The sequence below is a fragment of the Nicotiana tomentosiformis genome, chromosome 6 (genome assembly GCF_000390325.3).
Source record: "Nicotiana tomentosiformis chromosome 6, ASM39032v3, whole genome shotgun sequence".
Taxonomy (NCBI): Eukaryota; Viridiplantae; Streptophyta; class Magnoliopsida; order Solanales; family Solanaceae; genus Nicotiana; species Nicotiana tomentosiformis.
This window is the reverse complement of record NC_090817.1, coordinates 34475836-34547924: the sequence shown is the minus strand read 5'-3', so window position 1 is coordinate 34547924 and position 72089 is coordinate 34475836. Positions and strand designations below refer to the sequence as shown.

The window sequence follows — 72089 nt, the reverse complement described above, 5'->3', positions numbered from 1 at the left end:
AATTATCTCGCCTTTGGTGGTTTCATATGCCATATTGAATGCCGAGCTACCTGGATCAATCAACACACACTTAACTTTAGTTTTATTAATGAGTACGGATATTGCAAGTGCATCGTTATGAGGTTGTACAACCCCCTTTGCATCTTCATCATTGAAGGACAAAGTTCCTATGGGTATGTAATCCTGAGTTCGAGATCACTTTTCTCTCATAATCGATGTTTTAGTGCGTTTAAGCATTGGTCCCTGAAGGGTATCGGCACCGCCGATGATCATGTAAATGACGTGCTGTGGCTCTTCCTGCTCGTTTTGCTTTCCGAAATCCATGTTTTTAAAATGGTTCCTCGCCTTATCGCTTAAAAATTCTGAAGTGGCCTTTGTTAAATAACCGGGCTACTTCCTCTCTTAGTTGCCTGCAATCTTCTGTTCTGTGGCCATAGGTGCCATGATATTCGCATATTAGATTGGGATTCCTTTGGGCAGGATCGATCTGCATGGGTCGAGGCCATTTAGTGTCTTTGATGTGTCCGATAGTCGACACGATGGCAGATGCATCAACGCTGAAATTATATTCCGATAACCGAGATGCTTCTATAGGATCGGCATATTTATCAAAGCCGCTCTTTCTCATAAGTCCCCGAGAATATTTTCCCTCGATCAATCCTTTGATTGTTCCGAGCGGTATTGCGTGTTGACCGTTATTCATTCGGTCTGCGACATATGGTTGATATCGGTCTCTGTTTGACCTTTGCTCTCTGTCGATCTCTCTTTGGTTTTTAGTAGTTGTCCTGTTCTGATGCATGGGTCCAGACGGAGCTCCCAACTAGTCATCTTCGACCCTAATTTTTGACTGATATCGGTTGTGTATATCTGCCCAAGTTATTGGTGGATACTCGATCAAATTTTGCTTTAGCCGACATGATGCTATCGAACTTTTCTCGTTCAGCCCTTGGGTGAAAGCTTGGACGACCCAATCGTCTGTAACCGGTGGCAATTCCATGCGTTCCATTTGAAATAGGGATACAAATTCCCTCAGAATTTCATTACCCTTTTCCTTTACTTTGAAGAGGTATGATTTTCTTGTTGCAACTTTTATGGCACCAGCATGTTCCTTTACGAACGAATCTGCTAACATGGCAAAAGAATCAATGGAATTTGGTGGTAGATTGTGATACCATATCATCGCTCCCTTCGAGAGGGTTTCCCCAAAATTTTTCAACAACACAGATTCGATCTCATCGTCCTCCAAATCGTTACCCTTGATGACACATGTGTAAGAGGTGACGTGTTCGTTAGGATCAGTCGTACCATTAAATTTAGGAATTTCGTGCATACATAATTTTTTGGGGATTGGTTTTGGGGCCGCACTCGAGGGAAAAGAATTTTGTATGAATTTTTTCGAATCCAGCCCTTTTATCATTGGTGGAGCTCCAGGGATTTGATAGACCCTGGCATTGTATGTTTCCACTCTCTTGTCGTTGGCTTCAGCTCGTTTTGTGAGTTCCTCGAGCAATTTAGTAATTTTGGGAGCAATCCCCGATTCTTGATCGTTTGATTTCACTATGGCGGGCTCCGTTTTGGGGGCGATTTCTCAAAGCGGATTGGGATCTGGCCTGCTTTGTATATGCGTTTGGCTCTGCAACTGAGCTATCGCTACTTGTTGGGCTTGTAACATCTCGAAGATCATACGTAAGCTGGCTCCGATTTCCCCTACATTATGGGTGTCTCTAGCTACAGATCGAGTACCGCCCTGAATGTTTTTTCCCTATTCGGAACGCTGGTTCGCCTCAAGAGCCACTTGCGAATTGACATCTAACGGTACTTCAGCTCGAGTTTCGGGTACTTTGATTTGAGCCTCAGTGCCATCGTCAAGTGGCCTTCCGGCCCAGGGTACCAAGTTGTTGGTTTCATCTTGAAGGCCAGCTTCGTGGTCGATAGGTAAAGCCATTGCTGATTGGAAGTTGTAAACTGGTGTGTACCGTAGATTTATATCAAACAATCACTGTTATCCTTTGCCCCACGGTGGGCACCAAACTGTTTACCCGAAAAATCAGATAACGTTAAATTTGTGTATGGTTCTAATGATATGTGATACAATTTGATACAAATCATATATAGAAATAGAAATATGTATGTTCTTGGCGATGAGAATGGGAATAGTGAGAAAAAGAATGAATAAGGTAAAATAAAATAAGCATGAGGAGATATCTTTCAATATGAGAAGTGATCTTTTGTTACAATGCATTATGCGTGTCCTTTCTGCTTACAAGGATTCCCCACTTTATAACAGAGGGATCCTATTCTATCTATAATAAAATAAAGCATATAATGGAGGACCCATGATGAATTGTCTCTTCCTCGATTCCCGCTAAGATTCTCTCTCTTAGTGCGGTTGTAACGACTCTTGTTTGTGAGCTCGACACTGGCTCGAACTCGTTATTGGGTCGAGCCCTCGGTTTGGCTTGAGTTCGACCTCCGGGGTGGGCATAGCGCATTCCTAACCTCGAAGCAATGCCTTGCGAATCCATTTGGTCACGGTCTCGATATAAGTATCGAGCCGACTCCTCGACCAGCCTTCGGACTCGAGGCTTATTTGTACTGCCTTCGGAACTCATCCCAAAATTTCACTCTGGTTGCTTATCATTCTAACTCAATCAAACTTAGAAAAGCCAAAATCTATTTTGACCGTATACAGTATATAATACAAGTGGATAGATAAATGCAGTCTCTCTCTATAGATGAGATGGAGCATTGAAGCTTCACTAATTAATATTACGGTGGACTACCGATGCCTCACTAGAGCAACTTAACTCACATGATACAATATTAATACCCCATCAAGTTGGAGGTGAGGCTCTGACTGTCAACTTGCTCAGAACAACTGAATGTCTAATCCATGCGAAAGCCTAAGTAAGGATGTGTCACGATCCAATTCCCACCATAGACCGTGATGATATCCAACACTGCTGTTAGGCAAGCCAATAATAAATTAACACGCTGGTCGATAGTTCATAACACATTTTAAAATAAGTGATGGATTAAGCAGAGTTTGTTTTATTTTCATAGTAAAATAATGACTTTATCTACAAGATTTGAACATGATCAACACATAAAATTGAATGTCATAACTAAAATACAATCATGAACAATGGTCTAAATTTTCATAATCCAGTGCCACGAGTGTATGAGCATCTACTAATTGTTAGTTTATCCTTATTTGAAGTCATTATTACATGTTATATCTCTTATTGTTGAGTTATTCTTATTTAAAATCATTGATACATGTTATCTCTTATTGTTGAGTAATTCTTATTTGCAATAATTGTTACTTGTTTTCTCTTTTATAGTTGAGTTATACTTATTTGAAATCATTGATACATATTATCTCTTATTGTTGAGTTATTCTTATTTGAAGCCATTATTACTTGTTATGTCTTTAATTATGAGCTCGTTCTCACGTATCATTGTGTTTTGTTATTCCTGTGTTGATTTACTTGTCATACTCCTGTGTTATTGTAGTTGTTGTTGTGCTCTGTGTTGTTAAGCTGTGGGCTATTCGGGGTTGTGGTGTTGGAATTATTTTAAGGAAATGTTGTGGCATATGGGTACATGTGGTGCGAGTTTTATTTTGTATTGTTATATTTTTTGGCACACGTGGTATTATTGAGAGGATAATCGGGGTATTCGCAAGTGAGTTATCCGTACTATTGTTATTATTGATATTGCACATGTGGCGTGACAAGGCATACTATATATGTGGGTTTGCGAATGTGGCGAGACAAGACAGGAATATTATTATGCGTGTGTGGCGTGCACGCGGCGAGACAAGGGGAGTTATGTCGGGGATGATTTGTGATGACTTGTGATGGACTTGGGGGGCATTGTTATTGATGATATTTGTATTGTGGTGTGACTACCTTTTGTGAGTAATTCATAATACGATTGTTTTGTGTTGTTTCCTACGTGCCATTTGTTGTCTCTGATCTTACTTGTTGACTCGATTTGTGATAGAACATTTGCACAAGAATACACCGTAATTAGTCACTCATATCAGTCTAAGAAGATGAACCTTGATGTTTATTGATCGTTTACATGTATTCTTGTATACCTGCCTTCTGTGCGTGAGTTGCACCATTAGCACATGAGTTGTCCATGCGGATATGAGATATTATTACTTCTAGCACGTGAATTCTCCGTGCAAATGTGAGATATTGTTACTCTCTTAGCACGTGAGTTGTCCGTGCAATTATGATGTATTAATGGGATTGGCATGTGAGTTATCCGTGCAACAGGTAAATTGTCCATGCGATTGTGATTGTAATGTGGGCACATGATGCCAAGTGATTATGGTTCGAGATTTGGGACACTTGATTTGTGATTATGAGATGTGTTACCTCGGAAATATTCCTGTATAAACCTTGTGTGAAAGCAATTGTTTTATTGGGTTGTTACTTATTTTTCCTTACTTGGTTTCACCGGACTTAATATGTATTCCGCTTACCTTACAACGTTATTATCTGCTAGCTCCTTGTTGTTAATTGTTGTTTCTAGCTATTATTGCAAGTATTGTAACATTATTTTTACCATGTTGAACCTTATATTGTTCCCTATTAATTTTATATTCATAATTGTATAGGTTGTTATGTCTAGTAGGTGCCTTGACTGTTCTTCGTCACTACTCCACCGATGTTAGTTTTGATACTTACTGAGTAACGTTGTGGTGTACTCATGCTAGAGTCGCTGCACAGTTTTGTGCAAATGCAGGTAGTTGGGAGCACGCTGGTCATTAGATAGCTGATCGAGTATTGCTGTGGAGACTTCAAGGTACCTGCCGTCGCGTTCACAGACCTCAGAGTCACCTTCTGAAATTTTACTTTAACAATTTATTTCTATTCCGGCACAGTTGTATTTAGAGATTTTCTAGTGAACTCAGTAGAGCTTATGACTTATACCACCGGTTTTGGGATGTTGTATATCTACTTGGGATTGTAAACTCTATAGAAATTTCTATGTTTAATAGTCAATTGGTTAAATTCTATTATTTATTCTGTAAGTGTTAAGCTTACCTAGTCTCTAAGACTATGTACCATTACAATTCCTAAGAAGAAATTTTGGGTTGTGACAAGTGTAGGGGTTAAGCTATTAGAGTTTATAGCCCTTTTGATTATTGAGTTACAACCTAAAATTGCTCTTTGAAGTTAGTAGAGTTTTGAGGCAAATCTTACAAGGAATCGTAATTTTTACTCCCTTGAGCAAAGATGTTTCATGTAAAAGTTACTTGTGTACTTTAATTTTTGTACTTTATTTTTAAATTTGTATTAGATAGTTAGGTCAAGCTTTTTAACTCGCAAAAATCGGCACGAGACAAGTCATTCTCCGTCCCTCTTATGGCTAGTGCATCCCAATTAAGAATTGAAAAAGGCAAAAGAAAACAAAAATTGTCAAAACTTCATAAAAATCCAGAAAGTAAACAAGATATAGATAAAAAAAAATTACTTGGAAAAATGAAACACAAGCAATGAACCAATGTCAGTGACGTGACTCACTTGAGAAAACACATTCCCGTGCGTTTACACGTTTGATGCATCAAGAATATAAGAGAGTTTTTTATCACATTTTTAGGTCATTTTCAAGCTATGAGATACATGATTATTATTTTAAATGATCTTTCTAAAAAAGATGTTTATAAATATAAATTAGACAAGCAAGTCTATTGGTAAGGAAAAATTAGTTAGATAATTTTTTTAAAAAATTAATACTAAGTTTGTTAAAAGGTGGACAGAGGAGGCTTAGTGGGCTAAGATTCATGCCTATGGAAGAAGTGCACAACCTGCTATCTACATGATAATACTAGCTGGATGTGTATATTACTTGTGGCAAGAAAGAAATCAAAGGACTTTTCAGAATAAGAAGAAGTCGGAGGAGATCCTTGATCAATATGGCTATTCAGGATGCACATTGCAGGAGAGCTGGAAGCATGCCTAACTACAGCAGATGTACAGTGACATACATATAATTTTTTATAGGCGGTATCACATTTTAAAAAGTAAACAAAAAACAAAAGGTTGTAACAATATTATATTAAAAAAATAATACAATATAAATAAAACACTACTCAATATTACTATTCTTCTCGATGAGTTTTTATTTTTTAAAATGTATTCAAAATAATCCCACTATAAATAATATTAAAAAAATTCTATAAAAGATACAAACAATCACTAAACAACTCATCGTTTATTTGGTCATGCAAATCAATTTTAATCAATTTTACTGGTCAGAAAGAAGATGAAAGGAAGAAAAAGAAAATAAGAAAATAGCGCAACAGCTAACCATGGAAGCAAGAGCTTCCAAATAATTAATTGTTGCAACAGCAACCTTGACCAATTGGTTCAAAGTATTGGGAAACAACAAGCACAATCAATGTGCACCCCAAGGTAGCGGAATGATATTCAAGTCAAACTTTCTCAATTTACTTGAACCAAGAGAAAACAATAAATTGGCACAAATGATAATACATTCAACAACTATATCACAAGCAAACGAATAATAATAATGCAAATATCAAGATACGAGACACCAAATTTACGTCGAAAACTCCTTCAACGTGAAGAGGTAAAAAAATCACGGGACCAAAGGCCCTCAAAGCTCCACTAAATAAATCAACAAGAGTTATAAAAGTTCTCTAAATTTTTCACAAAGCAAGTGTCAAACCAAGCGCAACAATAAAAATAAGACTGCATCAAAACAGTTGAAGAAAGGAGAGAAATCACCACAAAACCTAGCTACTGTTTACGCCTCCAAGATCAAAGTTACATGTCACCAAATATAATCTTCAACGTTGAACTTCAAGAACCAAATGTTGAGAACTCCAAGTTCAACGTTGAGCACGATCCAACGGTTAACGAGTCAGAAAACGCTAATTGAAGCGGACTGCTTGAGCAAATATTTTCTGGAGCAAAAGAACACGCTTTTCTCTCTCACAAGGCTTCAAAAACGGCCGCACTCTAATGTTTTCTCTCTTGTTGTATTTCTAACCTAAAATATGTCATATTTATATGTCTTGATAATAGAGAGTAAGAGTGGCAAACTAGCAGGGCGGGTTGTATATGGATCGGGTTAAAAATGAGTAATGAAAAAATTGATAAATTATCCGACCCGATCCATATTTAATACGAATAAAAAACGGGTTAACCAACGGATAATATGGGTAACCATATTATCCATGATTTCTTGAATATGAACACTTTTGAGAGAATTTCTAGTCTCCCAAACTTGATGAACCCCCAATTCGAGGCTTTACAAATGTAAAGGTTAAACCCATTAGTTATCCATTGGTTACCTATTGGTTTTACGTTTTCTAAATGGATAATATGGTTCTTATCCATATTTGACCCATTTTAAAAAAAATTATTATCCAACCCATTTTTTAGTGAATAATATGGGTGGTTAACTGTGTTCTTTTAATCATTTTGCCACCCCTAATAGTGAGCTATATGACAAAGTGGGCTAGGTCCAAAATGTATTTTTTTTATCCACATAGAAAGAAAAAAAGCCCAAAAACCGAACAATTCTCCCCCTCCTGACTATGTGGAGGAGACCGTCATCCCGGCGAACATGCAACACTCTTCAAACTTCCCTCTTGGCAGGGCTTTAGTCAACATATCTGAACCATTATCATCAGTGTGAATCTTCTCAAGTTAAAGCAACTTAGAATCTAACACATCTCTAATGCAATGATATCTGACATCAATATGTTTAGACCTACCATGAAATTTAGAGTTCTTGCCAAGATGAATAACACTTTGACTGTCACAATAAAGCACATACCTCTCTTGAGCAAAGCCAAGTTCCCCTAAAATTCTCTTCATCCAGAGCAACTCTTTACAAGCTTCAACGACATCAATAAGCTCAACTTTTGTAGTAGATAGAGAAATACATTTTTGCAACCTAGATTGCCAAAACATAGCTCCCCCTGCAAAGGTAACCAAGTAGCTTGAAGTTGACTTGCGAGTATTAACATCACCTTCCATATCTGAATCCGTGTAACCACAAAGAATAGGTTTCCCTGTCCCAAAACACAAACTTAGACTAGAAGTGCCACAAAGATATCTCATTATCCATTTCAACGCGTTCCAATGCTCTTTTCCTAGATTAGAAAGCAAACGGCTAACAGTACCAACAACGTGAGCAATATTTAGTCTTTTCTAAATTATTGCATACATCAAACTGTCAACAGCTAAAGCATAAGGAACTTTATTCATATCTTCCTTCTCATCATCACTGGAAGGACATTGCTTCGTGCTCAATGTGAAGTGCATAACTAAAGGTGTACTGACAACCTTAGCTTTATCCATGTTGGACCTGCGAAGTAATTTCTGAATGTACTTCTCTTGTGATAACCACAACTTCTTGATCTCTCTGTCACAGACAATCTGCATGCCAAGAATCTGTCTTGCTGGTCCTAAGTCTTTCATAGGAAAAGACTTGTTTAACTCTTTCTTCAACTTCTGAATCCTGCAAGCATTAGGACCAACAACAAGTATGTCATCAACATAAAGTAATAAGATAATAAAATCATCATCAGAGAATTTTGTACAAAAATACAATGGTCGGAAGTAATCTTCTCGAAGCCCTGTTGACTCATAAAAGAACCAAGCTTCCTGTACCACTGCCTCGAAGTTTGTTTCAAACCATACAAGTTCTTCTTCAACTTGCAAACGAAATTCTATTTTCCCTTGACTTCAAAACTTTCTGGCTGCTCCATATAGATTTCTTCATCTAAGTCAGCAGGTAGAAAAGCCGTTTTAACATCCATTTGCTCAACTTATAAATCTAGACTTGTAGCCAAGCCCAGAATAACTAGAATAGATGACATCTTCACAACTGGAGAAAAGATTTCATCAAAATCAACTCCTTTTTTCTGATTAAATCCCTTGACAACCAATCTAGCCTTGTACCGTGAAATTGGGTTACCATCTTCATATTTCACCTTGAAAACCCAAATGTTTTCAAAGCTTTTCTGTCTCTAGGAACCTTAACCATATCAAAATGTATGATTATCATGCAAGGATTTCATCTAATCCTTCATAGCATCAAACCACCTTTTTTTTTTATCACTATCCATGGCCTCTTCAAAACTTTTAGGTTCTCCCCCATCAATTAAGAATACATACTCAGTAGGAGGATAACAAGATGGAGGTACTTTTTGTCTAGTAGATCTTCTGAGAGAATTATCTAGAGCATCAATAGAAGTTGGTTGCTGCTTAGCCACATTATCTTGCACTGGAGCATCAACAACATCTTGTCGGTCATTCTAAACATGGTCACCATCCTCATTATCAACTTGATTATTATTAGTTTGAAGATTTTCTTCAGATGGAATATTCACAGGAACTGGATCAACATCAACTAAGATCTCACTGCTTTGAGAATCAACCTTCTTAGCTTTTTCAAAATCTTCAATTGTCTGGTTTTCAAAGAACACAACATCACAACTTCTAATAAGTTTCTTTTCAACTGGATCATAGAAACGATAGTCAAATATCTTGACCATAACCAATGAAGATACACTGCCTAGTTTTAATATCCAGCTTTGACCTCTCATCCTCAAAAACTTGCACAAAGGCCTTATACCCGAAAACTCTTAAGTAATCATAAGAAAATTCTTACCAAACCAAAATCTGTCAGGACATCACCATCCAAAGTAATAGTAGGAGACAAATTAATAACATAAGCAGCAGTACTAAGTGCTTCTGCTCAAAAGGCGTCTGGCAGCTTAGCATCTGAAAGCAAACATCTAACCCTCTCAATTAAAGTTCTATTCATCCTCTCTACTAAATCATTCAACTAAGGAGTCTTTGGAGGAATTTTCTATTGCCGAATACACTGCGATATGCAATAATTATAAAAAAGACTAATAAAATCACCACCATTATTTGAGCAGATGCATTTTAATTTCTTTCATGTCTGACTCTCAACCAAGGCCTGAAATTTATTGAACACATCAAGTACTTGATCCTTGGACTTCAAAGAAAATACAGAGTTTGCGATAATGATCATCAATAAAGGTGACAAAGTAAAGTGTACTACCATGAGACCTTACTTTAAAAGGACCACATAAATTAGAATGTACCAATTACAGTAAATCAAGCTTTCTCTAAGGCGGATGACTGTGAAAAGAAACTCTTTTCAGTTTTCCGGCTAAGCAATGAACACATCTTTGTAATTTTGCTTGCTTTACTCCATAAAGCAAATTCTTTTTAGCCGAAATATCAATCAACTTCTTACTCATATGACTCAACCTTCTATGCCATAACTCTGATGAATCATTCTCCACCAAATTAACCGAGTCAATAGAAATGGAACCATGCATTTTGTACAAGTTAGATACCTTAATACCTGGAGCCATAATCATTGAGCCTCTAGTAAGCTTCCACTAGCCACCACCAAGGATGTTATAATAACCATCATCATCGAGCTTTCCTGCCGAGATTAGATTCAGGCGGACATCTGGAAGATGCTTGACATTTGTTAAGAACTAACCTGAAGCCATTGTTAGTTTTCAAACAAACAGTACCAATGCTAAATACATGAACCTCACCATCATTGCCCATTTTTAAATCTCCAAAGTTACCTGGAGTATAAGAAGAAAAGATTCCTTCTTTGGCGTGAGATGAGAAGTGGCACCGGAATCCATAAGCCAGCTAGCCTCATCATGAACAAAATTAATGATATCTTCATCGTGGGCAAAAGAAGATCATCGTCAACAACAGTAGCAACACGATTTTCATTGTCATCATCTTTCGTTTGTTGTCTCATTTCTCTCTTAAACTTGAATCATAACTTCTTGATTTGCCCCTTCTTGTTACAATGATAGCATGTAACATTGTTGTACCTAGACCTCGACTTGCTTCCTTTTTTGCCTCAATCATTCTGACCTCTAAAGTTACTTATCCCCCTGTCTTCAGTAACTAAAATATCAGAGTGTGAAGCTAAAGAAGACGAAGATTGAGATCTTCTCCTCATCTCTTCATTTAAGACACCACTCTTAGCGTATTCCATAGTTACAACACCACTGGGAGTAGAATTGGTCAAAGAAACTCGAAGAGTTTCCCAAGAGTCAGGCAAAGTATTCAGCAACCAGAGTCCCTGTATTTCTTCATCAAATATTACAACCATTCTAGACAGCTGGTCTAAGACACCCTAAAAATAATTTATATGATTAGAAATAGGACTGTCCTCTTTGTATCGAATATTTATCAATTGTTTCAGCATGAACAACTTATTATTGCCAGTCTTCAAAGCATAAAGTGTCTCGAGCTTTTCCCACAAACCTCTACCATGTGTCTCATTCACAATATGATTTTGAACATTATCTTCAACCCATTGTCTAATATAACCACAAACCTGTAAATTCTCAAATTCCCATTCCTCATCAGACATAATTCGGGTTCACTAGAAGCAAATATATGTAAATGCATTTTCTTGACAAATAGAAGATCTTTCATCTTGCCTTTCCAAATATGGTAATTATTGCCATTTAAACACACCATCTTGCTCATATTAGACTCAATCATTCAAATAGATAATCAACACAATCAAATATAACCACAAGATCTGATATCACTTTGTTGGAAAATAGCAAGCACAAGCAATGTGCACGACGAGGTAACAACGGAATAATACCCAAGTCAAACTTTCTCAATCTATCTGAACCAAGAGAAGACAATAAAATGGCACAAATGGTAATAGGAGCAACAACTATACCACAAGCAAACGAAGAAAAACAAGGCAAAAGTAATCAAGATAGGATACACCAAATTTCCATGGAAAACTCCTTCAACGTGAAAAGGTAAATAACCACCGGATCAAAGGCCCTCAAAGCTCCACTAATAAATCAAAAAGATTTACAAAAGTTGTCTAAATTTTCCACAAAGCAAGTGTCAAACCAAGAGCAACAATAAAAATAAGATTGCACCAAAACAATTGAAAAAAGGAGAGAAATCACCCCAAGGCCGAGCTATTATTCACACCTCCAAAATCGAAGTTACAGGCCTCCAAATCCAATCTCTCCGTTGAACTCCAAGAACCAGATGTTGAGAACCCCCAATTTCAATTTGAGCAGAATCCAACAGTTAACGAGTCAACAAATGCTAATTGAAGTGGACTGCCTGAGCAAATATTTTCTGGAGCAAAAAAATACACTTTTCTCTCTCATAAGGCTTCAAAAATGGTTGCACTCTTATGTTTTCTCTCTTGTTGTGTTTCTAACCTAAAATAGGTCATATTTATATGTCTTGATATTAGTGGGCTATAGAAAAAAAGTGGGTTGTTACGACCCAATTCCCGCTATAGCTCGTGATGGCGCCCAACATCGTCCTTAGGCAAGCTAATGGTGAACTATCAACTTAATTATTAATTTTATTGATTTTGAAAAATTATGAGTTTTATTAAGTAAAGAAAATAAGTCGTAGATGATGATAGGCTAGAAACCCGTATTTTAGCCATATTTTGCACTCTAATTCACTGCACTTTACTTGTGTTGAGCTTTAATTAATATTGTTTTGCACTTATTTTGTGTTTTATGCCGTGTATGAGTGGTTTTCGAGTTATGTAGATATTGTGGAGCTAATCCGAGCTATTTGCTTTGAAGTCTGAGTAGAATCCCAAACAATTAAGTCGGGATCACGTTCGAGGATATATTATGTATGGAAAAAAATGCGCAAAATGTTCAAAGGCCAAAACTATGGCCTAATGATGACGTGAGGCAAGTTGTGCCTTTGGAAAGAAATACAATTGATTATATTTGAGGTGAATTCCTTAGAAAAGTTACTTTATTCTTACCACATAATCTAATAAAGTGGCTGCTTAGTCTTCGTTATTGGATACAAATGAAAGAGGTATCAAAAGAATTGAGTGTGCGACGCTGCATGCGTCGCATTGTGCGGCGCGACAACACAAACCAGCATCAGACATTTAATTTGCAAAGGCTCTGTACTTCCGCATTACTATGACAAAATGCATAGCCGTGCCGCATGGGGCGCGGCGCGGCGTGACAGTGCAAAATATGGCCAGAAATAATTTTTGGAATTGTTCTAGAATTTCTCATAAGCGCGTCACATGGCGCAGTGCAACATGTGGCACGGTAGCCCAAAAATATTAGAGTGACTTCTCAATTCTGCTAAAAAGGGATAATTTCGTCCGGGGATTATTAGGGGATGCCTTAAATACACGGGAAAATGCCATTTTCGGCACTTTTGACACAATTTCGACCTAAGGAGGCCAAGGAGGCTAAGGAGGAATTGGAAGAACACAAGCACAAAGATTTCATCATTCCTTCCTCACTCAAGATCCGGGTTTGGATTGAATTTATGTTTTTATGTACTTTAGTTACATTTGTGAAGAACTTCTTTATGTCTATGGAGTAGATCCTTTTGGGTTTTGATGAATTTGGTGTATTGATGATTGTTTGTGGATTATAACTCTATTTTTATGTATTTGAATCGTTGTTGGAAGATTTAATTATTCCATCTATATTCACATGTTCTTGTAATCGAAAGAGGCATAACTTGTGATATCTTTGCATTATATTGTTGGTTGAGTTCATAGATTCTTCTAAATAATCGAAAGAGGCTAGTTAAATCATTGATTAAATCTAGTTAGGAGAATAATCGAAAGTGGTTTTCCTAAAGACCGATCCACTACGCATCCTTGCATATCTTCACAGTGCCTAAATTGGTTCATCTCGTGAGGTTAAGACTTAATCGAGAGAAGAATTTTTGCTGAACGTTTGAACTAATAATATAGTGAATTCGAGAGACTCACTTGAACATTGAAAGTGAATTATCTAGAGTTAGATCACGAACAATTATCTTGTACTTATTTTGTCATAACCTTATCCTCTTCCACTGATAACCTAATTGCTTATTCCTTGTTTCGATAGTCACTAGTCAATAGCTGTAGATTTTAAATTCTTAGTTAAAATTTTATTATTAATCATATAAATCTCAATTGTTGATCCTTAACAATCAAGCTAGAGATTACGAGAATACTGTTTAAACCCAATCCCTGTGGAGACGATATTATACTATACTATCTTTGACTAGCGAGCACAATTTAAGTATGTGCTTTGCGCTCGTCAGTAGAAAACCATAAAAATATAAAGCTTTAATAATACATAAAAGAAAAGAGTAACGATATTATATAAAAAGCTATAAACATCTACTAGAAACTCCCAAAACCCGGTGTCACGAGTGCATGAGCATCTACTAAGGAGTACGATAATAATACAACATCTGTCTCGAATGTAAAATATGCAGGATAAAATAAATAAATATGATGGAGACTTTGTGTATTGCGGCACGTAGCATGGAATGCAGCTCAGTATAAGGTACCCTCAGCAGTTGCACCTACGCGCTAAGATGACCACTAAATGAACCTGTTAGATCATGCACAATTAGTGCAGAAGTGTAGCATGAGCACGTAAATCAACGCGTACCCAATAGGTATGTAGCCTAATCCCGGAGAAGTAGTGACGATGGGTCAATATCGGCACTTACTAGTGGTCCAATAAATTAAAATAATAAATTATAAATAGATATGAAACACAACAACAAAAATGAGGCAAGAATTGTCACTAACAAAATCCTCCAATTTCAATGACCTTATAAATCCCTCAATATGATACGCTATCCCAACCAGGTAAGGAATATCAAGTGCTATCTCTAAGAGATAAGGAATATCAAGCGTTATCTCAGATAGATAAATAATATTATGTAAATACCAAGTCTCAATCAAAAGAGAGATCTCAAGAATATTCAGACTCCTAGCAATACTACGCATGAGTTATGCCGAGGTCGTACGGCCGATCCAGAATAATGTGTACACTGCCGAAGGTCGACCGGCACGAGCCATAGATGCATCTCAATATATTGCCGAGGCGTTCGTCTCGATCTACATCAAGAGAAGAAACTTATCAAATTATGGGCCACGTATTTGCAACACAAGAACATGAACATAAAGTAAACATGACTTTTACCAACTATCAAATATCTCGCCAAATAACTCAAGGTGGTGAAGCTTGGTCTAATATAATCCCAAATCAATTTTCATTATAAATTCAATTAATTAAACTAACAAATTGAGTTCAAATAATATAAAATATTGCATGATAAAGTCCTAAGTCTACCCGGATATAAACATAATTTTAGCTACGTATGGACTCTCGTCACCTCGTGCGTACGTAGCACCCACAACTAGTAGTACATAATAATTTAATACCTACGAGGTAGTTTCCCCCTCATAAAGTTAGACAGGAGACTTACCTCGATCCGAATTCTGATAACCGGCTCTAATGTCTCTCTAACTCCTCAACCAATGCCAAATAATTCGAAACAAGTCAAATAACGTGCAAGCCAATCAAAATATACCCAAAACTCTTAATTATTCAATTTATAATAATTTCGAACTCAACTCGAAAAGTCAACCCCCGGGCCCACATGCCCGAAATTCGAAATTTTTTGAAGATAAACATTATTCATAAAACCACGAACTCAAATATATAATTTATTCCTAATTCCATGTCCAATTTCGTAGTAAAAATCCAAGATTTTTATTTCTAGGTTTTCTCCCAAAATCTCACAATTTCTACAAACCATGTTTAAATCCATATAAAATCCTTGTATATAACTTACAACATGTAGGAATAACTTACCGTATGATATACGGCAAAAATAATCTTCAAGAATTACGCCAAATCGCCCTACATGTGCTCCAAGAACTGAAAAGTGAAGAAATGAGCTCAAAATCCCGAAATTAGATGTTTAATACAGCTGCCATGCCTCCTTCATTGTGATCGCGGTCATTAACTGTAACACCCTGGAAAATTTTGAAGTATTTAAGTGTAAAGCCCCGTAAAATTTCGCAAATGAATTCAAGGTTTCGTGGTGCCAGAGTAGGCTAACGTGTTTGAGGATTGTATAAAAGCTCGGACTTTTTGGATTGAACAATGCACTGAGGGATAAAGAAAAAATTTTGGCAGAGAAATGCATTTCTGTGGTCCATTATTAGATCGCAGAATCACTCTGCGGACCGCATAATGGTTGCAGAGTGAAGCAGGGGCGGGGCAGTTTGGGCGAAAGTCTGCGGTGTATTATGCGACCGCAGACTAGTTCTGCGGTGAATTATGCTACCGCAGAATAGGTCTGCGGGCCGCATAACTGCCGCAAACCCAGACAGATTTTTCCCCAATTTTGGGCACCAATTGTGCGGCCGATATGCGGACCGCATATCAATTATGTGATCGCATATGCGATCGCATATATTGTTTCGGAGTTTCATTTTTGAGTTTTTATAACCCGACCCTACTTCGTTAAATACACGCAATGGACTATTTTTGAGCTAAAATGTGATGTTTTAGAGAGAAGTGAGAGTTTTTTAGAGAGATCGAGAGAGAGAACCCTAGACTAATTATTCATCAAGTCTTGCTTAAATCTTGGAAGATAAACAAGGAAATCTCACAAGTTCTTCGTCTAAGAGGTAAGGTTCCATATCCTAGTATTTAATTTCGAATTTGGGTAGAAGATGGTTGATTATGAGTATGATTCTTGGGTATGAGAGTATTATTTATACATGTATGTACCAATAAGTTTTGTGGGAAGATTGTTGAGCTTAAATAATTAAAGATTGAGTTGTAGAATGAAGAAAATCTTGTAGAAGAACCTTGTAGCCGAATTTGCACACCTAGTATTTGATAAAATTCTCAAGTGAGCTGAAACCATGAATACCTTCCTAATTTATGCTCAATTTTGCTATGTCTCAAAATAGATTGGTATTACTAGAATTTTCGGAACGTTGTAATAATTTAAGGAAAGCTCAAAGCGAGGTATGTTGGCTAAACTTTTTCTCTTAGAATTGAATTCCATGATGTTCCTGTAATTTCCAAATATGTTTGTCTCAAGTTCCTTATTTTATGTTCCGAGTTATTCCCAATAAATTCGATTGTCCCAAATAAGCAAAGTGATGAGAATTGTGTAATCAAAACTTGTTCTGGATGTTCCTATCACATTATGTTATCCTTTGGGAATGTGTTCAAGAATGATATGTGTAATAAAATGCTATATATTTGAGTTATTTTTCAAATGAAGGTTATGATGCCAAATTGTGTGAGAAAATCTCAATATGCTTAAGCCTCTTAATTGCTCATATGTGTACCTAAAGTCTTGATTGGAAATGTCTTATTGTTGAAAATTTATAAAGATGGTTGGAAGTAAAATAAGTGAATTATGGATATGGAGTATGGCCAACGTGCCAAGAATTTAAGTTATAATTGCGGCTAGTGGTGCCAATGAAATGAGAGGGTGTGATGAAGATTATGAAATGAACCTCGACTCAACTGTTTAAATATGAGTTCAAAAAATAGAATTGCCTAAAAGATTTTATACTCAATTCATGCCCATAGGTGGCTATTTTAATTAATGCTTTGTTTTATAAATATATCCAGTGTGGCTCGAGTTCTCACATACTCGGGCGTTGAAATTGTATATTGACATTTCTGGGAAAGAGTATTGCAAAATAAATGGTGTATTGATTGTGTATAATTTTGATGTGTATTTCTATTGTTGGTCGGTATGCACCGTTCTTTGGGAAGAAACCTTTTGTGTTTAAAGTTTTCACTACTGATGAATTTGAGGCATATGATTACTGAAATATTTTATATGTTGATATTTGATGGTGATCTTTGAAATTGAAAGAGGTAAAAGTGTGGAATATGAATTACGGCCATCGTGCCAAGAATAAAGAATCTTGTGAATGGCCAAATGAGCCAAGGGAATATTGTTGTTATGAGTGACTGGAAATACTAATGAGAATTTATACAATGTGAAAGATGTTGAGGTGAGTACAATTGTATTTATGTTACCCTTGTGTGCAAATCAAATCCAAAAAAATATTTTTGGGAGCATCATTAGCAAAACCGAGGAAGGGTGGGTCATAAGGCCCACTCCTGAAACTACACGTGCCGGTGTAGAGGTGAATTGTGATTATTCCCCTTATTTGGGATGAAATTCAAATATTGGTGAAATTGTAATATTATTCCCCTTAATTTGGATGAAACTAGTAATAATTGTGGATTGGAAAAGTCACCCCACACGGCATATGTGGGAAGGCGGCCTAGCTGATCGGGTGGAGATCGGACGCCATGTTGCGCACATGGTGGTACTACTCTTGGTAACAACTTTCTTTCGCATCACATGTCAAACCACATTATTCGCGGGGAGATGGCCTAACCGATCGAGCGTGATCGGACTCCGTGCTAACAAAGACGGTGGTATATCGGTGCTAATGATCTCCCAACCAAAATTGTATATAAAGCTCGTATTTTGAAAATTATTATGTTTTAACTGGACATTTGGATATTGTTGATTGTGACTTGCTGTTTCTATGTGTTGCCTTTTCTTATATGGGCATTCTATTTTGAAAGAGGACTTTTAGCTATACATACTAGTGCTATTCAACAGTATTAACGTACCTTTTGCCAGGGGCGCTGCGTCTTTAATAGATGCATGTGGTTCTATAGGAGGCAGCATTGATCAGTGATAGCAATACACTCTTTTCAGCTGATTTGATGAGCCCCACTTCATTTTGGGGTCATGTATCTTTTGTTTCTCATGTACTGTGTTTTGAGGTATAGTCGGGGCCTTGTTGCCGGCATTTTCATATTACTATTCTATTGTACTTAGAAGCTCCGTAGACAGGTTGTGGGTTGTAGTTGATTTTGGGAATTAAACAAGAAATGTTGGTATTTGGAAATCACGTTTTTCATTAATTCTACAAACTCGTAATATTTTGAAAATTATGAATGAAGCTGCTAATGGGAATGAAAAGGAAGTTGTTAATAAAATCTTTTCAGTGTTTTATTAATGGAGTGCATCTCCTATTTATTTATGGATGAATTTGGGTAGAAAGAAATCTGACAGGCTTGCTCGGTTGGGTTCTCTCGGTTGAGCGCCGGTCGCACTCTCCGAATTTTGGGGCGTGACATTAACCATGCGATCGCGGTTAAGAAAAGTTCCAGCATCGTTTCCTTCATCGCGATCGCGGCCAAATTCCCCCGATCACGATGTACAAATTGTATTTTCTTCTTCACAAATACCCTTCGATATAATAGCCATAACCTTTTGTACGAAACCAAATGACAAACAGTTTGATTTTCTGAAAACTAAATTCAAACGGCTACAACTTTTATTTTTGGATCATCTCCAATTTCCTTATATATTGCAAGATATAAGCTCCCGAAATCAGACCACTGACAACAGAAATTCCTTGTTCGCGATCGCGACCCTTCCTTATGCGATCGCGGTTCACAAGACCAAAAATGCACTTTACTCTTCGCGATAGCGGCCCAGACCTCTGCGATTGCGGTTCACACACCTTTCATCAGATATCAATAGTTCAAAAGGGCCTCAAAGTGGTCCTAAATCACCCCAGAACTCACCCGAGGTCCAAGGAACCCCGTTCCGTTATTCTAACAGGTTTATATACCCTATGTGTCATGCCCCGAACCTAGGAGCGAGACAAGCACCCGGTACCTCACCTAACCTGGCGTACCATATTGCGACGAAGGGACTCTGAACACATAATGTCATACTTTGGCCATGGGGCCACCTTGTAAGACAATTTGCGAAGCAAAATATAAAACTGAATGGAAACTAGCGCTAACTAAACATCAATATAAAGCTAGGCTGAAAAGGCCGTCATAGCTACTACAGCTGACAAACCACCAAATTATACATACCAGGCCTACAAACCCAACATACTGCACTAACCAACAGGATATGTCTACAAGCCTCTACTGATAGATGTACTATGATCGGAACAGGGCCCCGACCTACCCATAACATATATACAGATATACATAAGATGTACACAACACTCTAGACCTGGCAACTCCGAAAGGCGTGGAGCTTACCGATCAGGCTGAACTCGGGAAACACCTACTGAGGAGATCTACTCGTCTGTCTATCTGAACCTGCATGCATGAAATGCAGCGTCCCCGAAAAAGGGACGTCAGTACGAAATAATGTACCGAGTATGTAAGGCAATAACATAACTGAAAATCGAAACTGAACTGATAATATAATAACTGGAAGTAACTGGGAGTCAAAGATGATCTGGAGATATACTTACCTGCTGATACTGACTCAACTCCTTCAATATAGTAAGTAAAATAATTGTACGGCCTTATAAGGCTCGGTATATATAACTGCTCTGCCATAGTAGGCTCGCTCATAGGCGCTCGGCCATACTAGGCTATGTATCTCGACCATGCTGGGCTCGCTCATAGGCGCTCGGCCACAGTAGGCTCGGTATATAACTTTCCATCTGATCAGAGGTTGCCCAATAGGGGCCTGCCCATCGATTATAGCTCGATGGTAATGAAAATACTGTAATACTGTATATATAGGCTTGCTGCTCTCTTGACTGGAAGAAGACAATACTAAAATTGAATATAGAGTCTCGATAAGGAATAATATTGTAACTTATGAGACTAGAATAGTGTGAATAAATTCATGAATATGAACTTCTCTTTTTGTCTCATTACTAACACATGTAGCTACGAGATCATGCCAAAATGAAGGAAGGCTTAGCCTTAACATACCTTATCACAATCTTTCCAATCACCAAGTTGAACTCACCTCTTTGCACCTTAATCTACAAGAACGATAATAATACTATCGTTAAGTTACGAAAGGTACAACTATCGCACAACGAACGACAAACTTATTTTGTATTAAAACGGGCAGCATCTCCCCTATAATCCTTACTTCCTCCAAATTCAAGATAACACCAACAATACAAGAACAGAACAATAACAACATATATACATCATTTTCCAGCCCTATATACACTATCAAATACTACCAAACAGCCCAACACACCCCAATCTCTTCGTACACAAAACGACCACCGTAGTAGTGTCAAACGACCCGAAAATGTTATGACGAACGACCAGCCAACCACCCTACATTTATATGGTGTTTATAAACCTCCTTCCTCCTCCAAAACTCCATAAAATAGTAGTAAAACACGCAGCCCAACAGCAACACAAAACAGTCCACAAAACAGTCTGCTACAAGTGAATAACTCGAACTCACGGCTTCCGATCACCGTCCCGTGAGTTCTTACAAGTATAGAGCGACTTACCATGAATTTACAGAAGAAAAATTGGATGAAAGAGAGCAGTAAACTCACCTTATTTGTTGGATAACTCAGCTCTTATCTTGGTTCTTCAAACTCTAGGTTTTACCTCCAATTAGAACTTGAAAGGAAGAGAAAATCAATTAGGGTTTGTGAAAAATTTTTGGGAGGATTCTTTGCAGAGCTTATGTCTGGTTATTATGCTATATTTTAAGTCTAATATATGAAGAAAATAGGCCCTTAAAAGGCCTCTTTGGACGACCCGAAATGGCCCATTTTTGGGCTTTCATTTAAGCAAGTAGGTGACACACCTACTTGTCACCTAGCAGCTTGCGCAGTATCGCACAAATGCCCATATCTTTCTACTCCAATGTCTTATTGACAAACGGTTTAATGCGTTGGAAAATAGACTCATAGATCTTTAATTTGATGGGTGGAACACCCCATAACTCTAAGTATATTGGGAGAAAATCGCAGTTACATTTGACCCAAAATTTCAGTAAAACTTATGAGTGTAACTTGTGATGACTTTCATCGACTTTTGTTCCACAACTCGCTTGACATTAAAACATAACACACGGATGTCATACGACTAATATAAATCATAACATAATCTCCTTATCATGTTAATCACCCTAGTCTCACCCCAAAGGTACATGTTATAACATTCTCAACTTGTCGACTTTCGACGAAACATTGTTTTATTTAATTGCTTTAGCTTCTGAACTGTCCAACCCTCTTTGTACTTGTTGTTCATGATCTTCAATATTTGTAACCTCAGAGGTAACATGATTAACTTACTTTATATACTTTTAAATATTATCTCATTTTTGGTCCTACATTAGTTTGCTTACGACGCATTTTTACGTACAAAAATATAGGGTGTAACACTATGTAAACTAGTTCAATGGCTCGGAACACGAATTACAACATCAAAACTAAGAATTAAAGATCAAACTCAATTTCTTAAACTCTCTTAACTTTCAAACTTTCACGCTTCGTCGAACGCGTCCGAATCCCACTTAGACATTCCAGAATGACGCCAAATGTTTACGTACAAGTCACAAACCACAATACGAACCTATTCCAAGGCTCGGAATCCCAAACAAACATCAATAATACCAAAGTCCTCTTCAAATCAAATTTAAGAAATTCTAAAACCTTCAAAATGCCAAATTTCCACAATAACCGCCAAAACGCTCCCGGACCATCCGATCCTCAAACCGAACATACGCCCAAGTCCAAAATCATCATACGAACCTATTGAAATATTTAAATCTCGATTCTGAGGTCGGTTACTCAAAATTCAAACTTTGGTCAACTCTTTCAACTTAAAGCTTCCGAATTGAGAATTTTACTTCTAAATCAACTCCGAACTTCCCTAATTCAAATCTGACTATACGTACAAGTTATAATACATGAAGTGAAACTACTCAGGGCCTCAAACCGCAAAATGATATGCTAGGGTTCAAAACGATCAGTTGAGTCGTTATATGGGCTAGGTCCAAAAGATATTTTATTTATGCACATAGAAAGGGAAAAAGCCCAAAAACTCAACGCAAAGTTCCGTTGACTTTTAAGATGGGGTATTGTTTTTTGAAGGGGGGAGGAGGAGGAGAGGCTCACTATATATATGGGTACAAAATTATTAACACACTGAATGAAGCTGCCAGGATTCAAACCAACACCCTCAATTACACAACTGAGGGGTCTGACCAGGTGAACTCTACAGCTTTTCGCATCAAGTGGTGTAACTTTATTAATTATTTTTTATGTTGTTTCTTTTTTTTTTTTAATTATATATAGATATTTAGTAAAAGTTTTGGACGAACAGATGTTTATACGGTAAATCCTCCCCTGCAGATGCAAAAGCTGAATTTCTAAAGGGAGGTACTAAGAGGAGTGACCTAAAATTTTTAATTATCCAAAAATAATAATAAATGAGTTAAAAGAATTGTTACAAAGAAATTAAGATAAAATAATATTGTAACCACTGAAGAAAGTCAGTGAGATAAAACAAAATGGGAGAAAAGGTCTCTGAAATTGTTCTTTTTTTGCATTGTGGAGATCATAAACAATTGTCGGGGAAAAAAAGAAAAGAACATTAACAATCAACATATGTTCAAATTGGTAAAAAAAAAACATTTTCAAATTGGTAGATTAGAATAAGTTAGAAGCCAATTAACTATTTAATCAGTATAACTTTAGGTTGACTCTATTATTTGATCGTAGAAATATAAGATAACATTAAAGAGAGAAACTACCAACCCTGTAACATTAAAAAATTAGAAATAATGTTCTTTAGAAGACGCAAAAGGCAAAAGATAAAAATAAAGAGAAATAAAATGACCGAAACCAACAACTGAGCAAAAAATAAAGAAAGAGGATAAAGAAAAAACTCACGAAGAAGCGAGAAAGACAAAGGAGAAGGAAAGAGATACGGAGAAATGTCAGATGGAGTGCTGAAGGCAAAAGGGTTACACAGCCTGTTTGGCTAAGCTTCTCGATAAGAAAAAAATACTTTTTTTTTAAAAGTATTTTTTTCTCCTAACTTGAGGTGTTTGACCAAATTTTTTTGGAGAAAAAAAGTATTTTTGAGGAAGAAGCAAAAGTAGTTTACGGAAAAAAATAGGTTCTTCCCAAAAACAGAAACAGTTTTGACTTTTCTTCTTACCAAAAATACACTTAACAAAATATAGTATATACCAAAATAACCGTTAAACCTAATACTTAAGATATTAATGTATAAATATTTCTTATTATTTTTAGGATAAATTTCTAATATATAGTAACTTTAGGGGTGAATACTTTTATATTTGTTGAATGATTTTTAATATATTTAACTTATATTAAAAGAGTTAAGTACTTTTAAATTTTATTTTCATATTTTACTTAAATAAAATAAAAATATTTAATTATTGCCTGTAATAGCAAATTTTTAAGATTATTTATTTATTTATAATATTAACTATTAAGCAAATCTATTTATGTCCTTATTCGTAATTTGATACTTAAAAGCACTTTCTGAAAAACTTGGCCAAACACAAATTATAACTCAAAAGTATTTTTCAGAGTGATTAGCCAAACACAAACTTTTTATCTGCAAAAGTACTTTTTTCAAAAGTACTTTTAAAAAAAATACTTATCAAAATAAGCTGATTTTTTCAAGTCAGCTAAACATGCTATTAATCACGTGGTGTTCGGAAGTGATAGATGAAATAGAAAATAGAAAAAGACAGATTAAATTTTTTAAATAATATAAATAATTAAAATGTTAATGATGTGCTATAGAAAATCTGACGTGTGCATTGATATGCCATCCATGTCACGTGATTGAAGAATATTTTTCGTCTTAATATTCTATTTAATATTAAAAACAAAATCAAACAGAATATTAACTACTATAATGGAGCATAATACAGTTTTTTTTATAAAATGCTAATTCTTATGTAACGACTCGACCGGTCGTTTTAAACGTAATAGCCTCGATCCCCTATTTACTGTTTTCCTCACATCTATTTCTACTATTGTGACTTGTTGGGAGGCTTCGTTTTGATTTTTGGAGTATTTCGGAACACTTAGTCCCTAAAACGGGAGCTTAAGTCTTAGGACTTTGACCGTAGTCGGAACTGTGTGAAGACGACTCCGGAATGGAGTTTCGTCGGTTCCGTTAGCTCCATTGGGTGATTTTGGACTTAGGAGCGTGTTCGAATGTGTTTTGGAGATTTGTAGCTCATTTAGGCTTGAAATGGCGAAAGTCGAATTTTTGGAAAGTTTGACCGGTAGTAGACTTTTGATATCGGGATCGGATTCCTATTCTGGAAGTTGGAGTAGGTCCATAATATTAAATATGATTTGTGTGTAAAATTTGGGGTCAATCGGACGTGGTTTGATAGGTTTCGACATCGGTTGTCGAATTTGAAAAATTTTAAGTTCTTTAAATTTGAATCGGAGGATGATTCGTTATTTTAGCGTTATTTGAGGTCGTTTGAGGGCTCGACTAAGTTTGTATGGTATTTTAGGATTGGTTGGTGTGTTTGGTCGAGGTCCCGGGGGCCACGGGTGAGTTTCGGGTGCTTAACGGATGGAAAATTTGACTTGTGCATATTCTAAAGTTACTCGTTCTAGTGTTTTCACACCTACGGTGCGAAGTTCGCAGGTGCGGTCCCGTAGAAGCGAGAAAAAGGTCGCAGGTGCGCTTTTAATCTTGAGGTCCAGTGGTCGCAGATGCAACGAGTAAGCCGCAAAAGCGGATCCGCATCTGCGGAAAGAGAGGTCGCAGAAGAAGATTTGGGGAGGAAGCCAAGTTTCGCAGAAGCGGATGATTGAGCGCTGAAGCGCATCCGCAGATGCGGATATATGTGCACCGGTGCGGAGCCGGGGAATTTAATGAAATTCCGCAGGTGCAGAGCTTTAGCTGCAGAAGTGGTACCGCAGAAGCGGTTAATGGACCGCAGGTGCGGTTTAACTGGCAGAAAAAGGGTCAAATCGAGGGTTTGATTCATTTCTTCATTTTTGGTTGTATTTCATTAATCTATAGTTGTTTTCTCCATTTAATTTCGGAATGGATTGAAAAGTTGGAAAAATGGAGGAAGAGTTCCCTAACCGAATTTCTGAGTTTTGATTGGATTTAGACATTGGATTTGGTTAATTTTGGTACAAGTGAACTCGTGACTGAATGAGTGTTCATATTTAATAACTTTTACCCGATTCCGAGACGTGGGTCCGGGGAGGCTTTTTAGGACGGATTTCGGAAGTTTTATTAAAATCTTGATTTCATTAATTTGATTAGTCTATTATAGTTGTATTAATAATATGTAATTATTTTTGGTTAGATTTGGGCCATTCGGAGTCGGATATTCGTGAAAAATGCATTGTTACTGATTGGTTGAGCTTGGTTCGAGGTAAGTGGCTTGCCTAACCTTGTGTGGGGGAACTTCCCTTAGGATTTGGTACTGCTTTAGATATATGAGCGTCGTGTACGTGAGGTGACGAGTGCGTACACGGGCTATTATTGCAAAACTCCGTTTTCATTAAGTAAAATACATGTCTTCCTTTAACTGAGCTACACTAGCATATTAATTTATCATGTTTAGTCTAGAACAACATGTCTACGTGTCTTAATTACTTATGTGAACTCTGTGCATCATGCTTAGTAAATTTCCTGCTTCTTCCTTGACTAGTACTTAGTCTAAATCGTAAGATTTCGTGATGTAGTTGTATTTCTATTATTTGCGCTGCATATTTACTTTGGGACTACGAAACGGTATTCCGGTAGATCCCCCTGTTCTGAATATTTACTTTGGGATTACGGAACGGTATTCCGGTAGATCCCTCTGTCATGCATATTTACATTGGGACTACGGAACGGTATTCCGGTAGATCCCCCTGCTCTGCATATTTACTTTGGGACTACAGAACTGTATTTCGGTAGATTCCCCTGCTCTGCATATTTACTTTGGGACTACAGGACGGTATTCCGGTAGATCCCCTGCTATGCATATTTATTTTTGGACTACGGAACGGTATTCCGGTAGATCCCCTATTGTTATTTCTGTGTACTGAGCTGTTGACTTGCTATTATTTCATTCTTGTTAAATTTCAGTACTTAGTTTTACTGTAATATTTTATTCTGTCTTAGTTTATTATATATATACCAGCAGGGCCCTAACCTGATATTATCCCTACTCGACTGAGGTTAGGCTTGACACTTACTAGGTGCCGTTGTGGTGTACTCATGCTACTCTTCTGCACATGTTTTTCATGTGCAGATCCAGGTGCTCTTTATCAGCCGCACTATCAGTGAGCCGGGACAGCTTTAGAGACTTCAAGGTATATCTGCCGCGTCCGCAGACCTCGGAATCCCCTTCTACTCTTCCCCATGTCCATTATCTTATGTATTTTCCCTTTGTTAGACTCTGATGTATATAGATACTAGATTTTCCTTCTGTAGTTTGTGACTTACGATATTCCGGGTTTTGGGAGAGTTATGTACCTTTCGAGAGTGACCGTGGTATATGCCGAGCGGCATCTTAATATCTTATTCAGAATCTACCTGTAAATTGCTAGTTTTAATGTTTTCGTTTTATTTCCGCAAAAGTGTTACGCTTACCTAGTCGTAGAGACTAGGTGCCGTCACGACGGTTCAAGGAGGGAGAACTTAGGTCGTGACAAGTTGGTATCAGAGCTATAGGTTCATAGGTGTCGTGAGTCACAAACTGAAAGAGAGGCAAGTTGAGCCCAAGGTTTATTGGTCCTTTTGAGGTGTTGCGGCGAGTTGGGGAAGTTGTTTATGAGCTTCCCTTACCTCCCAGCCTAGCAGGAGTTCATCCGGTATTTCATGTTTCGATGCTCCGGAAGTATCACGGCGATCCGTCCCATGTATTGGATTTCAGCTCAGTCCATTTGGACAAGGATCTATCTTATGTTGAGGAGCCAGTAGCTATTTTAGACAGACATGTTATAAAGCTAAGGTCAAAGAATATTGCTTCCGTAAAGGTTCAGTGGAGGGGATAGTCGGTTGAGGAGATGACTTGGGAGACCAAGCAGGATATGCATAGCAGTTATCCTCATCTTTTCACCACTTCAAGTATGTCTCTATACTAGTTCGAGGACGAACGATTGTTTTAAGAGGGGGAGGATGTAATAACCCGACCGGTCATTTTGAAAGTAATAGCTCCGATCCCATATTTACTATTTTTCCCACATCTATTTCTCCTATTCTGACTTATCGGGAGGCTTCGTTTTGGTTTTTGGAGTGTTTCGGGACACTTAGTCCCTAAAACGGGAGCATAAGTCTTAGGACTTTGACCGTAGTCAGAAGTGAAGACGACTCCGGAATGGAGTTTCGTCGGTTCTGTTAGCTCCGTTGGATGATTTTGGACTTAGGAGCGTGTTCGGAATGTGTTTTGAAGGTCTGTAGCTCATTTAAGCTTGAAATGGCGAAAGTCAAATTTTTGGGAAGTTTGACCGGTAGTGGACTTTTTGATATCGGGATCAGATTCCAATTTCGGAAGTTGGAGTAGGTCCGTAATGTTAAATATGACTTGTGTGCAAAATTTGGGGTCAATCGAACGTGGTTTGATAGGTTTTGGTATCGGTTGTCGAATTTGATAAATTCAAAGTTCTTTAAGTTTGAATCGGAGGATGATTCATGATTTTAGCGTTGTTTGAGGTCGTTTGAGGGCTCGACTAAGTTCGTATGGTGTTTCAGGATTGGTTGGTATGTTTGGCCAAGGTCCTAGGGGCCTCTGGTGAGTTTCGGGTGCTTAACAGATGGAAAATTTGACTTGTGCATATTCTGAAGTTGCTGGTTCTGGTGTTTTCGCACCTGCGGACGGTTCCGCAAAAGCGAGAAAAAGGTTGCAGGTGCGCTTTTAATCTTGAGGGCCAGTGGTCGCAAGTGCGACGAGTAAGCCGCAGAAGCGGAGCCGCATATGTGGAAGAGAGGTCGCATAAGCAGATTTGGGGAGGAAGCCAAGTTTCGCAGAAGCGGACGATTGAGCACTGAAGCGCATCCGCAGATGCGGATATATGTCAGCAGGTGCGGAGCCGAGGAATTTAATGAAATTCCGCAGGTGCGGAGCTTTAGCCGTAGAAGCGGTACCGCAAAAGCGGTTAATGGACCGCATGTGCGGCTTGACTAGCAGATAAGGGGCCAAATCGAGGGTTTGATTTATTTCTTCATTTTTGAACTTGGGAGCTCGGGAATTGGTGATTTTTCGAGGGATTTTTAGAGAGAGCTTTGGGGTAACTATTCCTAACTCGTTTTTGGTTGTATTTCATTAATCTATAGTTGTTTCCTCCATTTAATTTCGGATTTGGATTGAAAAGTTGGGAAAATGGGGGAAGAATTCCCTAACCGAATTTCTGAGTTTTGATTGGGATTTAGACATCAGATTTGGTTAATTTTGGTAAGAGTGAACTCGTGAGTGAATGGGTGTTCATATTTGGTAACTTTTACCCGATTTCGAGACATGGACCCGGGGAGGATTTTTAGGACGGATTTCAGATTTTTTATTAAAATCTTGATTTCATTAATTAGATTAGTCTATTATAGTTGTATTTATGATATGTAATTAATTTTGGCTAGATTTGGGCCATTCAGAGTCAGATATTCATGAAAAAGGCATTGTTACTGATTGATTGAGCTTGGTTCGAGGTAAGTGGCTTGCCTAACCTTGTGTGGGGGAACTCCCCTTAGGATTTGGTACTACTTTTGATATATGAGCTCTGTGTATGTGAGGTGACAAGTGCGTACACGGGCTATTATTGCAAAACTCCATTTTCATTAAGTAATATACCTGTCTTCCTTTAACTGAGCTACACTAGCATATTAATTTATCCTGTTTAGTCTAGAACAACATGTCTACGTGTCTTAATTGCTTATGTGAACTCTGTGCATCATGCTTAGTAAATTTTCTGCTTCTTTCTTGACTGATACTTAGTCTAAATCGTAAGATTTCGTGATGTAGTTGTATTTCTATTGTTTGCGCTGTATATTTACTTTGGGACTACAGAGCGATATTTCGGTAGATCCCCCATTCTGCATATTTACTTTGGGATTACGGAACGGTATTCCGGTAGATCCCTCTGTCATGTATATTTACTTTGGGACTACAAAACGGTATTCCGGTAGATCCCCCTGCTCTGCATATTTACTTTGGGACTATAGAACGGTATTCCGGTAGATCCCCATGCTCTGCATATTTACTTTGGGACTACGGAAAGGGGTTCCGGTAAATCCCCCCTATTTTTGCACATTTACATTTGGGACTACGAGACGGTATCCTGGGAGATCCCCTATTGTTATTTCTGTGTACTGAGTTGTTGACTTGCTATGATTTCATTCTTGTTAAATTTCAGTACTTATTTTTACTGCAATATTTCATTCTGTCTTAGTTTATTATATATATACCATGACCTGATCTCGTCACTACTCGACCGAGGTTAGGCTTGGCACTTATTGGGTACCGTTGTGGTATACTCATGCTACTCTTCTGCACATATTTTTTGTGTGCAGATCCAGGTGCTCCTTATCAGTGAGCCGGGACAGCTTTGGAGACTTCAAGGTATATCTTCCGCGTCCGCAGACCTCGGAGTCCCCTTCTACTCTTCCCCACGTCCATTATCTTCTGTATTTTCCTTTTGTTAGACTCTGAAGTATAGAGACACTAGATTTTCCTTCTGTTGTTTGTAACTTACGATATTTCGGGTTTTGGGAGAGTTATGTATATTTCGAGAGTGACCGTGGTATATGCCGAGCGACATCTTAATTTCTTATTTAGAATCTACCTGTAAATTGCTAGTTTTAATGTTTTCGTTTCATTTCCGCAAAAGTGTTAGGCTTACCTAGTCGTAGAGACTAGGTGTCGTCACGACGGTTCAAGGAGGGAGAACTTGGGTCGTGACACCTTAATATTATTGTGCCATTTCGAACCAAAATATTAAGTAATTTTTATTATAATTCAAACTATTAATAGTAAATTTATGTTTTTTTGTATATATAACAAGAAAAGAGTAATCTGATCAGGAAAAAACATAGATTCAAATTAGAACTCATGATATTACTGTTCAAACTGTAATAACTTTACCATTTGAATTTTTATGACTATTTTGAATGTCAAGTAAACATTTCAAGGTACAATAAAAAGAAAGAGCAGACAATTGGTATCTTCTTTAGAAATATTTGTTTCTATATTTTCAGGTCCACTTCTAATGTAACACATATTTTTTCTTATGTTAAAAGAAGACATCTCATCTTATTTAATACTATTAACAAATGAACTATGAAAAATGCAAACTCTTTGATTGTTCACAACTTGACGAGGTTTAAATAAATTATAATCTTTGTCTTAAATATACGCGCTAAGAAACTACCAAAATGTGTTGCCTATGAATTTTGTGCTACCAAAAATAGAATATGAGGAAATAACAACTCACAAACACAAAGAAAATTAAGTTGATGAAATATTGTCCACCTTTTATTTCTTCTTCATTAATGTTTAATCCCAACAACATAAGTTTAAAACCAAATGATTAACTCAAAAATGCAATAGTTTTTATTGAATAAAGATGCATATGAAATATCCGTATTTAAACATATTATTTAAATTAACTAAAAGATCTTTGCAAAACAATTGGAGTAATACAATTAAGGAAATTATTTTTGTAATAAAATGTTGGGACATGCTCAGCAGCATGGCCAGCCCTCCTGTAGTATACATATATGCAGCAATTAAGTAGTCCTTAATGATTGAATTACATTACACCTAAACAAATGCATAAACCACGTGGTATTTGCAAGTGAACAGCTGAAAGTCCATAGCACCTCAAAAAAGACTAAGGTAACGTGGGTATCAATATATGCAGCAATTAAGTAATAAGGACCGAATCACATAGTATCCCTAAACAAATATAAGTGATACATAGTATCCCCTAAACAAATATAAGTGATAAGGTACGAATCACTAAACAAATGCATAAACCACGTGGGCGTTTGGAAGTGAAGTCATAAGCACCTCTAAAATTGATCAAATTACACAGTTATCCCTAAACAAATGCATAATACCGAAACTACCCCTGCACGACCATAATACTTCACTTATATAGTTATGGCTTCTGCTTCCTTGGCCAGCAATCATTTCATCTGTAACTTCGAATTCCAGTTCCATTTTCACTTGATCGTACTTCGAAGCGCCATATTTTCCCCTTTAAGCTAAGGTAATTGTATTGTTTAACAAATTTACATGTTCCAAATGAATATTAATTGTTAATTCCTATTATCATCCTGAAACAAAATTTTCTCTATATGTAGCCTTTACGTACTATATTCGCTCATGCTTTAATGTGTAATGCATAACAAGATTTTACCTTAAATATCCAGATCGATCATATGGCAACTGGTATCGCTTCAGGATGCGGACAGTTACACTTGAGGAAGCCTGTCTACTTGAGGAATAGCTATGGAAATAAAGCTCACTGTCATTCCAATGTGATTCTCAACGGCACGCAAAACCAGATCGCTTGGTACGTTTTAGGGGTAAACCAGTAATATCTTTTTCATGAAATGATTAATAGTCAAACTATTATCCATGGCTCACTTTACGCAATAAATTTTAAAAGTATTCTTAAACATCGCGCTAATAATCTGATGGTGATATGCTTTTCCAGGTCTAGTTGGGTTTCAAATGTCTTGCGAGTTAATAGAAGTAGCTATCCAGAATGTCAAGTGATCAAGACAAACTGGAAGTCTAGCCGAGGAACAATCAAATCGTGCCAGCAGAGAGATGGATCAGTTACTAGGTACTTCGATTTCACTGTGATTGGTAGTGGAATTGCTGGCCTTCGATATGCACTTGAGGTTGCCAAGCATGGAACTGTGGCTGTAATAACCAAGGCTGAGCCACATGAGAGTAGCACTAACTATGCTCAAGGTGGTGTAAGTGCTGTGCTCTGCCCTTTGGATTCAGTGGAGAGCCATATGCAAGATACAATTGTGGCAGGTGCTTATCTCTGTGATAAGGAGACTGTTAGAGTAAGTTCACACAGAATATATTCAGTTTGGAGACTATAAATTTCCCCCTTTTGCCTTTACTATAAGTGTATCTCTCCTTTAATTTCTCCAGGTAGTGTGTACTGAAGGACCTGAGAGAATTAGAGAACTGATCGCTATGGGTGCTTCATTCGATCATGGGGAGGACGGAAATCTGGATCTAGCCAGGGAAGGAGGCCACTCCCATCGTCGAATTGTCCATGCTGCTGATATGACTGGCAGAGAGATAGAAAGAGCTCTATTAGAGGCAGTTTTTAAGAATCCTAATATACATGTGTTTCAACACCATTTTGCTATAGATTTGTTGACCACTCAGGTTAGTTTATTAGTGTGAAAAAAGTTTTTCTATAGTTGTGTAAAGGTGGCAATTGAACTGTTCAGTAAGGATTTAATGTTGTAATTTGTATGCCAAATGCAGGATGGTTCTGACATAGTATGTCATGGCGTTGATACTATACACACGGAAACGAAGGAGGTAAGCACCAGTTGCTTTCACTCATGTTGACTTTTGAACATTTCTTCAAAAGGACGCAAATTGATTTTTATGGCTTCTGCGCTCTTACTTGTGTTTTTTAGGTTATAAGATTCATTTCAAAAGTGACTTTGCTGGCATCAGGTGGAGTTGGACATATCTATCCAAGTACTACTAATCCGACGGTATGGGTTTCAATATCTTTTCCTACAAAATCTTGTTAGTTATGATTAATGTCACGCTCCAAAAATAAATGAGCTGGACATGGCACTCGAACGATGCCTTGAAACTAGTGACAGAGCGAACCAACATCCATTATATACTCCCTGCCCTAAATGCCTAAAAAAGGATTCTGGGTAGTCGAATAACAGATGATTCTCTGCCTGGAAGTGTGAATTCTTATTCTATACACCCATAATTTATGTACAGTAAAAGCAAGATACATGGTTCAAAGTTTTACTAATTACCCGGGTCAGGCATCTGCTGTGGCTCTGTAATTGGTGGTTGGGTCAATTCTGTTTTTATACTTTGACCATTTGTGCCAACAGAAAAGTTTAACCCTGTTGAATGTGGGCTTGTTTAAATTTCTAATTCATATTGACATTATGATCATAGGTTGCAACTGGTGATGGAATGGCTATGGCTCATCGAGCTCAAGCTGTAATTTCCAACATGGAGTAAGTGATCCTCAGTTGCATTATTTTTATTGTACAATATCTCTGCCTCTGCTTTAGTGAGTTTTGTGCTGTAAAATCTGCTGATCTAGATTTCATCCTTTTTTTCCCCCTGATTTCTGCATCTTGTTCAGCATTTCGTTCAGAATTTGCACTTTCGACTAAAAACACAAGGGTGTTAAAAAATTTGCATTATTAATAACGATTCTCTTCCTCGTGTTGCCAGGTTTGTGCAATTCCACCCAACTGCCTTGGCTGATGAAGGCCTTCCCAACATACCAAGTGCCAGAGAGAATGCTTTTTTGATAACTGAAGCTGTCAGAGGTGATGGAGGCATCCTTTACAACTTAGATATGGAAAGATTTATGCCAATGTATGATGAAAGAGCAGAACTTGCCCCGAGAGATGTGGTAGCAAGAAGTATAGATGACCAGCTCAAAAAGCGTGGCGAAAAGTATGTTCTTCTTGATATCAGTCACAAGCCCAGAGAGAAGGTTCTTTCTCATTTTCCTAATATAGCTGCTGAGTGTCTCCGCCATGGGTTAGACATAACACAGCAGCCGATTCCGGTGGTTCCTGCTGCTCACTACATGTGTGGTGGAGTCCGTGCTGGACTCGAGGGTGAGACTAATGTGCAAGGTCTTTATGTGGCAGGTGAAGTTGCATGTACTGGTTTACATGGTGCTAACCGACTTGCTAGCAACTCATTGCTTGAAGCACTAGTGTTTGCACGAAGAGCTGTACAGCCTTCAATTGATCATGTGAACGTGTCTAGAATTGATCACGGTGCTTCAAGTTGGTGGCCGCGGCCTGTAGCCCCCATGGTACTAGGAGATACAGTACTTAACAAAGTCATCTGTCGGACAAGGGAAGTGAGGAAAGAACTACAGTCAATCATGTGGGAATATGTTGGAATTGTTAGGTCTAACTCAAGACTAAACACTGCTGAGAAGAGAATCAGAGAGTTGGAGTTGGAATGGGAAACATACCTATTTCAGCATGGCTGGGAACCAACAATGGTTGGAGTAGAGGCTTGTGAGATGAGGAATCTCTTCTGTTGTGCCAACTTGGTAGTTAGCAGTGCTCTTTCTCGACATGAGAGTCGTGGGCTTCACTACACCACTGATTTTCCTCATGTTGAGGAAAGCGAGAGGTTGCCAACGGTCATTTTTCCTTCTCAGCGAAATAACTCATGGAGCTCACGCCAATTACACGCGCAGCCGATAAGTTAGATATCTCTTTCCTATTTGCCATTCTTCCTGCCAAAACATCTCCAGTGCAGGACATGATTTGTCGATTTTACCGGGTTGCAGGGGTGTATCTATTGGAAGGGGTATGTGTTCACATGAACATATACTCTTTTCCCTAAATTATGTATAATAATATATATTTCTTCAATGTTTTTTAAGTATGTAAGTGTGTCAGTCAAGCTCAAAGAGTTCTATCGTTCAATAATTATTAGGTGTATCTTAACAAGTAAAATTGGGATTTTAAATCCCATGTCTATTTTGTGGTTTTTCCCGTTATCTTTTCCGTTGAAGGTTAAAATCTCACATTTCTCTTGTTGGTTTTTCCTAAAAATGTGTCTACCCACGAGGATGGGCATGTCTTGTGTCTCCTATTGCCTTTTAGTTAAGTATTTTTTTTTCTTGGGAAAATAACAGTTTTAGTTAACTATCAAAGAAGAGATAACAACTTATTACAAATTATATGCGAGAAGCACGGTGCCTGTCATGCTTCAGAAAGTCATAATGGCAAATCAAAATTATCGCCCTCCTAGGTCAAACATCAATATGGTTTCATTCTTCTTCTTCACAAATCCATAAGTCAATGACACACAATAGGTTCATTAATGATTCAGAGAACATCTAATCCAGCGAGGGGTCGTTTGGTTTGAATACGGCTTATGACGGGATTAGGTATGCTAAAATTAGTTATGTTGGGATTAGTTATCCTGATATTATTTTTTATCCACTGTTTGGTATGTTAACGATCGGGTACCCCTAAGTAATTTAATGAAAAGGAATCAACAATTGTTTCAACAAGAACAAAACACCTATTGGTGCTTGAGAAAATATAGATGTCTCGGGCATTAAATCCATGATAAAGGCTAATGCGTACCTCAATCTTTTAGCTCTTCCATTACTTAAAAGAGTTTCCCCCTACTGTACAAAGTAAATGAGGGGAATAAAGAAATCCATAAAAGAAATTTCCTATTTATGGTTTAGTAATTTCTGAATGCAAGTTTTGACAATTTATTAAAAGCATATCACAGGTCACGAGCTTTAATTAGTTAAGTAAGCAACTTGTTAAATGTGCAAGACCTGATTCTTTGGGCAACGATATCACTCAAGAGACTTGTTCGCCAAGCCACTCTCGTCAAAATAAACATCAGATTTGCCGAGTGCAAGATAAATTAATTTTCGCAAAAAAAAAAAAAAAAAAAAAAAAAAAAACAGGAAGCAAGACCAATAAGTGCTAGAGCAACTTTTTGGCACCTTTACATCTCAGGTAATGTGTATCCATTTTACTGCATTGCGTATGTCTAGAGACAGAACATCACACACCTTGACAATGGAAACAAGCTGGACCTCAAAATACACAACTTAGTTGGACAACAGTGAAATCTTGCTTCGACTCTAATGAAATAAAAGACATATTCCAGGTGCAATTGTTCGTAGTGCAATTCACCCTTCTTCATCGTCTAGGATAGTTCTTTTAGCTAGTCTGTAACTTGCCCTGTTCATGGCAAATCACAAGTGCGTGATAGATTCGAGACCCAAGGAACCCTGAGCTCAAAATTGGGGAAATTAGAGAAAAGGCATCGAGAATTAACCAATAATCAGATCAAAATACCTCAAATCGTGAGTACCTCCATTAAATTTGCTCTAAATTGTGAGGTTTTGATCAAATTTAGCTCAGACAAACTTGCCTTCTTTGGAGAGAGAGAGTTGGGAAAGTTAAGTCCATTCATGACGAAAATGGTCACTAATCTATTGGAATTTGATCATTTTGGTCCTTAATGTATCCACTTGACCTACATAGTCCTTAACCTATTTAAAAAGGTGACTCTTTTGGCTTGAAACCCAATTACTAATGGTATAGCTAAAAAAGATATTAAAATTATGAGTTAATATCCTAAAACTCTCTTAAACTATTCAACTTTTGTCAATTTCCTATTTTTACTATTCGGTATCTCCAAAATTATATTCTCCCTCATACTAAAAACCCATCATTGGATTATTTGAGGTACGTTTGGTACACGTTTTTAATTAATGAAAAAAAATTATATTTAACTCATTGTAATGTAAAAACTTGTTTAATTATTTTTTTCTAATTATTCTTTTCTTTTTACTTTTTTCTTTTCTTCTTCTCTCACCTCACGTTTCCTAACAAAGAACATGAATTTTCTGGCAACTTTTCTCCTTTTCAATTCTTTTCTTCTCTCTTGTTCATCTTTTCTCTCTATCGAGATCGGCGGAAACTCACTTGGTCTGTGCGTCTACCGGGGTACCATACTTACTTCTTTTTTTTGTGATATAAGGAGTGCACAGAACTTCATAAAGAGACCCATATCCCTGGAACAACTGTAAAATAAACTCCATTTTAGTCTATCCGACTTTGACTTTGACTTGAAAGAGTGAGTTTTTTCTCACTCTTATACACAAATTACACTTTTAAGAATTTTTTTTTTATGGATTAAATCAAGGTTTGTAAAAATTTCTTTTTGGGTGAAATCTCTTACGTCGTCACAAAATTTCATTCAAATAAATAAAAACGTAATGAATAGGTAAAGGAGCATGACCAAAACAACCCAACCAACACAAGAAATTTCATGTTAGGAATGGGTAAGGAATAAATGAGTAAAACAAGAAAGGGGATAAATAATTTAAGAAGAAACAAGAGATGGAAAATCTTTTTCAGAGAAACTCAGGTGAAGAAATAAAAAAAAAGGTAAAAAAAAAAAGAAAAAAAAAAAAGAAAGGGTAAAAAATGAGAAAGAAAGCCTACATGAATATAAAAAGAATAAGGAGAAAATTTAAAAAAAATTGTACAATGATCAGACTAATTAGTCATTACACTTGGTTAGGTAGGGCCATTTTGATGGCTTTTTTCAACAGTCATGAGTCGTGTTGCGAGTTATTTCACACATTATGCCAGATATTAACGAGTGAGTTATAATATGAAAATGCATATAGTTCATGGGTTTTTGGAGATACCGCATAGTTAAAGTAGAAAAGTGATAAAAGTTGAATAGTTTAAGGAGGTTTTAGAGTATTAACTGTAGAATTATTGTTAATTTTGTCCAAGAAATACATTGTTAATTACAACGAAACTCGAATAAATTTTTTGTATAGAAAAACTAAAACCGGAATACCAAAGTTACTTATGAAGCAGTAACTTTGAACGAAGTACATGCTCCAACTAAGAACATGCAATTTGAGATTGAAAATACAAAACACATAAGCAAGTGACAGTATGAAAATAGAAACATGGACAAGAACATGTGAAGAAAGTTCATGCTCCAACTAAGACGCAAATGCAACAATTTTTATAATACAAGCAAATATGCAGCCACAAAACACTAAGCAGAAGAATGACGACTAGAAGGAGGTTAGAGGTAAATCTGCTAGTAAAAGCTAGTAGGTTACTTCTGATATACGAATGATCTTACTACTGCAAATGTATTCAATTTATTAGAAAAAAGCAGAGAAGAGACCAGCCTTGGGATTTGGAAGAATGATAAGGGGCAATGTAGTAGGGGGGAGGAAGCAGTTATTTATCCTCTTATTGTTTCAATATGATAGTATCTTGGAATGTTAGGGGATTAAATAAAGTATATAAGCATAAGGAGTTAAAGATGTTTCTTACTGACAACAATGTTAGTATGCTGGCTGATATAGAACATAGAGTCAGAGAACAACATCCTGCTTAAATAATAAAGAAGGTTGATAGTAACTGGAGGTGAGTTGCACATTATAATGCTGGTAATATAGGGAGAATCTGAATCATATCGAATTTTGTTGTTGTGGATTTTATCTCAACTATTGTGCACAAACAGTTCATTCATGGTATAGTTAAAGTCCATAATTTGAACTTGGAGTTCAATTTTACTGGAATTTATGGACTGCATACTATTCATGTTAGATCTAGTTTAAGGCCTGAGGTGAAGAGTTTAAATAACAAAATTCATAATCCCTGGTTAATCATGGGGGATCATTTTGGGAGCTGAGGAAAGATTACATAACAATCCGGTATATGAGAAAGAAATAAGGGATTTCAAGAATTTTATGAAAGACACTAGATTGACTGAGTTGAAATCAATAGGAAGGATATACACTTGGACAAATTGTCATGTTCACAACAAGATTGATTTGGCAATTGTTAATGTTGAATCATGGTTATAGTCATCTCCTCATCTTGAAGAAGTTGTGATGAATCCTGGCTTCTCTGATCATTCTGCTAAAGCTATCAAAACTGAGGCAACATCAACAAGTAGTAGAAGGCCTTTCTGATTCTTTAATTGTTTGGCAGAACACACAGATTTTCTAAGAGTAGTGGAGCATGCCTGGTAAAGGAATGCGTTAATCTAAACACATTAGATAGCGCGTAAATCGTAAAACGAGAACTTGCTTGTTCGCGTAGTGGAAGAGGAAAGAACAGATGAACCGCGACTGGAATTACTGGTCGGCGGTGGTTGTCACGGTGTGTTGGAGCAAACCCCCCCCCCCCCCATATCACAAACTAGACCCCTCGTCTGATATGGGAGAAGAGAGCGTGGAAAATTACTGCTTAGAGTAGTTTTTAGTGTACACAATAAGTGTACTTATATAGAGAATATTAAGGTTAACTAATAATCATATTGGGCCTTAAAGCCCAATTTTCCTAAATCTCACACTCACACATAATGAGAGTGCTCATCTAATATGAGAAATATATTTTCATCTCCTCAATCATTCATACAGGGAAGTAGACCGTGCGACCAGCATACTATGAGAGCTAAGTGCTATATTGTTAGGAGTATATAGCCTCTCGTCGAGTCAAACCTGCAAGTAGATCATAAAGTATGCAGTACCCTTGATCATATAAATCACATTCGATATAATCTCAAAATCTCATATATCATTATTTCTTGTATTCACAATCATAACTCATAAGTTATAACTGGTGCACCAGTGAACACAAATAAATGAGATTGCATCAATGATCTTCCTCTTCTCAAGATCCCCTTAACATTAGTTTGACTGCTTTTCTAGATATGCTCCGCTAGACCGAATCTATGTACATGGTCTTTTGGAAACATACTAAGATAGCTAACATCACACTAAGTCTCAAGTATCTGATCGGAGTCTCTAAGGGTACAAAATCTCGAGCCATCATAAAAGCTATGGGTCTCACACAACAATAAGTTGAGAATGAACTTATGTTAACCCAATTGATCGACATTAGCACACATGGTATGAAACACGTGCTATAACATTTTCTCCTTTTTTCCAAGGAGCGTATGTCTTTATCTCATAAAGAATGTTGTACAGATGATATTTAGATACCATAAGTATCTAAATTTGAGTTTCTTGATCTATAAAATCATATTTAACTCACATCTGGCTCACAAAGTAGACTAGGTGAGCGTTTTTCACCCTAATGATCTTATGTCATGGTTTAAACGATATTATGATTTTAAGCGAATAGCTCTCAGATTATCCTTATGATAATTTTGCTTAAAATCATGTCTCATCTCCTCACATCACTAAGATAAGGAGACGGTTGCCTTTGTGAGAAGGCCATCCTCTTGTCTACCTGACATACTTGTCAAAAAGAATAAAGAATGCGCATAACATTCAACAATAAAAATATGTATGTATGTAAATCAACTTTATTGATTATCAAAGAACATCAGTTTTGTGAACATGGGAAAATAAGTAACAAAATAAAGTATCTCAGAGTCTATGCAAGCCTTGAGACCTAGTGTGTCTCACAAATGCATCTCTAGACAAAGGCTTGGTCAATAGATCAGCTAACATATCCTTTGTAGACACATACTTCACATTCACTACCTTGCGTCTAACCATGTCTCTTGCATAGTTATACTTGATATCTATATGTTTGATTTTGCAATGAAACTTAGGGTCCTTGGTGGAGGATATTGCATCATCCCTATCACAGTAGACTAACACTGGCTCAGTATTTTCAACAATATCCAACAAGTGCTCCAAGAACTTTTTCAACCAAACAACTTCTTGTGTTGCTGATGCGAGAGCCACGTATTTGGCTTCCATCGTAGAAAGTGATACACATAATTGTTTCTTACTACTCCATGATATGGCGCCATCACTGAATAAGAAAACATATCCTGAGGTAGACTTCCTTTCGTCTAGGTCTCCTCTATGATCAGCATTACTGTATCCATGATAACAAAGGGCATAATCAGCAGTTCCCTTCAGATATCTCATGATCCTCTTTACTGCTTGCCAATGTGATAAACCTGGGTCGGTTTGATATCTACTTACCAAGCCAACTTCTTGACAGATATCAGGTCTAGTGCACACCATAACATATATTAGACTTACGACTGTGCTCCTATAAGGAATTCGGCTCATTCTTTCTATCTCTTCAGGAGTCTTAGGACATATCTGACTTCCCAAGGTATGGCTTTTACTGATAGGAGTTTCAACTGGGCTACTATTTTGCATATTGAATCGTTCAAGAACTTTTCTAATGTAATTCTCTTGTAACAATAAAAACACTTTGAGTACAATAAAAACACTTTTTGCAGTATTACTCTATGCTCTTCTCTCTCAATCCAAGATCCAAGCTTGCAACAATAGCTAGAACCAAGCGAACTGAGGTAAATCATACATCAAGTGAGAAAGTCTCTTCGTAGTCTATTACTTTCTGTTGTGTATACCATTTCGCCACCAGTCGAGGCTTATATCTCTCAACTGTGCCATCAACCTTGAGCTTAATTTTGAGAAACTATTTGCTCCCAATTGCTTTGCGTCCTTCAGGGAGGTCAACTAGTTCCCAAACTTTGTTGACTCTCATAGACTCCAATTCATCTTCCATTGCTTTTGTCCATTTATCCTTTGAAGAGCATGAGAGAGCCTCTTTTACATTTTTAGGCTCGTTTTCTTCTTGTAGGAGCATCATAAATAGTTTGCTGCCTTCAATATCAAATCGTCGATGGGGAATCGTTTTACGAGAACCACGTCTTATTTGTGATTCATCATTATTACCATTTGGATCAATGTTGCTCCCACTCGGATCAAGATCATTCATCATGATCCCACCTGAAACAAGATCTGTGATCATCTCGCTCCCACTTGGAACAAGATCTATTTGGTCACTTCCACTAAATATAGAAGGATTACTTTCATTCGCATCTGATGATGAAGGAGGTCTTTAATGAGAAACTAATTCATCATCTGCTAAAATGTTCCCACTCGAATGAAGTGATTTTTGTACTTCTTGATCTATTATCTCTAATAAGGTTAGGTCTTGACCTACCTCTCACTTCTTAGGGAACTCATCCTCTAAGAATGTTACATCTCGTGATTCAAACTCAGTTACACTCTCACTGTCTTGCTGACCTATAAACACATAACCCTTTGAGGTTTCAGAGTATCTTATAAAGATACTTTTCTTTCCCCTCGGGCCCAATTTGCCATATTTGTGAGAGGAATCATGTGTATAGGCATCACAACCCCAAGGTCTTAATACACTCAGGTCGAGTTATCTTCCAGTCCATAACTCATATGGAGTAGTAGTAACTGATTTTGTAGGCACTCGGTTAAGAACAAAGGTGGCAGTGGGCAACACATCACCCCAATAACTAATTGGGAGGTTAGCTTGTGCCATCATTGACCTAACCATTTCTAGGAGCGTTATGTTTCTTATCTCCGCAACACCATTTTGTTGTGGAGTATTTGGGATAGTCAACTGATGAAGTATTCCCTTTTCATCAAATAAATTATTAAACTGGGTTGATAATTATTCACGACCACGGTCAGTTCGAAGAGCTTTTATCTTCTTGTCTAATTGATTTTCCACTAAGCTCATATAGTGTTTGAAGTAACTTATTGCTTCTGATTTGTGGAAAATTAAATAGACATAACTGAAACGAGTAAAGTCATCAATAAATGTGATGAAATAACTATTTCCATGCCTAGCCCTAACATTCATAGGCCCACGTATGTCCGAATGGACTAATTGCAAAGGATATTCAGCTCTAGTCGCCTGACCAAAAGGTTTTCTTGCAGATTTTCCAGCTAGACAATTTTCACAAGTGGACAATTCCACATGTTTAATGTTGGAAAGCAAATCTTGTTTTTATAACCTTTGCATTCTTTATTGGCCAATATGACCAAGTCTATCATGCCATATGTTTACCTCACTATCATATTTATGTGAAGAAACAAACATAGAAAAACTAGCATTATTATTAAATAAATCATAATCTAAATCCATAATAATTAAACCTCTAGTCATATGACCAAATGCAAATAAAGTTGAATCAAAAGTCAACTTGGCAGAATTGCCATGACAAAACAAGTCAAATCCTAGCTTAAGCAAAACTGAAACTGAAATAACATTCCGGCGAATTGTTAGTGCAAAGAGAACATCATGCAGTATTAGGTCTCGACCACCACGCAGGACTAACTTGCATGTACTGATCCCTTCAACAAAAACTTTATTGTTGTTTTCCACATATCCACTTTGCTCCATGTGGAAATCGCCGAAATTCAACAAAGGCACTGCGTTCCCAGGCTATGTGGTCCGTTGCTCCTGAGTCTACAATCCACAAAGGATTATATTCGGTTAGAAAAGAAAAACTAGAAACACAAAGTTCACTAATTCGAGCATCGCGAAATACTTTTTTAGGAGGCTCAGAGCAATCTATGGCATAGTGACCCTTTTTTATCACAATTATAGCATTTCACTTTAGCAACTTTAACACGTTTGGGACGTCTGTTATTGCCTTTTTCAGTCTTGGCCCTTTTTGCATGTTGAGCTGGATGAGCTTGAGGTGGCCCTCTCTTCTTTTCCCAGTTTCTTTTATTTGAATCACTCTTGGTTTTGGAGGTCGTTTCCATGTGCAACTCAGCTATTGGCTTTGCAGCCTCAAGCCGTTCCTCCTCTAACTCAAAATGCCTGCGGACATCTTCTAGAGTTGTGATTCGCTCATTATGGGTCAAATGCATTTTCATATGATACCAAGAACTAGGTAAAGAGCGTATGACAACTTGGATTTGTTGTTCATCAGTCAACACATGACCAACATCTTTTAACTCCCCGATCATATTTGTCATTTGCCTCAGATGTGTTTTCATTGAATATTTTGGGAGTTTCTTATATGAATCAAATTTGATCATTAAGGATCGCAACCTTGCAGTGGAACAGGTACCAAACCTTTTCCTCAAAGAATTCCAAAGATCTATAGCTCTTTGGTGACCCTTAAACTCCCTTAGGATGTCATCATCCAAGGTGCTCAACAACGTAATGCGAGCAATGGAGTTCATTTTCTTCCAACTGTCATAGGCTTCACGCTCATGCCTATGCTGAGCAGTGTTGCCTTCCTCAGGCTCATTCATGACATTGTTAATGGCCTCCAGATCCTCTTGCTCCTCTAGCACATACTGGACTTTCAAGCTCCAGGTTTCATATTTTTTACCATTGAGTTTCAACCCTTTGTTGAGCTCAGCAACAATGTTTTTCGAAGAAGTAGTCATTCTTTAACAAAATAAAAAATATGATATTCTACATACATACATATTATGACACTAAGTATCAATTGATTAAGTTAATAAATACATATATTAATCATGGAGTCAAAAGTTCACTATGTTCTCAATCATCGTCCAAGAATTAACATATTATGAAAATTAACATATTGTTAAAATTAACATATTCGATTATTTAGCTAAGTGTCTTAATCATGTTTAAGACAACATAATTATCTATCATGATTTTATAATCCCACGTGGATCATAAGTTAACAAATAACTTATATTAGCATGCAAATAAAATTAGTGTCAAACTAATTAATATTTATTACATGCTATACAAATTTACATAAAATTTATTTTAATGTTAAACTAATTAACATATTAAACAAATTAACAAGTATTGCTAATATTAAAATAATAATATTTATATCATGCTCAATAAATTAACTTAAAGCATGTGTTAAACTAATTAATAAAAGTAGTGTTAAAAATAATTAACATTCTGTAACGACCCGATTGGTCGTTTTGAATATTGTAACCCCGTTCCCCCATTTACTGCTCAATTTATGTCTTGCAATTGATTTATGACGTATCGGGTTAGTGTTTTCGGGTCCGAAAGGAACTCGGAGTGAAATGAGATACTTTGTCTCATAATTAAAAATTTAAGTTAGAAAAGTGGATCGGATATGGACCTATGTGTAAACGACCTCGTATTTGAATTTTTATGATTCCAATAGCTCTGTATGGTGATTTTGGGCTTAGGAGCGTTCCCAGAATATTATTTGGAGGCCCGTAGAGGAATTAGGCTTGAAATGCCGAAAGTTTAATTTTTGAGAAGTTTGACCGGGGGGTTCAATTTTTGATATCGGGGTCGGAATCCGATTCTGAAAATTAGAATACCTCTATTCAGTGTTTTGAAAAGCGAGCGCTTCGTCGCTTTAAGCGAGAAGCGAGGCGAAGCGAGAAGCTGTCGCTTTTTCCTTACCGAGGCGACACGACCAGCAGAAGCGATCGCTTCAGCCAAGAAAGCGAGAAGCGATCCAGAAGCGAAAAGCGCAGAAGCGAGCGCTTCTGCCCAAAGGGGTCATTTTGAAAAAAAAAAAGTTTGGGTCTTTGTTTTTGTTATACAAAACAGACCCAAAGTGAAAAGAACTTTCTTTGTCTTGCCAAAAATTGAACGTTAGCAGCAGCAGCAGCCAACTAGGGTTCCAGCCTCCAGGTAATTTTTCTTCTTTTCTTCTTCTTCTTCTTCTTCTTCTTCTTCTTCTTCTTCTCTTTTTTAGTTTTTCTCGTCCAGTGTCTGCGCTAGTGCAGGCGTTGGTTCCCCCCCAACCCTCTTTATTCTTCTTATTTATTAATTTTAATATGTATTTTAGTTTGTAAAATTAATTATTATATATATGTTATATTTTCAGTTTATTTGATTTGTTTAATGTGTATTTCAGTTTATAAAATTAATTATTATATATATGTTATATTTTCAGTTTATTTGATTAATTTTATATCTTCTTATTTATTAATTTTAATATGTATTTTAGTTTATAAAATTAATTATTATATATATGTTATATTTTCAGTTTATTTGATTAATTTTATATGTATTTCAGTTTATAAAATTAATTATTATTATATATGTGTGTTATATTTTCAGTTTATTTGATTTTTCAATGTGTATTTCAGTTTATAAAATTAATTATTATATATATATATATATATACACACACACACACACACACACATATATATGTTATATTTTCAGTTTATTTGATTAATATTATGTGTATTTTCAGTTTATAAAATTAATTATTATATATATGTTATTTTTCAGTTATTTTGATTAATTTTATATGCATTTTCAGTTTATAAAATTAATTATTATATATATATATATATATATATATATATATATATATATATATATATATATATATATATATATATATATATATATATATATATATATATATATGATATATGTTTTATTTTCAGTTTATTTGAATTTTTTAATGTGTATTTTTGTTTATATAATTAATTATTATTTATATATGTTATATTTTTCAGTTTATTTGATTTTTTAATGTATTTTTCAGTATATAAAATTAATTATTATATATATGTTATGTTTTCAGTTTATTTGATTAATTTTATATGTATTTCACTTTAGAAAATTAATATATATATATATATATATATATATATATATATATATATATATATATATATATATTAGTTTATTTGATTTTTTAATGTATATTTCAGTATATAAAATTAATTATTATTTATATATGTTATATTTTTCAGTTTATTTGATTTTCTTAATGTATTTTTCAGTATATAAAATTAATTATTATATATATGTTATGTTTTCAGTTTATTTGATTAATTTTATATGTATTTCATTTTAGAAAATTATATATGTTATATTTTAGTTTATTTGATTTTTTTAATGTGTATTTCGGTTTATAAAATTAATTATTATATATATTATATGTATTTTCAGTTTATTTGATTATGTATTTTCTTATATCTTAATAGGGATTTCAAAATGTCTCAAAGATCGAAAGATAAAGACCCGGCTTGGCGATATGGCGATAGAGTTAATGAGAAGAATACAAATATTGTATGCAAGTTTTGTAACAAGATTACAACGGATGGAATTTATCGCTTTAAATTCCATCTTATTGGTGGCGATAGAAACGTCACAAGTTGTCCGAAATATTGAGGGATGAAATAAAGAATTTTGTTGAGAAGAAGAAGGAGCAAAAAAATCAAATGAGTCATCAACCATTGGTGACCAATCTTGATGATGATGGTGATGATGATATTAAAGAATTGTCACTTCCAACAAAACGGGGAAGAGATGCAATCTCTTCAAGCCATGGATCGACGGGTACGAGTAGGACTAAAGGTCCTATAGATTGCTATTTCCCAAAGAAGCCAGAAGGAAAGAGCGGTGGAAAGATGTACAAAAAATTGCTAAGGACATTTTGAGGGATCGTGCAGTTAGAGCTTTTGCATGATGGGTCTATGATGCTGGGCTCCCCTTCAATTGTGTCAACTATACTGACACTTTTGGAGACTTTATTGAGGCCGTTGGTCAATACGGACCTGGAATGAAGCCTCCCACTTATCATGAAATCAGAGGTCCTTATCTAAATAAGAAAGTGGAGGAGACTAATAAAATTGTGGAAGAACATAAAGTTGCGTGGAACAAGTATGGCTGCTCCATTATGATGGATAAGTGGACGGCAAGAACTGGGAAAATGATTATTAACGTGTTGGTGAATTCTCCCAAGGGAAGTTTGTTTCTTGAGTCCATTGATGCTAGCGACTCATCCACTGACCACATCAAAATGTTCACCTTGTTTCAGAACACCATTGAAAAGATTGGCCCAAGCAAAGTTATTCAAGTGATCACTGATAATGCGAGTGAAAATGTGAAAGCGGGTGGCATGGTGGAAGGAGCGTACAAGAATGTCTATTGGACTCCATGTGCGGCTCATTGTATCAACTTAATCTTCGGGGACATTTTCAAGGAAAAACCCTTCTCTACAGTTTTTGGCCAGGGCGTTAGGGTACATTCTTATATTTCTCAACGGCCCTTGTTATTGAATATGATGAGAAGATTCACCGAACAAAAAAATTTGGTGAAACCGGGCAAGACAAGGTTCGCCACTACTTTCTTGACTTTACATAGTATCCACTTGCAAAAATTCAATTTGAGAAAGTTGTTCACTTCAGAGGAATGGAGCAAGAGTAAATTTGCAAAGGAAAGTGCAGGGAAAGATGTTGCACGCATTATTCTTTCTTATTCTTTTTGGAATAATGTCCTTCATGCTCTTAAAATTGGTGGCCCTTTGGTTAAAGTACTCTGTTTGGTGGATGGGGAGCAAAAACCACCAATGGGCTACCTCTATGAAGCTATGGATAGGACCAAGGAGGCTATTCAAGCATCATTCACTGATGAGCAGAAATATGCAAAGGTCTTTCAGATCTTTGATGCAAGATGGAGTGAGCAACTTCATAGACCTTTGCATGCAGTTGGACTTATTCTGAACCCGTCACTCTTTTATGATCAGCATGAGAATAATTCATTGGCTAGAGAAGTATGGACAGGATTCCATGAGGTTGTTATCAAGTTGACCCCAGATGAAGACATGCAAGAAAGGATAGTGGATCAGCTTGCTATTTACAAGGCAGCTGAGGGACTTTTTAAGCTCCGACCTGCTATAAACAAAGAAAGACGAAATCGCCAGGTGACCAAGTGCTTCTATATTTTATAGCTCTAACTTTAATGTATTTTTTATACTTATTAACTCTTGATTTTTTTTCACTTCTATAGTTGAGTGGTGGGACCAATATGGTGTAGAGACTCCGGATTTACAGACTTTCGCCATCAGAGTTCTAAGTTTAACTTGTAGCTCATCCGGATGTGAAAGGAACTGGAGCGTTTTTGAACACGTGAGAAATAAAAAGAATTATTTCGTGTTTTGAGATAAAGTAAATTATATCTCATTGTCCCAACTCCTACTAATTAGTTGACACATCTTGTTTGCAGATTCATACAAAGAAGAGGAATCGATTAACCTTGAAGCGCCTCCATAATCTAGGGTTCATAAAATACAATAGAGCATTGAGGCGTCGCTACAACCACCGCAATCTAATTGATCCAATTCTTTTGGACAATATTGATGAGGCTAATGAGTGGCTAACCGGAGTCCCCAAAAATTATGAAGATGAAGAAGTATTTGAAGGCGATTCTAATTTCACTTGGGGTGATGTTGCGGTTGCTAGTGGAGTTGGGGAGAATCCTTATGGTTTAAGGGGGAATACTTCAAGTTCAAGCTTGATTAAGAAGGGAAAAAGTGTGGCTACTACAAGTCGATCCCTATCCCTAATTGATGAAGATGAAAGTGATCATGAAGAGGAAGAGGAGGGAGAGGAGGAAGATGACGAGCAATATGAAGATAATAGAGGAATTCAAGATTTTGACAATCTTGAAGAAGAACAAGAAGAGTAGAAGAATAAGAGGTTGATTCTAGTAATTTAGTAGCTTTGATTTTGACAATTTGAACTTTTTGATTATTTATAATTTTATATTGTGTCTTTGCAAGGTTTACATTGTGTTTTTTAAGAATTGCGCTTCACTTTAATAAAGCGTGCGCTTCGCTTTGCGTTTCGCTTTTGAAGCGAGGCGAGCCCTTGTCGCTTTTTTGCGCTTCTCGCTCTTAAAAACACTGCCTCTGTTATGTCATTTATGACTTGTGTGCAAAATTTGAGGTCAATCGGATGTGATTTGATAGGTTCCAGAGTCATTTATAAAATTATAAATTTCAAAGTTCATTAGGCTTGAATTGGGGTGTAATTAATGATTTTAGCGTTGTTTGATGTTTTCGACTAAGTCCGTATGATATTTTAGGACTTGTTGGTACATTTGGTTGAGGTCCCGGGGGCCTCGGGTGAGTCTCGGATGGTTAACAGATCAAATTTCGGACTTAGAAGAAATAGCTGAAGTTTCTGCCCTCTGCTGCAATCGCACCTGCGGATATTCCATCGCAGGTGCGAGCTCGCAGAAGCGAGCCTGGCAAGCGCAAATGAGCAAATGGACTATGGAGAAGTGGTCGCAGGTGCGAGGGAAATTCCGCACCTGCATGAGCGCAGATGCGGAGGGACGCGCGTAGAAGCGGCTTGCGCAGGAGCGCAAATAGGTGCGCAAATGCAGGAAAAGGCGCAAATGCGGGATTTTTTCGCACATGCGGTTGGCGCAGAAGTGGCCAAGTTGCCGTAGGTGCGAAAACTTCTGGGCAGTACAAAAACAGAGGGGTTCAGAGCTTTTGCCCTTTTTGGGCATTTCAAGCTCGGGTTGGGAGATTTTGAGCAAGGTTTTCATGGAAAAACTTGAGGTAAGTCCCTTGTGATCATTTCTACTCCATAATATTGAATTAATATCGAATAATCCGACTAGATTACATGTTTTTAAGGTGTAAATCGGGGGTTTTAAATTAAGATTTGATGATTTGGAGGTCGAGTTGATGTCGGATTTTGGTGAAATTAGTATGGTTAGACTCGTAGTGGAATGAGCTTTCGGATTTTGTAACTTTTGTCGGGTTCCGAGACGTGGACCCCACAGGAGATTTTTGAGCTAATTTTTGGATTTTTATGGAAAATTATTATTTTCTTATGGAATTAATTCCAATGAATTCATTTGACTGAAACGAATTATTTATGGCCAGATTCGAGGCGTTTGGAGACCAATTCACGAGGAAAGGACATTGCAGAATAAGAATTTCACGGCTTGACGTAAGTAACAGTTTTAAATCTGGTCTTGAGGGTATAAAACCCCGAATTTTGGTATCATGTGATTATTTTGGAGGTGACGCACATGCTAGGTGACGGACGTGCGCCGAGGGGATTGTGACTTGGTCCGTCCCGGGAAACTGTAAAGTTGAGTAATTTGTTGTTAGTTATATGCTCTCTATGTGTTGATAAAATTTGACTGTAAATCATGTTAGAAATCATGCTTAGGCTATGTGATAGTACTGTTGGGACCTACAGAGGGCGCGTGCTTGTTGAATTGCCAGCTAAATGCTATATGTACTCAGTCTCAGTTTTTACTTGCACATTTTATCTCAGTCTCTGTTATTATTATTAATACATCATATCATTATTGTTTGGGCTGATTTCATGATTATTGAGAGCCCGAGAGACTGGAGGGATTTATGACTGAGTGAGGCCGAGGGCCTGATTGTGAGATATTAATACTATAGCACGTGAGTTGGCCGTGCAGATCCTTATATTATACTATAGCACGTGAGTTGGCCGTGTGGATCCTTATATTATACTATGCCACGTGAGTTGGTCGTGTGTATCCAGATATTTATATTATGGCACGTGAGTTGTCCGTGCAGATTATAGCTCTTGGGCTGTAGGAGCCCCTCCGGAGTCTGTACACCCCTAGTAAGCGCGGGTACCCATTGAGTGAGTGATGAGGGATGGGAGCCCGGGAGTGATGAGGGCTGGGAGCCCAGTGAGTGATTACTGTTCTGAGAGGTTGTACTTGAATTCCATTTGTTGTTGCATTTAGTTGCTATCTGCCATTGTTGTGAAATTTATGAAAGATTGTTGATATACAGATTACATGAACAGGAACTGTATAAAAAATTGATTTGACATTAAACTGCCAGATTTGATAACATGTCTATTCTTTGCTGGGATTACTGGAAATGAACCATAACTGTGTAGCTCGTTACTATCTTCAGTTCCTTATTTATTATTGTTACTTGCTGAATTGGGTGTACTCATACTACACCCTGCACTTCGTGTGCAGATCCATGTGTTCCCGGATATAGCGGGTGTTGATTCTTCCGTATAGCTGATTTTTCGGAGATTCAGAGGTAACTGCCGTGTTTTGCAGACTTTGTCTCTCCTTCCCTATCTCTGTATCACTGTATTTAGGTCTTAGACTATTGTAGACCGTACTTTTTCAGATTTGTATTCATATTAGATGCTCATGTACTCAGTGACACCAGGTTTTGGGGAGTATTCGTATTTGTATTTGGGAGATTTTGTATTGTATTTACATATTATATTTTCAAACATAAAAAAAAAATTGTGGTTTAGTGACATTAACGGCTTGCCTAGTATCGAGATAGGCGCCATTACGACGGGTGAGATTTTGGGTCGTGACACATTCTAAGCATGTTAAATAAATTAATATTTTAAAGCATGTTAAACAAATTAACATTTTAAGCATGTTACACAAATTAACATAATGTTAAATAAATCAACATTTTAAAGCATGTTAAACAAATTAATAAATAAATTTAATGTTAAACAAATTAACAAATAAATATTATGTTAAAAAAATTAACATTTTAAAGCATGTTAAACAAATTAACAAACAAGTTTAATGTTAAAATAGTTAACATTTCAAGCAAATCGGATAATAAAACAACTATAGTTTTCATGAAATAATATAAATACTAAATTTATATTCTGAAAATTAAGTCTATATGACTAATTTCCGAAATTTAAAATTTTTAAAAAACGGAACTTAATTTAAATTTTTTAGTTGAGCCATTAGCCCAAAATAAAATTAAACAAGACATATAAAAGTGGGACATTAACCCAATGTCTTAAATCTGCCACAAACAAACAGGCCAATTTCGGGTGGGCCTTTAGCCCAATTACTAAATCCGTCAACTTTGAAAGAAAAGGAGTCATGCAACATTTGAAGCCCAAACTTCAAAAAAAAGAAAAGAAGTCCATGCTTCTTTAACTTCAGCATAGAGGCTTCCCACGTTTTTTATTTATTTATTTATTATTAAAGCAGATTTTAAAGGAGAGAGAAACCCTAAATTTCTTCTCCCCTTTCTCTTAATTCACAGCCGCCACTTTCATGGACTTTGCAAGAGAGAAGACTTTTTCTTTCTTCTTCCTTTCCATCTCTGTTTTGACATTTACAGAAGGGAAGCCATTGCTTCATCTCCTTCCTCTTTTATTGTTGAAGCCGCTGCTCTTTGTAAAAGAAGAAAAACACATGTTTCTTCTTCTTTTCCATCTCTAATGTTTTGCCATAGCCATTGGAGCACAAAGCTCCTACATATATATGTGTGTGTTTGTTTGGCCGGCAAAACCCTAGGATCGGTTTCAAACCGACTCTTAAATGGTTTCAAGAGAAGCCACCATCCGTTTGATGGTGGCCGGCAATGGACGTTTTAGCGGCTTTCAACGGAACATTTAAAAAAAATTCCTTTTTTTTGTTTTTCGCTGGATCAGTTTCTTAAGAAAAACTGACCAAAAGAATTTCAGATAAAAAAAATTTCAAAGACTGATATAAAACTTTTTTCAAATCAGTAAAAAAAAATTAATTTCATCCAAAACAATCATTCACTTATTTACTCAAAAACAACGGTAAAAGATTTATACACTAGTACAAATTTTTATTCTAAATCATTGTATAAGACAATTTTAGGCAGCCCAATTGCACATAGTACACAAAAAATATAGACACTTAGTTCTTAGATTCACTCAGAGTAATAGAACCATTCTAATATATTTTTCGGACTAGAAAACCAGCCTATGGCTCTGATACTAATGAAGGAACGCGTTAATCTAAACACATTAGATAGCGCGTAAGTCGTAAAACGAGAACTTACTTGTTCGTGTAGCGGAAGAGGAAAGAACAGATGAACCACGACTGGAATTACTGGTCAGCGGTGATTGTCACGGTGTGTTGGAGCAACCCCTATATCACAATCTAAACCCCTCGTCTGATATGGGAGAAGAGAGCGTGAAAAATTATTGCTTAGAGTAGTTTTTAGTGTACACAGTATGTGTATTTATATAGGGAATATTAGGGTTAACTAATATTACCTGTGCGAGCTCAATCTATGCAAATGAATGGGGTAAACTGAAAAGTATCAAGCAGGAGCTGAAAAAGTTAAACAAAAAAATATTTTCTGACAATTATAAGAAGATCAACAATATAAGAGAAAAGCTAAAAGATCTACGATCGCAAATGGTAGATTACAGCTACCATCCTAGCCTCTAGAAAAATGGAGACTGGTTGAGTAAGCTATTTCAAAGGAAACGTCTAGAGTGCATTAGCTAAACATTGGTAATTCTAATACTAATTATTTTTTTGCTTCCATGAGGAATAGACAGGTTCTGAACGAAATCAGAAGATTGATGGATTCAAATGTAATTATGATTAATACGGAGGTAGAGATTGAATAAGAAATCATTGGATTTTATAGAAGACTGCTAGAGACAGCTGCTGAGCAACTTCCTGCCATTGAGCCAAGCGTGATAAGTGAAGGTTCTGTATTGAATAGAAGCCAATAACTAAACCTAATTACACTAATTACAAGGGAGGAGGTAAAAATGGCTATGAGGGATATAAATGATGATAAGGCCTCATGTTGTGATGGTTTGAATGCACACTTTTAAAAAAAACGCTCGGGTTATTGTATGGAAGGAGATTGCAGAAGATGTGCTTGAATTTTTTAAATCAGCTACTATGTGTAAGCTTATTAACTACATTACTTTAAGACTCATTCCAAATGTTAAAATCCCTCCACAGTAAAGGAATTTATACCCATAACTTGCTGCACCATGACAACTTTATAAAATAATTTCTAAAGTTATCATAAGGAGAATGCAATAAGTAGTGGACAACATAATGGACTCTAGCCAAACTGTCTTTGTTATATGAAGGGTGATTATTGATAACACTATCTTGAGCCATGAATTGGTTAAAAGTTATGGTAGGAAAACTGTATTAACCAGATGTATGATGAAGATAGATATGCAAAAGGCATATGATTAAGTGGAGTGGCCTTTTCTTGAGCAAGTCTTAGGCTTTTTAAACTCTCCAAACACTTCTATAAGATGGATTATATCATGTGATAACAGTGTCCTACTCAATTATGATAAACAGAATACCATCCAAGCCTTTTGCTGGAAAGAAAAGACTAAGATAAGGGGATCCTTTGTCCCCTAACCTTTTTATGCTGATCATGGAGTATTTTAGCTGACTGTTGAAAACACTAAGGCAAGTGAAAATTTTTAAACATCACCCCAAGTGTGGGAAGCTGAACATTCTCCAACTAAGTTTTGCTGATGATCTCTTTCTTTATTCTATATGGATACTCTATCTGTCTCACATGTGTATGATTACTTTTAGAAGTTCTCCTCTGCTTATGGACTGAATGGTAACTTGAGTAGGAGCTCTATATATTTTGGAAAGGTGAAACAAGAAACTCAAAAACAAATTCTGCAAATGCTTAGTTTTACCGGAGGGGAGTCACCTTTTAGACACTTAGGGGTACCATTGAGTACTAAAGCGCTATATGTGATATAATGTCAACTACTTCTTGAGAAGATGAGCAAAATAACATCCTGGACAGCTAGACTTCTTTCCTATGCAAGTAGGGTAAAACTTTAAAAAATGTCCTCTTATCTATTAGACATTTTGGTCTCAAAACTTTGTTATCCCAAAGAAGGTGGTTAAACTGGTAAAGGCAATTGTAGAAGCTTTTGGTGGACAAGTGGCATTGAAGCTAGCAGAAAGGCTCTCATTACATGGGAAAATTTGTGCAAACCTAAAGTTGTTGGTGGTATAAATATAATAGGTTGTTTAGTGAATTCAACATTACCTATGTTACTCAGAAGCTAGTTAAAGGGAAAGAACCGGCGGATCACTTAGATGAGAATCCCGTGGATGAAAAATACAAGCCATTAAGAGGGAGTACATTTCGGAAGCATATGATGGTTGGAAAATATTTTGTTTATGGGGCCGCGAACTTCAAAGGAGTAGGCATTGGAGCAATACTAGTGCTAGAAACTGATCAATATTATCATGTATCAGCCAAATATAGATTCCCATGCACTAATAATATAGCGGAGTACGAAGCTTGCATCTTGGGACTCCCGCTAGCCATTGATATGAATATTCAAGAAATACTAGTAATTGAAGATTCAGATATATTGGTACATCAAGTGGCCGGAGAATGGGCTACCAAGAACACCAAGATAATACCTTATTTACATTGTGTGCAAGAGTTGATCAGGAGGTTTGTCAAGATAGAATTCAAGCATATTTCCCGGATTCGAAACAATTTTGCAAATGTCATGGCCACATTATCCTCTATGATCCAGCATCCAGAAAAGAACTATATTGATCCTATCCCCATAGAAATCCGCAAGCAACTCGCCCATTGTGCTCATGTTAAAGAAGCGTTTGACGAAAAAGCATGGTTCTACTATATTAGGGATTATTTTGAGAAGGTAGAATATCCAGAAAGTGCTACACATACCCAGAAATGCACGTTATGGAGATTATTAGCAAATCATTTCTTTTTGATTAGAGGAATCCTTTGTAGGAGGATTCCCGATCTAGGTTTGCTGAGAAGTGTGGATGCTAAAGAAACATCTCGACTACTTGAAGAATGTGACGTCCGACCGGCCATTTTGTGTATTTGCGCTACTTTTCCCCTTTTGATGCTTCACACATGAGTATTTATAGTTTTATGACTTGCGGGTTTGGTTAGTTATGCTCTAGGAAGGTTTTGGATTTATTTGGACCCTTTGGTTCTTGGCTTAGAAGCCTAAGTTGAACATGATGATCAATGTTTGACTTTTGTGAAAACGACCCTTGGAACGGTGTTTTGATGGCTTTGATAGGTTTGTATCGTGATTTTGGACTTGGTCATATGCCCGAAATTGAATTGAGAGGTCCCTAAGTTGATTTGACTTGTTTTGCCGGAAGTTGGCAATTTGAGGTTTAAAAGTTTTTTCATGTTTGACCGTAGGTTGACTTTTTGGCTATCGGGTTCAGAATTCAATTTTTAGACTTGTAATAGGTTCCTTTTTCTATTTGGAACTTGTCTGCAAAATTTGGTATAATTTGGAGTTGGTTTGGTATGATTCAGACGCTTAGTTGGAATTCTAGAGCTTTTTGAGGTTTCTTTTGAAATTCATGCATTATGATGTTCGTAGTTCTAGATATTATTTTTATGTTTTGATCACGCGAGCGAGTTCATATGATATTTTAGACTTGTGTAGATATTTCGTTTGGAGCCTAGAGGGCTCGGGTGAGTTTCAGACGCATTTTAGATTGGGTTGAACTTATTTTGGGTTGCTGGTGTGCTGGTGCTGCAGTTATGGCAATTGTGAAGTGAACACTGGGGGAGCAGGTATTGGAATTGCGATGACCCACTCGCAATTCCGAAGATAGGCTAGTCTGGGCAAGATCACATTTGCGATACTTTTAGTAGCATTTGCGACTTCCCACATAGGCTGTTAGTGCCACATTTGCGAAGCATTCTTTGCAATTTTGAGGGTTTGCAATTGCGAGTGTTCGGGAATATATTACATGATTATATATGATATTTAACATCAAATTTATTAGAATCAAAGGAAAATTTTGGGGAGATTTTGTCTAAGATTTGAAAAATAAAAATTTGGCATTTGAGAGTCGATTTGGACTCGGTTTTGAAAAAAACACATATATGAACTCGTGGCGTTATTAGTTGTCGGGAATCCATGAACTCAGGTTTTGATCAGGCGGGCCCAGGGTTGACTTTTGTGAAATTATGTAAAGATAATAGCTTTATTTATCGTAATTGGTTTCTCTTGTATTGTTTGATCATATTAAGTTTTTTTGTTAGATTTGAGCCGTGTGGAGGAGGATTTTAAGGGAATGGCTATTTGAGTGTTAATTGGCCTAGTTGTGGTAAGTATCTTGCCTAACTTTATGTAGGGGAACTACCCCTTAGGATTTGGGTATTTGTATAAATTGAATTATGTGGAAGACGTATACACGAGGTGACGAGTGAGTACACGGGCTCATATGTGATATTTTGACCGGTTTAGACTCGTAGGCTCCTTTTATGTATTTAATTGAAATTGTCATATCATGTTATATCTTCCATTGTTAGTTTACTCTTACATGTGTTATTTGATGTTGTTAGCATATGTTCTACATTTTATTGTCGATTTTTCTATTATATGCCTTAATTGAAGATGTTACCTTTCTTATTGTCATGTTACCTCTTTTATTGTTGAGTTATTCTTATTTGGAGTTATTATTACATGATGTCTCTTCGTGTAATAATATCGTCATGCATTTGGATGTAATTAATATTTCACACTATCTCTTTCATTGTTAGGATTATGTTATACATTTGAATTGGAAAATTGTCATCTCGTGGGAATACCTTCATTTTGAGTTATTGAAGTTAAAGTCGTGAAATCTACACATTGAGGTTGAAGTTGTTGATTATTGAGATATCTTTCCTTGTTGAGTGTTTCTCATTCATTTTGTCATTTGAGACTCTTGTACACATTGTGGTTGAGCCGTGGGCTATACGTTATGGTAACATTGGTACTGTGATTTTGGAAATGTTGTGGCATTTGGGTACGTGTGGTGCGAGTTGATTATTGTGTTGTGATATTGATGCGTATTCGTCGATATAAGGTCAGTGGTTAATGTGCATGCGACATGACAAGATGGGATTTATGTGCGTGTTTCTAGTAAGGGAATTACTTGAAGCCACGGGGCGACATAAGAGGCTAAAGCGCGTGTAGATATTTCGGGAAAAATATTTTCAAAAATATCAAAATATAAGGATCACACGGCGATATAAGAAAATATTATGATTGTGACTTGTGAAAAGAGAATATGAGATGCGGTACCTCGGTATGATTCTTGTTGTACATTTTATGTTGCAAAGGCTTGATGATTTGCACAGTTGTTGTTCTTGTTTCCTTATTTCTTTCCATTTGTATTTTATCGTATTTGGTTACTTGTTGTCTTTGTCACTTGTATTCTCTTACTGTCAATTGTTGTTGTTTTACGTTGTTATCCTTGTATTGTTAACAGCTTAATTACTCCCTTAACTGCCTTTATTATTCGTTCTTAGATTATATCAATATCTTGCACATGTTTATATGTCTAGTAGATATCTCAACCTGGCCTCTTTACTACTGTACCGAAGGTAGACTTAATACTTACTGGGTACCATTGTGGTGTACTCATGTTACGCTTCTGCACATTTTTGTACAGATCCAGGTACATCTGTTTGTGCCGAACGCCAGTGATCGACTGGTTATCTCGAAGACTTCAAGGTATACCTACTCGACGCTCGTAGGCCTCGAAGTCACCTTCTGCTTTGGCTGTGTTACTATTTATTTTCAGTTCAGACAGTATTGTATTTATAGATCCTAAGTATATTCTTGTTAGTGCTTATGACTCAGTTCCGCCGAGTTTTTGGAGTTATTTGACAGCTGTACTGTTTGAGTTTTATTATGATAGTTTAACAATTTAATTTGATGTTTAAGTTGTTATTTCTGTTGTTTCTCAATGTATGTTAGACTTACCTAGTTTTAGAGACTAGGTGCTATCACGACATCGTAAGGTAAGAATTTGGGATCGTGAAAAGTTGGTATCAGAGCTCTAGGTTCATAGGTGCTATGAGTTATAAGCAAGTTTAGTAGAGACATGCGGATCGGTACGGAGATGTATGTACTTCTATTCAAGAGGCTACGAAACTATTAGGAAAATTCCACTTCTTCGATTCCTTATTGTGCGAATTTGTTGATTTCAAAATCTGAGTCTTTGCCTTTTTATTCTCTCACAAATGATGAGGACACACACTGCTAGAGCAGACACTCGTGCCCCCTGATAGAGCCGCGAGAGGCTAGGTCCAAGGTAGAGGCTGATGAGGGGCACGTGGTGCAGTTAGAGCACCTGCCTGCGCAACGATTGAGGAGCCACCAGTATCACCAGTTGGGGGACAGACACCCGAGACACCTGTTGTCACCCATGGACTTCAGGAGACCCTAGCACACTTTTTGAGCATGTTCGACACTTTAGCTCATGCGATACTGATTCATGTTGCACCAGCTACATCTCAGGCTAGGTGAGGAGCCAAGAATCTTGCGGCCCATACTCTAGAGCAACCGGTCCATGTTGATCAGGTCCCGAGTATGGTGCCGGTACAACCTGTTATTCTGGTTCCGCCTGAGGTTAGGGCATGAGTATATGAGGAGGAGAAGTTGAGACTTGAGAGGTTCATAAAGTATCACCTTCTTACTTACAGTGGCGCAGTTATTGAGGACGTACAAGTTTTCTAGACAAGTGCCACAGTATTGTTCGAAATTATTATGAAGACAAACAGAGTTGCCTTTACTACATTTTAGCTGTCACGAGTAGCCTGCAGGTGGTGGTAGGTGTACGAGGAGGGTAGGCCAACTGATGTAGCTGCACTCACTTGGGCTCAGTTTTCAGATATGTTCTTGAGAGAGTTTGTTCCCCACACCCTTCGTGATGCATGTCGCATGAATTTTGAGTAGCTGCGCAAGGGTACTATGACAGTGTCAGAGTATACCATCAGATTCAATGAGTTGTCCCGACATGCACCTGATTTGGTTGCCACAGTCAAAGATCAAGTTCGTAGGTTTATCGAGGGGCTCAATTATGGTATTATATTTAGAATGGCTAGAGAGTTGGAGACGGACACTCCCTTTCAGTAGGTTGTGGAGATCGCTCGCAAGTTGAAGCATATGCGGGACTAGGATATGGAGGATAGGGAGGCCAAGAAGACTCGAGGTCCAGGAGGATTTAGTAGTGGCTACACTGCAGTTTCAGCCCATCATGGCAGAGGGCATGTGAGCCACCCAGATCATTCAGCACTTCCAGCTACTAGCAGTGCTCCGACTATTCCGAGGTCTCAGGCTTCCCACTATGCACAACCACTCTCTAGTGCACCTCCTACACGGGGTGCCTTAAGTGGTTAGTCTAGCCGATTAGGACAGTGTTAGTTTCAGTATCCATGCCTACCGAGAGCTTGTTTCGATTGTGGTTATACCAGATATATGGTGAGGGACTGCCCCAGACTTAGGAGGGGTGCACCTCCACAGACTACACAGGCTCCACGGATTCCACAGGGTCCCCTAGGGTTTACAGGCCATGGTTGCTGCTCCATTTGCCGCTCCACCTGCACTGCCAGCTAGGGGTGGATGTCAGGCGGATAAAGGACGCCCTAGAGGGGAAGGCCAGGCCTGATTCTATGCTTTTCTGGATAGGATGGAGGCGGTCGCATAAGACGCAGTCATCACATGTATTGTTCCGATCTGTCATAAGAATGCCTCAATTTTATTTGATCCGGGCTCCATTTACTCATATGTGTCATCTTACTTTGCCCCGTGTTTGGATAAATCTAGTGATTCTTTGAGTCCTCCTGTATAAATGTCCACGCATGTGGGAGATTCTCTTATTGTAGACCATGTCTACAGGTCATGTCTAGTCCCTATTGGTAGTTATGAGACCAGAGTTGATCTATTGCTACTTAGTATGGTAGACTTTGACGTGATCTTGGGCATGGACTTGTTGTTGCCCTATCATGTTATTTTAGAATGTCACACCAAGACCATGACATTAGCTATGCCAGGTTTGCCGTGGTTGGAGTGGAGGTGTACATTGAATTATATTCCTAGCAGGGTTGTGTCCTTTTTGAAGGCATATCGAATGGTTGAGAAAGGGTGTGAGGCGTATCTAGCCTTCGTGAGGGATGTCAGTGTTGATACTCTTATCGTTGAGTCAGTTATGATGGTGAGAGATTTTCCATCTGTGTTTCCAGTAGACCTACCAAGCATACCGCCCGATAGGGATGTCGCCGGGCACTCAACCTATTTCTATTCCACCATATCGTATGGTACGAGCGGAGTTAAAGGAACTAAAGGAACAACTTCAGGAGTTGCTTGATAAGAGTTTCATCCGAACGAGTGTCTCGCCTTAGGGTGCCCCAGTTTTATTTGTGAAGAAGAAAGACGGCTCTATGAGGATGTGTATTGATTATAGGCACATGAACAAATTCACAACCAAGAACAAGTACCCTCTACCACGCATTAATGACCTATTAGACCGGCTTCAGGGTGACAGGGTGTTCTCGAAGATGGATTTGAGGTCAGGATATCATCAGCTGAAGATCTGGGATTCAGACATTCCGAAGACGGCCTTTCAGACTCGTGCAGGACATGATTTATCAATTTTACCGGGTTGCTGGGTTGTATCTATCAGAAGGGATATGGGTTCAGATGAACACATACTCCTCTCCATAGACTATGTATAATAATGTATATATGTTCAATGTTATTTAAATATGTAAGTGTGTCAGCCAAGCTCAAAGAGTTCTATCGTTCAATAATTATTTGGAGCATCTTTACAAGTGAAATTGGGATTTTAAATCCCATGCCTATTTTGTTGTTTTTCCCTTTATCTTTTCCTATAATTGAGCCGAAGTTTCAAATCTCACATTTCTCTTGTTTTTTCCTTTCTTTTTCTATAATTAGGACTACCCATGAGGATGGGCATGTCTTGTGTCCCTTATTGCCTTTTAGTTAAGTATTTCTTATCTTGGGAAAATAGCAGTTTTAGTTAACTATCAAAGAAGAGATGACAACTCATTACATATTATATTCAAGAAGTAGGGTGTCTGTCACTGCAAAGAAGAGATGAGACTCAGAACATATGGTAGCTTCAGAAAGTCATCATGGAATCGCCCTCCTAGGTCAAATACTAAGATGGTTTCGTTATTCTTCTTCACAAATCCACAAGTCAATGACACATAATAGGTTGATTAATGATTTGGAGAACATCTAATCCAACATTACAACTTTCATCTTGTGTTGTAGTTCTTTAGGAGATACATAAGTCTATAAGTAATTTAATTAAAAGGAATCAACAATTTTTTCAACAAGAACCAAACACCTATTGGTGCTTGAGATTCAATTTTCAATAACTCTCCACAATTCAGCTCCTTCTATTTGAGTCCAAAATCTAGAAAATATAGATGTCTTGTGCATTAAATCTATGATAAAGGCTAATGCGTACCTCAATCTTTTAGCTCTTCCATTACTTAAAAGAGTTTCCCCTACTGTACAAAGTAAATGAGGGGAATAAAGAAATCCATAAAAGAAATTTCCTATTTATGGTTTAGTAATTTCTGAATGCAAGTTTTGACAATTTATTAAAAGCATATCACAGGTCACGAGCTTTAATTAGTTAAGTAAGCAACTTGTTAAATGTGCAAGACCTGATTCTTTGGGCAACGATATCACTCAAGAGACTTGTTCGCCAAGCCACTCTCGTCAAAATAAACATCAGATTTGCCGAGTGCAAGATTAACTTTTTTCGCCCAAAAAAAAAGGAATAAAGAGAGAAAACATCACACCCCTTGACAATGGAAACAAGATGGACCTCAAAATACACCGCTTAGCTGGACAACAACGAAATATTGCTTCGACTATGATGAAACAAAAGGCATATTCCAGGTGCAATTGTTCGTAGTGCAATTCACCCTTCTCCATCAAATCTTGCTTCGACTCTAATGAAACAAAAGGCATATTCCAGGTGCAATTGTTCGTAGTGCAATTTACCCTTCTTCATCGTCTAGGATAGTTCTTCTAGCCAGTCTGTAAATTGCTTTGTTCATGAAAAATCACAAGTGCGTGATAATTTGGAGACCCGATGAATCCTGAGCTCGAAATTGGGGAAATTATAGAAAAGGCATCGAAAATCAACCAAAAATCAGAACAAAATACCTCAAATCATGAGTACCTCCATGAAATTTGATCTAAATCATGTAGGTTTTGATCAAACTTAGCTCGGACGAGCTTGCCGTATTTGGAGAGAGAGTTGGGAAAGTTAAGTCCATTCTAGAAGAAAATGACGAACATTGTCCCTAATCTATTGGGATTTGATCATTTTGGTCCTTAATGTATTCACTTGACCTATATAGTCCTTAATCTATTTCTAAAAGTGTCTCTTTTGGTTTGAAACCCTATAACTAACGTTTTAGCTCAAAAAAGACAATAGAATTATGAGTTGATAGCCTAAAACCCCCTTAAACTATTTAACTTTTGCCAATTTCCTACTTTTACTATTTGGAATCCCCAAAATTCCCTTAAATTATATTCTTCTTCATACTAAAACTACCTCGTTAGATTATTTGAGGTACGTTTTGTACACACTCTTAATTATTGAATGTTATGTGGCATGACACGTTAACTCAGCGTAATGTAAAAACTTGTTTAATTATTTTTTCTCATTTCTTTCATTTTATTTCTTTTTTCATTTCTTCTTCTCCAACCTCACGTTTCCCAACAAAGAACATGAGTTTACAAATAATTTTTCCCGTAACTTTTTATCCTTTTCAATTTATTCTTCTTCTCTTGCTCATCTTCTCTCTCTCTCTCTACCTCTCTTATACACAAAATACATCTTTCAAGAAAAAGTAAATTTTTAAGAATAAATCAAGATTTGTAGAAACTCTTATTTTGGATTAAATCTTATACGTCGCGAGAAAATTCCATTCAAATAAGTAAAAAACAATGAATAACAAGAACGGAAGATAACTTCATTAAGATTTTTTTGAATATAACAAATATACCCAACTAGCAAATTACAAGGAGAACGATTTAGAATTACAATTAAAGAAAGAAAGTAAACTCGAATCCTCATTAAAGGCCAATAAAAAACAATCACGGAGATTTCATCTTAGGGACATTGTGAAGGTCCATGACCAAAACAACCCAACCAACCTAAGAGATTTCATCTTACGGATGGTAAGGCGAATGAAAGAAAAGTAAAACAAGAAAGGGGCTAAATAACTTAAGAAGAAACAAGATATGAAGAAAAAATTTCAGAGGAACTCAACTGAAGAAATAAAAATGAAGGGTAATAAAATAAAAAAGAAAGGTGAAAAATAAGGAAGAAAGCTGACAATAAAAGAATAAGGAGAAAATAAAAAATAATTTTTTTAAAAAGGATCAGACTAATTATCCACTACACTTGATCAGGTCATTTTGATGGCTTTTTTCAGCAGTCATGCGCCCTTTTGCGAGTTGGTTCACACATTATGCCAGATAATCAATAAGAAGGTTTTAATATGAAAAGGAATATGATCAAGAATTTTGGGAATACCAAATAGTTAAAGTAGGAAAATGATAAGAGTTGAATAGTTTAAAGGAGTTTTAGGGTATTAATTCTAGAATTATCGTTAATTTTGTCCAAGAAAGACATTGATAATTAAAACGAAACTCGAATAAGTTTTCTCATAGAGAAACTGAAAACTTGAATACCAAAGTTGTCTAGTGAAGCAGTAATTTGAAGAAAGTTAATGCTCCAACTAAGAACAACCAATTCAAGATCCAAAAACCAAACATAGAAGCAAGTGAATACTATGAAAAAGGAATAAAGATAGGGCTGAAATATGTTGTTCATCAAGTGATGGGGTATTGGTCAGCCCAAAAGACATCACCAAAAACTCACAGTGACCATAGCGGCTCCTGAAAGCCATATTTGGAATATCTAAAGCCCGGATCTTCAACTGATGGTACCCTGATCTCAAATCAATCTTCGAGAATACCCTAGCACCCTGAATCTGATCAAATAAATTATCAATATGTGTTAGTGGGTACTTGTTCTTGATAATAACACTGTTCAACTGCATGTAGTCAATACACATCCACATAGAATTATCTTTCTTCTTCACAAATAGTATTGGTGCACCCCAAGGTGACATACTAGGCCTAATGAAACCCTTATCAAGCAACTATTGTGACTATTCCTTCAAATCCTTCAACTCTACTCGTGCCATGCGATACAGTGGAATAGAGATGGGCTGAGTGCCCGACACAAAATAAATACCGAAGTCAATATCCTGTCTGGTGGCATGCCCGGCAGGTCTACATGAAACACATCTGGGAACTCCCTCACTACTGAAACTGACTCAACAGTAGAAGTATCAGCACTAACATCCCTCACAAAGGCCAAATATGCCAAACACCCCTTCTCCAGCATCCGTTGAGCCTTCAAATATGAAATCAATCTATTGGGAGTGTGACCAAGGTAACCTCTCACTCCAACTAAGGCAACCCCGGCATCGCCAATGTCATGGTCTTAGCGTGACAATCAAGAATAACATGGTATGAAGATAGCCAATCCATATCAAAATCACCTCAAAATCAACCATACTAAGTAATAAAAGATCCACCCTAGTCACATAACCCCCAATGGTAACCACATACGATCTATATACACGATCCACCATAATAGAACCACCCACCAATGTAGAATCATAAACATGTATGTCTAAAGAGAAACAAGGCATATCCAAATAACGAGCAAAATAGGATGACACATAAGAGTGAGTAGAACCACGGTCAAATAATACTGAAGCATCCCTACGACACACTAAAATAATACATATGATCAAAATATCAGAAGCAATTGCCTCTGGCCTTGCGGGAAATACATAGCAATGGGCCTGACCACCGCCCGACTGACCCCCCCTCTAGGGAGACCTCGAACTAATTGAGCCCCACCCCTAGCTGGTTGTGTAGTTACTGGTGTTGGAATCATAGGTTGCAAGATCTACTGTGGAACCCTGCTAAAAAATCTAGGGCAATCCCTTTTGATGTGACTCAAGTCTCCACACTCGAAGAAACCCTTCCTATGAGGTTGTTGGCCCTGATAACCCGAATAATTGCCTATGGAACCCTGAGCAGATATGGCATGGTAAGAACTCTATGCCGGCAGCGCACTGAATGATGGCTGAACTGGTCGACCACTATATGAGTTACGGCTAACTGATGAACGAAGAGGAATCAAATGAGTTGCATGAGCGGGTCTAAAAGGACGACCTTTACTGTAATGTGACTGGCCTCCAGATGAGGAACCACCAAAAACACCTGAACCACGGGGCTTCTTGGCCTCTCGCTCCTCTCTCTTAAGCCTGTGAACATTCTCCAAACGTCTAGCAATCTCAACTACCATGTCAAACCTAGCATCCATCTCGACCTCTCTAGCCAAACTATAACGTAGACTATAGTTGATGTCATCAATGAACCTCCTAATTTTCTCCCTCTCAGTGGAAACCAACGATACTGCATGACGTGCCAAATCTGTGAATATCATCTCGTACTGGGTCATAGTCATATCCCCATGGTGGAGCTGGTCAAAATCCCTACACAACTCCTCTCTCTGAGTCTGTGGGACAAACTTCTCTAAGAAGAGAACTAACAACTGATGCCATGTAAGTGGTGCTGCTCCAGCAGGCCTGCCTGACTCATAGGTCTACCACCATCTGTATGTTATCCCTATCAGCTGAAAAGTAGTAAAGGCAACTCCACCGGTGTCCCCAATACTCATTGTACGAAAACGCCGATGACACGAATCTAGAAAAATCTGAGCATCCTCTAACTCTCCTCCACTAAACTCGGGAGGATGAAGCCTCTTAAATCGCTCTAACCTCTTCTGCTCCTCATCAGTCATAGATAGATCAACCTCGACCCGAGCAGTAATAATTGGTGAACCGATAACACCCCCAGTGTCTGATAACCCTAAGCTAGCTTCTCTGATGTATGAGCAGCGGGAGTCTAGGCTCCTCTCCGAACCTGTGAGGTAGCTGGTGCAATATGTATCATACCTGCCTAAGCCAAGCTCATACACATGGTTAAGATCTGAGCCAAGGCTTCCTGAAGAACAAGTATTACAATAGGTACCGCCGGTGTCTAAGCTGGTCCCACCAGCTCAACAGTATTCAAAACCTGCTCCTCTACTAGAGTGACTAGTGGCTCCATAGGTGCTACTCTAGCTGTAGTGTAAGCCCCACCTAGGCCCTAGCTACCTGTACAGTTCATAATTCCAACAAGTACCGAATAATTATATGATCAAGTCATGAATCACAAATATAACCACCCTGTTACACACAATAACTTAACGTACTCTACTCAGTCAACAATCTAGAATATAAAGAAGATATTCAAATAATCAGGTAACAACCAAGGAAATTTCAAGTAAAGATGAAATACAATAACAAAATCAAACACTGGCCAGCTTTTCCTCAGAATTTTAATAACCGTACCAAACCACTTATCATCATTCCTCAAACCGCGTGTACACCATCAAGAAGAAACATGAGAGGATTACCCTAGGGGGATAGATCCATATTCACACTCTACACGGCGTAGTCACGTGCCATAAATATCAATCACACGACATAGTCACGTGCTAATAATCACATTTCGCACGTCACGGTCATGTGCTCATGATCATAATCTTCACGGTGTGGTCACTTTATCATAATCAAAATCCGCACGGTCTCATATTCACAATCCGCATGGCGAGTTCATGTGCTAATAATCACAATCTGTACGGCGTGGTCACGTATCACGACCCTAATTCCCTTCCATAAGATGTCGTGACGACACCTAGTCTCTAAGACTAGGTAAGCCTAACAAACATGCGGAAAACTGAATTAATAACAAAGTCTCAACTCAGTAACTTTATAAAACAACTTTGGAACTCAACATATACAACTCCCGAGACCCGGCGAGATACAAGTGGCAAGCTCTACGTAGAAAAACTGGAAAATCCTATACATCAATGTCTATATATTAAAAGATAATGAATAAAGAGATATAGAGAATGGGGGGGGGGGGACTCCGAGGCCGGCAGACGCCGACATATATACCTTGAAGTCTCCACAGCAGAACTGTAGCTAATGCCTGGGCTGATAGGAAATACCTGGATCTGCATAAAATATGTACAGAAGATTAGCATGAGTATACCACAACGGTATCCAGTAAGTACCAAGCCTAACCTCGGTAGAGTAGTGACAAGGTCAGGTGCGGGCCCTACTGAAAATAAATAAGAAAAACTGTACAATAATTTAACGGTGCAATAATAATAATGATGGAAATGAAACAAGTAAGAGGTATGCCAAAATTAACTACACAGAATCAAGGTAGATAATACATCACAGAAGAAAGCAAGGAAATGTTAAGGCAGGGAAACAGACAACCAAGCACAAGTGAAGTAACAGAGGAATAATAAGAGTCACTACCGAGGTACCGCCTTGTAGTCTCAAATCACAGAAGTAAACCACAATCTTTCCTTATATCACCGCGGGAGCCTTTACATTTAGTTTTGAAAATCATTTTCCCAAAATAGTATCCCGCGTTTTAGCCCACCTTATCACACCGCATGACTTCTAGTAGTTCCCCTACTAGCCACGCTTATCAAGCCCACCTTATCTCACCGCATGCGTTTCAACCCTTAAACCTTATACCACCGCATGCGTATCAATATCACAATGTACCACAAATCGTACCTCAAGTGATTAATACCACAACTTGCCAAAAGAAATCAACAAATATAGTATTTTCACAATAAGAAGCCCACGGCTCAGCCATAATGTACACAAAGTCTCAATAATAACAACCGGAAGTGAATAACCCAATAGAAACAACTTAACACTTTGCCTCAATAGAAATCACGGCCTTTGTAACTCAATACCAATTCAAACAACAAGATATTTCAAGAATGAAAACTTCAAGTAAAGAGTTCAACGGTTAAATAATGAATACAGAATAAAGGAAATAAGAACTTCAACTAAACATGTAGATCAATTAGCAAGTAAGAGATAAGACAAGTAGATCATGTGAAATTATACTATTGATGATGAAGATAAGACATTAAGACAACTCAAATAAGGCATGAAAGGAATCTACGTAGTTAAAACCGATAATTTTCACATCTAGCCCTTGTACACACTCGTTACCTTACGTACACGGCTTTCACACATCACAATTATCACAAACAACACCAATCCTAAGGGGTAATTACCCCAAACAAAGTTAGTCAAGTCACTTACCACAAATCACGCTAACTCAATCAACTAGTAGGCCTTTCCCTTAATTATCTAACTCTGAACGGCTCGAATCTAGCCAAAATAATTTCATACCATAAGTATAAACTATTGGAAACTAATTCAAACAATAAAATTATGATCTTTGCGAAGAAATAAAAAGTCAACTGAAAAATTCAACCCGGGCCCGAATCTCGGAACCCGACCAAAATTATAAAAGTTGAACACCCATTCGATAACGAATCCAACCATACAAGAATTACTCAAATCCGACCTCAAATCGCCTTTCAAATCCTCAATTTTTAGCCTAAGAAGTTTCTACCATTTCCCCCTAATTTTTCAACTCAAACCACTAATTAAATGATGAAATTTACAATAGATTAATATAAATTAACCAAAACCAAGTTAGGATTCCTTACCCCAATGATCTCTCTGAAAAACCCTCGAACTATTGCCTCCCATCGAGCTCTCTATGTCCAAAAATAGATTATGAATCAAACCCTCGAAAATCCCTCTTTTCTGCCCAGCAAAACTGCTTTTGCGGCCTTTGTTTCATTTATGCGATGCCGCACCTACAGAAAAACCATCGCAGGTGCGGATTCCACTTAAGCTCAGGGGATTCCGCTTCCGCGGATAAACTTTCGCACCTGCGAGTGCGCTCCTATGGATAACTCTTCTCTTCTGCGACCCTAGGCTTGGCCAGCCACTTCCGTTTATGCCTTTCCTCACTCACTTATGCGAGTCTACTTCTGCTAAACTCTAATCACATCTGCGGCCAATAGTGCGCAGGTGAGATTGCACCAGAACAACCCAGCTTCAGCAATGCGGTTAAGTCCAATTTGTTCTGGATTTGATCCGAATCACACCTGAGGCCCCCGAGATCCCGTCCAAAAATACCAAAAAGTCCCAAAACACATAATGGTCCTACTCATATCCAAAAATCACATCAACCAACTTCGATTCTACAAATCGCAACCCAAATTCAAGCCTATGAACTATGAACTTCCGAATTCCGAAACCAATGTCAATTCATACCAAACCAACTCCGATTGACTTCAAATTTTGCACACAAGTCATGAATGACATTACAGACCTATTAAACTTCCAGAATTGGGATCCGACCCCGATATCAATAAAGTCAATTCCAGGTCAAACTTTCCAAATCTTCCAAACCTTAATTTTTTAACTTTCGCCAATTCACATCAAAACGACCTACGGACCTCCAAATCAACATCTGGACACGCTCCTAGGTCCAAAATTACCATATAGAGCTATTGAAATAGTCAAAATTCCATTCCGGAGTCTTATTCACAAAAGTTAAACTACGGTCAACTCTAACAACTTAGGACTCCAACTTAGGGACTATATGTCCCATTTCACTCCGGGACTCACCCGACAGCAAACCCAAATACCCCCGAAAAATCACATAACCATAATACAACATAGGTGAGGCAATAAATATGGGATTGAGGCTAAAATACTCAAAATGACCGACCAGGTCGTTACATCACATACTACTAGTCCAATCCACATCACACATAAAGCAAATATACAAGAATACATGTACATGATCAATGAATATCAATTTCATACTCATGGAATGGTATAAGTGACATGCTAAGGTGTATGCATGTGCAACTTGTGTTATTCATAGCTAAAATCAGGAAATTGCTTCACGAAAGTAGCAATTATCAGGTTCAATTAAGAGATTAACCTCTAAGTGACCTCAAACATGGTTCAAATAGCTTACAACAGGGGTACAAATATAAAAAAACATCGCAACATTAACCTTAGCAACCAATTCAAGGCATATTATAACCTAAGCACTGCCCCGAGCATGAATAATACCCTAGTGCATGCACATGGGCTCAACCCCACACATGTACGCCACTTCTCGCACGTAGCCATCACAAACAACACATGCAACTAGTGTCTCAAGAAAGTTTAGGTAAGATACTTACCTCAAGCAAGCTAAAATCAGTACTTTAAGAAGCCATTCACGCGTGAATCAACCACTGGACGACTCAAATATAGCTAAAATAACTTAATATCATCAATGAAAGCCATAAGAAATAATTTCAAATAATAAAGCTAAGATCTTGAATCAATTATGTAAAGTTAACCCAAAAAGGCAACCCCGAGCTCGCACCCCGGAATCTGAAAAAAGTCATAAATTCCACAAACCTCGCGACACGAGTCCAAATATATGTGTTTCATCTAATTCCAACCTCAAATCGACCCTCAAATCAT

General features: G+C 37.3%; 4 protein-coding genes and 1 long non-coding RNA gene across 6 annotated transcripts; 2 read left to right on the top strand and 3 right to left on the bottom strand.

Annotated features, from left to right (window-relative positions):
* The first annotated feature begins 31780 nt into the window (after positions 1-31780).
* LOC104084829 (L-aspartate oxidase 2-b, chloroplastic) lies at positions 31781-35476 on the top strand. Of its 2 annotated transcripts, XM_070177264.1 has the most exons (8): positions 31781-31917; positions 32081-32223; positions 32368-32731; positions 32823-33065; positions 33168-33224; positions 33326-33406; positions 33837-33898; positions 34122-35476. In XM_070177264.1, exons 2-8 carry the CDS (start codon positions 32090-32092, stop codon positions 35125-35127), a joined length of 1947 nt encoding a protein of 648 aa, XP_070033365.1. In that variant the 5' UTR covers positions 31781-31917; positions 32081-32089; the 3' UTR covers positions 35128-35476. The 2 variants fall into 2 exon arrangements, with proteins under 2 accessions (XP_070033365.1, XP_033508968.1); XM_033653077.2 differs by lacking the exon at positions 31781-31917 and having other exon boundaries at positions 32067-32223.
* An 895-nt stretch (positions 35477-36371) lies between these two features.
* LOC104084830 (uncharacterized) lies at positions 36372-36928 on the bottom strand. Its single transcript, XR_683691.3, has 2 exons — positions 36768-36928; positions 36372-36684 (listed from the first exon to the last, which is right to left on the bottom strand). It is a non-coding gene; the product is annotated as an uncharacterized lncRNA (long non-coding RNA).
* Positions 36929-40836: 3908 nt separating this feature from the next.
* On the bottom strand, positions 40837-41589 carry LOC117273869 (secreted RxLR effector protein 161-like). The gene has a single exon (XM_033653076.1). The coding sequence runs from the start codon at positions 41587-41589 to the stop codon at positions 40837-40839; it is 753 nt and encodes a 250-aa protein (XP_033508967.1).
* Positions 41590-47735: 6146 nt separating this feature from the next.
* On the top strand, positions 47736-48905 carry LOC138893775 (uncharacterized). The gene has a single exon (XM_070178435.1). It carries the CDS (start codon positions 47736-47738, stop codon positions 48903-48905), a length of 1170 nt encoding a protein of 389 aa, XP_070034536.1.
* Positions 48906-66715: 17810 nt separating this feature from the next.
* Positions 66716-67462, bottom strand: LOC138893774 (uncharacterized). Its single transcript, XM_070178434.1, has 2 exons — positions 67336-67462; positions 66716-67251 (listed from the first exon to the last, which is right to left on the bottom strand). Exons 1-2 carry the CDS (start codon positions 67460-67462, stop codon positions 66716-66718), a joined length of 663 nt encoding a protein of 220 aa, XP_070034535.1.
* Between the last annotated feature and the right edge of the window lie 4627 nt (positions 67463-72089).

Bases quoted from the DNA above. Each gene is read 5' to 3' on its own strand.
- LOC117273869 (XM_033653076.1), bottom strand. From the start codon at position 41,589: ATGCAAAATAGTAGCCCAGTTGAAACTCCTATCAGTAAAAGCCATACC.
- LOC138893774 (XM_070178434.1), bottom strand. From the start codon at position 67,462: ATGACTGATGAGGAGCAGAAGAGGTTAGAGCGATTTAAGAGGCTTCAT. The intron at 67,252-67,335 runs GTATTGGGGACA...CCTATGAGTCAG, and splicing joins TCGGCGTTTTCGTACAATGA to GCAGGCCTGCTGGAGCAGCA.
- LOC104084829 (XM_070177264.1), top strand. From the start codon at position 32,090: ATGGCAACTGGTATCGCTTCAGGATGCGGACAGTTACACTTGAGGAAG. The intron at 33,225-33,325 runs GTAAGCACCAGT...TGTGTTTTTTAG, and splicing joins TACACACGGAAACGAAGGAG to GTTATAAGATTCATTTCAAA. The intron at 33,407-33,836 runs GTATGGGTTTCA...TTATGATCATAG, and splicing joins CAAGTACTACTAATCCGACG to GTTGCAACTGGTGATGGAAT.
- LOC138893775 (XM_070178435.1), top strand. From the start codon at position 47,736: ATGAAGCCTCCCACTTATCATGAAATCAGAGGTCCTTATCTAAATAAG.